This window comes from Bufo bufo, chromosome 2 (assembly GCF_905171765.1).
Source record: "Bufo bufo chromosome 2, aBufBuf1.1, whole genome shotgun sequence".
Classification (NCBI taxonomy): domain Eukaryota; kingdom Metazoa; phylum Chordata; class Amphibia; order Anura; family Bufonidae; genus Bufo; species Bufo bufo.
In genome coordinates, this window is record NC_053390.1 from 7547105 (window position 1) to 7619193 (window position 72089).

A 72089-nucleotide genomic window follows, 5' to 3' on the forward strand; every position below is an offset into this window, starting at 1 on the left:
TCAGGGAGTCTATTCCACTCCTTCGTTCCGCCACAGCATTCTTAGCGGATGCCTCCCCGGAATCCATCCGCTTCTCAGCCAAAAACGCTGCTCTCTCTAACGCAGCCAGGCGAGCATTATGGATGAAAGCATGGTCAGGGGACAAGGCATCCAAAGCCAAACTCTGTTCTATCCCATTTTCTGGGGAGTTTGTCTTTGGTCCCACTCTAGATAAAATTCTAGAGGGAGCGGCGGATAAGAAAAAGGGATTTCCGGAGGACAAGGAGTCTAGAAAGAAGCCCTTTCGTCAGTTCCAGCCCCAGCAGAGATCCTACAGGGGGAAAGGAAAAACTGGCAGATGGAGCTATCCAAAAGGGGGAAGAGGGAGAGGCTTCATCCTCAATCCCCAAAACCGACAAAATAAACAGCAATGACACCAGAGTAGGGGGGAGACTAAAGGGGTTTTTACCATCTTGGGAGCAGATCACCTCAAATCCCTGGGTTCTAAACGTAGTCTCTCAAGGCTACAAGATAGAATTCACATCAATCCCCCCAAGAAGATTCTGCATCTCATCCCAGAACAAAACAGAGCTTCCAAAAATATGGCAGGGCGTCCGAGACCTCTTAGATCTAGGGGTAATTCAGAGGGTCCCGCAACTAGAACAAAGGAGAGGCTTCTACTCCAACCTCTTCCTAGTAAAGAAACCAGACCAATCCCTGCGAACCATCATAAACCTAAAACCTCTAAACAGATCCATCTTATACAGGAAATTCAGGATGGAAACCATCACATCCACTATTCCCCTAATACAGAAAGGAGCGTTTATGTCGTCAATCGACCTCAAAGACGCATACTACCATATCCCTATTCATCATCTTTCTCAAAAGTACTTAAGATTCTCCCTAAAAGGGCCGGACGGCTTGATCCACCATTTTCAATATGTCGCCCTCCCTTTCGGCATCTCCTCGGCCCCCAGGGTCTTCACAAAGGTGGTAGTGGAAATGGTGGCCTATCTTCGTCAGGAAGGTATAACAATTATCCCATACCTAGACGACTTCCTTATTCTTGGCAATACAGAAGCCGAAAATCTGTCTGCAGCTCGGAGATTCTCAGAGTTCCTAGAAAGTCTGGGTTGGATCATAAATATAAAAAAATCCACGCTGATTCCATCCAGAAGAATAAGATTCCTAGGCGTAGAACTGGACTCAGCCCTGTTAAAGACCTTTCTCCCCCAGGACAAAACAGTGGCATTAATAGAGAAGATCCGAATGTTTCAGAGTTCTCACAGATGCTCCATCAGACGGTCCATGAGTCTTCTCGGAAGTCTAACTGCCTGCATCCCCTCGGTTGCCTGGTGCCAAAGCCACACAAGGGTAATCCAGAGTTGGATCGTAAGTGTATGGGATGGAAGACAGATAAACCTAGACAAAGATGTATGGATTCCTCAGTCCGTAAAATCAGATCTAAGCTGGTGGAAAGAAAGAAGAAGACTGCTTGGAGGTCTACAGTGGCGGAACTACCCGGCCGTTCAGGTAATAACAGACGCAAGTCTCGAAGGCTGGGGAGCAAAAATAGGAGACCACCTTCTACAGGGTACTTGGCCAGAAGACATAAGAAAAAGATCCTCCAATTACAGAGAGCTGTACGCTGTCCTCGAAGCATTAACAAAAGGAGAGGACCTACTGAGGGGTCATCATTTAAAAATTCTATCCGACAATACCACAACTGTGGCATACCTACGACACCAAGGAGGGACAAGGTCACGCCTGTTGGGTGCTGTAGCAATGAGAATCTTCTCCTGGGCAGAAGAGAACACCCTGTCGCTCTCCGCCATCCATTTAAAGGGCTGCGAAAACACAGTAGCAGACTACCTGAGCAGGGAAAAAATAGATCCAGGGGAATGGTCCCTGAACCGAAAGATCTTCCAGAGGATCTCAAAAAGATGGGGTCATCCGGAAGTAGACTTATTCGCTTCAAGAAAAAATACGCAAGTAGAATGCTTTTGCTCCCTAAACCAGGAGGACGGTTCGTGGGCAATAGACGCCCTATCAATTCAGTGGAGTTGGAGACTAGCTTATGCATTTCCCCCGATACCACTATTACCGCGAGTCATCCAGAAGCTTCTAGGAGAACCAACTACTCTCATCCTAATAGCCCCCCTATGGCCAAAGAGGAGCTGGTTCTCTACTCTAAAACAGCTATCGCTGGAGTATCCCTGGGAAATTCCTTTTCAGAGAGATATCTTAGTCCAGGGCCCACTTATGCATCCAGACCCAGGAATCTTCAGACTGGCAGCCTGGATCCTGAGAGCGAAACCTTAAAGAACAGAGGCCTGTCAGATAAGGTGATTCTCACGCTCAAGGCCAGTAGAAAAAAAGTGACATCTTCCATCTATTTAAAGATATGGAAAAGATACTGTTCTTGGTTAGGAATTGATCACCCGGACACCTCCTCTCCTCCCATCAACAAGATTCTGGACTTCCTCCAGAGCGGCATGGAATTAGGTCTGAGACCTAGTACTCTGAAAGTACAAATATCAGCCCTTAGTACCTTTTACGACTGCAGCTTAGCCAATCACAGATGGGTCAGGAGATTTATTAGAGCAGCTTCAAGGTTAAGACCCACCCTTAAATCTAGAGCTCCAACTTGGGACTTGAACATCGTCCTAGAAGGCCTAACAAAGCCTCCGTTTGTACCGTTATCAGAGATCTCCTTAAAACACCTTTCTCTGAAGACTGCTTTCCTGATAGCAATTACTTCAGCCAGACGTATTGGAGAACTTCAGGCCCTCTCCTGCAGGGAACCATATCTCCAAATTTGTAATGATCACATCCGCCTAACGCTCGACCCTGGGTTCCTCCCTAAAGTAGTCTCCTCCTTCCACCAGGAACAGGAAATTGTTCTACCTTCTATCACTAGGTCCGAAGTTGCAGGGTCTGGTGATAACATGTATCTCTTAGACGTTAAGGATACAGTAATTCAATACCTGGAGGCTACCAGGGCTCTTAGGTTAGATAATAATCTACTAGTTCAGTTCTCTGGAAAAAATAAAGGGAAGAAGCTAGCCAAATCCTCCATAGCTAGATGGATCAGGTCCACCATCGAGTGTTGCTACAGGATACAGGGCAAGCCCAGTCCCGGCAATATTAAAGCCCACTCCACTAGGGCCACTGCCTCCTCTTGGGCTGAAAAAAGAGGCGTCTCACTAGACCAGATTTGTAGGGCCGCAACCTGGGCTAGCACAAACACCTTTGTAAGACACTATCGCCTTAATCTTCCGGACTCGAATGAGGCTCTTTTTGGTCGGAAGATTATACAGGCCATATCCCCAACCATGTAGTCATTTGATACATCTCAATGTGGGCCGTCATGGTGGATGAAATGAAAAAACCGCAATTAGACTTACCGGTAATTCCGTTTCCTTGAATCCACCATGACGGCCCCGTACTATTCCCATCCCAAAAAAAAAACAAAAAAAACACACATATCATATATGTAATAAAAATAAATAAATAAATATATAAAATACGAGTTTAAGGGTATGAATCAATATCTTTTACTCTCTTTTCCACCTTTCGGATAATTTGTAAAGCACTGAGGAGGTGGAGGGGTGGGGGGAATTTAAACTCTCTATGTGTTCCTGCCCCTACAGAGGTCAAGGGTCAATCTCAATGTGGGCCGTCATGGTGGATTCAAGGAAACGGAATTACCGGTAAGTCTAATTGCGTTTTTTACCGGCAATGATAATTGCCAGTATTTTCTGGCCAGATCACACAGTGGGCCGCCCGTCCCAGCCCCTTAGGGTCCATTCACACATCCGTGTGTGTTTTGTGCATCCGCAAAACACGGACACCGGCAATATGCGTTCCGCATTTTGTGGACCGCACATCGCCGGCACTTAATAGAAAATGCCTATTGCGGACAAGAATAGGACATGTTCTATTTTTTTCCGGATCGGAAGTGCGGGTCCGGAATTGCGGACGTGTGAATGGAGCCTTAAAGAAAGCTGTTTAATTACATATCTGACGGGACCCAGGGAGAGCAGGGCAGCAGCATTATACAGTAGCAGGCAGGCTGAGCCTATGAGGAGCCGGCTCTACACCTGCCTGCTGACATTGATTGATGCTGCCCAGAGGTCGCTCAGGAGGAAGCCGAGGTCAGGAAGAAAAGACCTGGCCTACTATCAGAGGTGCTCTGCCTCCTCTGTGCCTCCTGACTGCATCAATCCTGCAGCCTCCAAGTAGGAAGGTAAGTGACCAATTTTTGTGTGTGTGTGTGTATGTGCCTATATATATATATCTATGTATGCATGTGTAAGGGATCAGAATCCATTTTGTATGAGTATTTCTTCCATCTTGTACATATGTGGAAAATTACTGAGCCAGCTGGCAGGACGTAGGGAGTCTCTGTGTATATAGATCAGAAGTTCCTAGCTGCAAGGTCAAGATAGCCGCCCCCTCGTTTCCTTATCAGAGTTTGACATACAAGAGAGAGTTATGTTCCTTCTGAGTTTCGGGATATACTGCTGAAGAATGTCAACTTTGAGATAAGTTGCTGCAGAAACTTTGTAATTATTAGAATTCTCTTAGTGTGGTGCAGAAGTATTGCCTTTGATGAATAACGAATCGAATCATTAGTTGTTATTTCCACCCCCTTGGAGGTGTGCCAGATTTGTCTGTGATTATCTGTAGTGTTATAAAGATGTATAATTTTGTGGAATAAAGTAGAGAGAATCTGATTCAGCAATGTGTCTGTGTCAGCTCTCTGAGCGCTCATAAGGACACTTCAATTGGGACCCCGACAATCATAGAGTTGGGGGTTTTGCCCCAACAAAACTTGGCGCCCAACGTGGGACTCGACTAAAGGACACTTCATTGATCTCCCGACCACTTGGATAATACGGACCTAGACGGACAGATATAAAAGACAGTGCTGCAAGGTAAGAGACTTTATCTTACATTACATCTGTGCCTCCCTGACCGGTTGTCTGGTTAGAAGGATTGTTGAAGGAACATACGTATTAAGTTATTTTTACAGTCGAGTCCATATTGATAATGAACCTTAAAAGTTTAAAATACCTATAATTGTTGGGTTTAGTTTCTGATCATGAGTAACTTTGATGATCTTTTTGGTCTGGCTTTAGGAGACCTATACAGTATAGTTTTTGTTTGTTCTTTACTGTGTTTGAAAAATTGCAGAACATTATAGAAAAGGAAATCTCAGTAACAGAGTACACTAGGTGAATAGTGAGGAAACTGAGGGGAAATAGACGTCTGGAATTGTGTTGCTTTCTATATTTGTTCTGGTACAGTTGAAGAGCAATGGGGAATAATTTCTTTATACCTGGAGGTTATAAGACAGCCAAAACATTGCTGAAGGAAAGAGGAGGTAAAGAGGGTCTGAAGAATGTGGACAGAGTGTTAGAGAAGGCAGGGATGAAGTATGGGAATCTTAACCTAGAAGTCTGGGAAAGATTCAGTAGGACACATTGTGGTTGGATAAATGATCATGGATGTGAGAAAGTGGTTGATACATGGATAAAAGTAGCTCGTGAGGTTGAAACTGAGGGATGGAGAGGAGAAGTTTTGTGCGGTAGATTGTTGTATACAGAAAGGCAGTACCATTCCTGGTTGACACGGGGGCAGCCAAAACAGTAGTAGACCAGAGTTTCTTGCGGCCACATCAGTTAACCCCTTGTTATGTATCGGCTGTGGGATTTACAGGTGAAACTGTTTTTGTCCGTGAATCTGAGCCAGTTAAACTAAAGATAAAAGACAGTACGGTTGTTATCCAATTGTTTGTTAAAGAAAACCTGCCAGAACCTCTTTTAGGGACTGATGTTTTGCAAGCACTGGGAGCCCACATACACTCTTATCCTGATGGCACTACCCGTGTAGATTTTAGGGCCCCAAAGAAGTATTATGTCCCTTAATAGTGATGCTGGCCCTGCCTGAGACAGAACCATCAGAATTAACCCTTGTAGACCAGACTGTTCTTGAGGTGGTACCGAAGGATTTATGGGCAACATCATAAACAGACATAGGGACATAGAGGACACTGTGCATCTTAAGCCAGGATGTCGGCCCCCTCACATGATGCAGTACCCCCTCAGTCATGCCCAGGATATAGCAGTGGTCAGTCATATTGATGCTTTTCTCCAGGCCGGTGTATTGATAAAAAGGGCATCTCATGATCTTAGAGAAGTTAACAAGGTGACAGTTTTGCAAACTCCAATAATCCCAAACCCACATACCTTACTGTCACAAGTTCCATCCACTGCTACGTGTTTCACAGTGATAGATCTGGCAAATGCTTTCTTTAGTGTCCCGCTGCATCCTGACTGTCAGTATCTGTTTGCCTTCACATTTACGGGTAACCAGTATACTTGGACCGTCCTGCCTCAGGGAGTTTAGATCTCCCCAACCATGTATACACAGGCTCTGCCATCTGTCCTTACAGACTGGGCACCGCCCGGCTCAGTGCTCCTGTTACAATACGTGGGCGATTTGCTCCTGTGTGCTGAAGACAGTGAGACTTGCTGTGAGGCAACGATATCTTTTTTACTTTTCCTGCATCAGAACGGGTGTAAAGCCTCAAAGCAGAAGCTGCAGTTTTGTAAAAACAAGGTTGTATTTCTAGGACACTGTCTCTCCCATGGAGCTCGCCACCTAACCCCAGAAAGAAAGGAGGCTGCTGAAAGGATACAAGTTCCCAAAAGAGCACAAAGCCTGAGGGTGTTTTTGGGGCTGGTATCATACTGTCGCCCCTGGATTAGACATGCCTCCATGTTAATGCATAAAAAAGGCAATGCAGCAACACTCTGCAAACCCAAATAAAGTACAATAATGACATAATTATAGAAAATATTTTGGTGCTAATGCTAAGCTTATTTTGCAAATTTGAGATTCTTGGCAAATATATTTTGTACAAAATTGGATTTAATGAAGGCCATTATGGCACCAAAAATGGTAAAAGGCAGAGTGGACCCAACATGCATGTGGAACCTGCACTCCCTGAATGCTATGGTGGCCATTATGGCACATAACAGGTAGTATTTAGTGTTAGGTTCCAGTCTGATAGAGATCACCTTGACGTTTTGCAGACGGGCCCAAATAATTTTGTACAAAATGTATTTGCCAAGAATCTCAAATTTGCAAAATAAGAGTAGCATTAGCGCCAGGAAGTTTTCTATAAATATGGCATTATTGTACTTTATTTGTGTTTGCAGAGTGCTGTTTCCGGCCATGGCAGTGTGCACCTGCACATTGGGATGTGCTGACTGACCCCCTTTTTTTTGCAGTTGTCCATGTTAATGTAGCCTCTGTATGATTGTCTGTCATCTTACACATTTCATCTTACAGAAGAGGCAGTGAATAATTTCCCTACATTGAAGCTGTGCATAACCTTGGCCCCAGCCCTGGGTATTCCAAAATATGATGAGGAATTCCAGCTGTTCTGTTCAGAAATGCAGGGTCGCAGCACGGCTGTACTTACTCAGAAACATGGTGACCGCCAGTGGCCAGTGGTGTACCTTTCAGCCAGGTTAGATCCTCTCGCCAGAGGCGCGCCCTCCTGTGTCAGGGCGGTAGTGGCAGTGCAGGCGATGATAGAAAAAGCCTCTGACATTGTGTTAGACTACCCGGTGATTGTACAAACACCCCATGACATAGAGGACATATGAACACAAGTTCAACCTCAGCATATTTCTATGGCCAGGCAACTCAGACTCCAGTGTGCACTCCTCATGCCGCTAACATTTCTTTCACAAGGTGTACTACTCTGAATCCTGCTACTTTGTTACCAATCACAGATTCAGAAATGGGGGAAGGGGGCATAGAAGGTACAGGCAGCCTCCTAAATGACATGATGGAACATGACCTCCATGATTGTGTACAATTAATGCAACAAGAAACATCAGGATTTAATCATGTCCATGAAAACCCCCTTGATAACCCTGATTTTGAGTATTTTGTAGATAGAAGCAAGTTGATGGGAGAGCACGGCCGGTCCACACTGATTATGCAGTGGTCACACAGCATGAGGTAGGGATAGCTGAACCACGGCCACCTCACATGTCAGCACAAGAGGCAGAGCTGAAGGCATTCACTGAGGCGTGGCCATTGGCCAAGGGGACTCAAGGTATGCTTTTGGTATTGCACATGACTATGGACCCATATGACAGGCTAGAGACTTTCTAACATCAGCAGGCCGGCCAATTAAAGATAAAGACTCTGTACTTGAACTTATGAACTCTCTGTTATTACCAGAGGAGGTCGCTATTATTAAGGCAAAGGCTCATACAAGATGTACCATGGTGGAAGTAAAAGGCAATGATCAAGCAGACAAGGCAGCCAAACAAGCTGCACTCCAGCCACTAAATGCTGACGCCACCCCGGTGAGAGCCTTGAGAACTAAGGACATTTCTGTAAGTACATTTCAAAGAATGCTCGAACAAGCCCCTCCCGAGGAAAAAGAACTTTGGGTAAAACAAGGGGCAAACCTGATGAACATTGAATTTGGAGAAACAAGGACAAACTTTGTCTACCGCGACCTCTATACCCATCTATGGCTCAGGAGACCCACGGGGCCACTCACCTATCAAAAGGTGCCATGGTAAGTGTGGTTAATGCAGGTTGGATTGCTCCAGGATTTTCTACAGTAGCCACTCGATTAGTACAAGGATGTATGGTCTGTGTGTAACGCCCCAGAGTGCCGTTACCACCTTTTCACCTTGCTACTGTCTCCTATGGTTAACCTCATGTCATCCTATGTATTAATTTCCAGGTCCTGCAAAATGCGTATTCATATTTATTGTTATGTATGCCTGGTTCACCAGCAGATGGCGGAATAAATGGCAGAGCTATTTTACCTAGAATGGAACCCTTCTTTCCACTCTAGCTCTCTCTAAGAGAGGGAGGGACTAGTTAGTGAGGATTTAATTCAGTTTTACCCCCTGCTAAGGGAGGTTGTGCAGCAGGTGCTCGTTCCTGTTGGACAAGCCCTGTCTAGGCCAGCCGAAGCACCTTCAGCTCTTCTGGACACAGAGGCCAAAGCCTGAAGCCTCAGAGACCAGAAGTAAAGTGTTCCCTGGATAAAGTTAGAGACAAACCAGATTACAGAACAAAGTACAGCATAAAGACGCAGCTAAATTCTACAGTTATCCTGTTAGCACAGCAGAGCCAGAGAGCAACATATGTAGTAGAGAGGAGTTTGCCTGCCACAGTTATTGCCAAGGCCGGCTGGAACCAAGACAAAGCCTGAAAATGTTTGGAGAAACATTTATTCAAGTAAAGCTGTTATTGAACTTCATCACAAGGTCTGGACGCAATTTATTTCTTCATCCCCTTTACCAACTACCCCTTTGTTCTGCTGCGGATGACACAGCCCGGGGTCCAGCATATCCAGGTAGGAGCACCGTGACAAGTGCAACACCATTAACGGACAGTTAGGCCACCCTACACCACTCTGGAATTCCTACACCTGGGTACAACCACATCACTAAAAGGGGCCCTGTGCCCTTGTTGCTTCACTACAACTGGCGTCACAACAAAATATTTATTCCATCACTAAAAGGGGACCCCTGGTCGAGGTCATAGCCCGCCGCATTTGCATTGAACAATCCTGGTCAAGTGGTGAAGACTCCAAGCAAGCACACCATCAGGCCACTTTACCCATTCCAGAGACTGCAGATAGACTACATACAGCTGCCTAAGGTAGGAGGATAGGAATTTTTCCTTGTGTGTGTTGATCTCTTTTCAGGGTGGCTGTAAGCCTTCCCAGTAGAAAAGGCAAATGCAAAGAACACAGCAAAGAAGCTGGTCAGTGAACTGGTGTGCAGGTATGGTGTCCCTGAAGTTATTGAATCAGACAGGATTATCCCCATTTGAGATCCTGTTTGTAAGCGCCCCCAGATTAGGATTGTATTTCCCACAACAGTTGCAAATGAACTATGATAGCCTAACAAGCTACATGCGGGCCCTCACATAGAGGCTTGAGCACAGCCATAAACAAGTGTTTGCTTCCCTTCCAAATTCAGTAGAAGGAACACACAGTCTGCAACCAGGAGACCGGGTGGTGATAAAAAGACATGTAAGGAAAGGCCTGTATCCCAGATTTAATGGTCCTTTCCAAGTCCTGTTGACTACTCATACAGCAGTAAAGGTTGAAGGAAAGCCCAACTGGATACACGCTTCTCACTGCAAGGAAGTTCTGACACCCAAGGATGAGGATCCTCCTGCTGATGGCCGCCCTAATCCTGGGAACAACGGCCCTGTACCAACAACTGAAGGAGAACTGGGACAATGCACTTATCCGACACCACCAGGTGCTGTTCAGAGGACTCAATGACACTGACAGTAAAATTAAGGACTGTTGGATCTGTAATCACAGTCCCGTGAGTTCAAGAACTATGCCTTATCTGGCAATCCCTTTGACTTTTAAAGAACTTATTCATATGTCTTGTTGGAGGTTTGTTTCATAAAGAAGACCAGGGCCTGATGATCAGAAGTATAACCCCACTTCAGTCCCTCTCCCCATAGCAGGGTGGGTGGAGGCTCCCTGGTGGCAAGACATACAATGATGCAAGTATTTTTTTTTTTTTTTCCTATATTTTTTACTTGAAAGCCCGAAGAGCGTGCTTTCTTCACCCCTGCAACAAAATTTTGCAGCGTGCCACACAAAAACGTGCACTGGGTTGCGGTCTATCACAGGCCCTCTCCAACAGGAGAACGGCCCCCCACAAACCATTCCCTGTCCCTCTGGGCCTATGGCTCCTGCAAAGGACTGGGACAAGTGGCATCAGCCGAAGCCGAGGGTACGCCCATCTATGCTCCCGGCTTTCGCCTCGGCTGCCACCCAGGATTTGCAGTGGGTTAAGGAACCAATATGGCCACACACACGCCCCCCCCTAGACCTCAAGGTGGGTTGCCCGTAAGGGCGCTGCAACCTCGAAAATCCAGTGACAAACAAACGTGTAATGTGCACACAGTGAAAACACAAAAATAAATAAGTGAATGTGTGCCGATTACGGCCCGGACATTCGGCCGGAATTATAAAAATTCCTCATCTTGTCAAGGCCGAAGCCAAACAAAGAGAGGTGTGTGCTAAAATTGCGAAGAAAATGAGTGCTGTGCAAATGTGCCATACTCAGTGGGCCCAGACACCCTGTGAGTTTAGGCACCCCAGGGTCACCAGTCCTGGGGCACTATGCACTTCGGGCTTTCAACACAACCCAGCCTCATGGCTTCGATCCAGCAGAGCTGAGAGGTCACATCGCATTGGCATCAGTGCCACCCATGCTCCGTAAACCCAGGGTTACTGTGTGGTTCTCTGTTCTGCTCAACGTCACATTGTCACGGTGGGTAGGATACAAGATATAATAAACACACAAAAAAACTCAAAACAAGCGTCTAGGCCAGAAGCTGGGGATAAAGGTCACCTCCTGCCAATTCCCTACCATACCTCTCCCTGGACTTCTGTGCCCACGTTCAGACCCTAAAGGTGGGAATCAACGTGCCCCCGTGCCTAAGGCTGAAGATTCCCTAAAGTCCCTGAGATGGTGGAAAGGGGGAAAGAGGCAGCCTGCTTCCTCAGGTCCTGGAGGAGGCAGGTGTCTCTCTAACAGCCTAGACAGAACACAAAAAGGAAACCAAAACCAACTTATCTTGTAGCGGAACAGAAACAGCAAATCCACCTTTCCTCAGAGCAAGATAGAAGCTATAACCCGCACAGGACACTGGGAAGGGGCGTAATTTAAACTCACACAAACAACCCCACCCAGTGCACCTGAAGGGAGGCAGATACAGCTCAAGTCCAAAACAAACAAAAAACTACACACGTGCTGCTAACCTGGCAGACCTCCACACATAACCTGAGCAGGGCATGACACACATAGGATAGGTTGGATATTCAACCCCCCCATGGACGGAGTACAGTCCTGGAGCGTAGCTCGACTGAAACTGAAGAACAGATACTGCACTTGATCTTAGCCAAGAGGCCGAGAAGCGATGCTCCGAGCCAGATGGACCGGATGTAACATCAGATGCTGTCCGCCCAGCCGGCTTTAAAACACGCAGCATTTAACATAATGCCGATACTTCATCCTCCAATCCGCACGTCTGGCAGCCGCACTTAGGGTAAGCTTCCACTGACCACCAATGATTTACTGCTCTGTACTTTTTGTTTTATTTTATTTTGTTAACTGTGTTTTGAGCCTGTCCTGTGGAATATAGTCTATAAAATACTTTAATTCTCTTTTGACATCTTAATACATATAAAGGTCTCCTACCTATAGATACAATTTAGATATAATTTATATTCCAGTCTGCAACCTCAATACATGCCTCATACTATATCTATTGATCATTATACTTACCTAGGCTGTGTTGTCCAATTTTATCTACATGAGTCTCTTACCATATATAAATATATATATAAACTCATGTGTATATATATGTTTTTATTACATTTCCAGCAACCTTGATCTCTGCACAATGTCACGGATGGTGTTGCAGAAAACTGGAAGTTATAAATAAACATCCGACTGACTTGATCCCAAACTAAGGAACATATCGGTGGGCCCTATAAAACCCCTAGAGCTCTCCCTGACTGCTCTGCCCATGCAAAGATCTTTATGATAGAAAATTGCATGCCCTCGTACCTAGACTGTGTGACACCTGAAAACCCTATAATAGTGAGGGGACACGACCACCGGCTCCCTGCACTTAATACGGAGGGAGTCAGGGTCACCTAGAATCAAGCCAACACGAAAACACAAATAAAGGAAAAGACTTATCTGAGGAACCAGCAGTTGCAGCATCTAGCAGTGAGCACAATCCAGAAAGTAGTATAAACCACAAAGTGAGGAAGTATGAGAGGGGATATAAAGGGAGGCAATCAGTGTAAATAGATGACAGCTGGGAGAAGGAAAAGGGATGACAAAGTGAAACCAAAACAAAGAACATCATGCAAGAGGTACAGAAGAACGTCTGCCAGAGCTTCTCAGAGAGCTGGCGGTGACAGTACCCCTCCCTCTACGAGTGGACTCCAGACACTCAGAGCCCACCTTTTTAGGATGGGTCCTATGGAAAGCCCTGATAAGACGAGTGGCCTTAATGTCCGCCACTGGGACCCACATCCTCTCCTCAGGACCATAACCCTCCCAATGAACGAGATACTGGAGAGAACCGCGGATAATGCGAGAATCCACAATCCTAGAGACCTGAAATTCAAGATTACCATCAACAACAATCGGAGGAGGTGGTAAAGAGGAGGGTACAGTGGGTTGGACATAAGGTTTTAATAGGGACCTGTGAAAAACATTATGGATCTTCCAAGTCTGAGGAAGATCAAGATGGAAGGCAACGGGATTGATGACGGACAAGATCTTGTAAGGCCCAATAAACTTAGGACCCAACTTCCAGGAGGGAACCTTCAGTTTGATATTCTTTGTAGACAACCACACCAGATCACCCACGCTTATATCTCTCACTCATCCTCTTCAGATTACCCTGAATCTTTTGCCAAATAAATGACAAAGACGAGGAAAATCTCTCCTCATCAGGTAAACCAGAAAAGCCCTCTCCAGAGAATGTCCCAAACTGCGGATGAAACCCATATGCACCAAAAAATGGTGACTTATCCGAGGACTCCTGGCGACGGTTATTTAAAGCAAACTCAGCAAGGGACAAAAAAGAACACCAATCCTCCTGATTCTCTGCCACAAAACAGCGCAGATCGGTCTCCAGATTCTGATTGACGCGTTCGGTCTGACCATTCGACTGCGGGTGAAAAGCAGAAGAGAACGACAACCGAACCCCCAAGCGAGAACAGAAAGCCTTCCAGAATCTGGAAACAAACTGCGTGCCCCTATCAGAAACTATGTCTGAAGGAATGCCATGCAATTTGACAACGTGACCAACAAATGCTTGTGCCAGCTTTTTAGCATTGGGTAACCCAGGAAAGGGTATGAAATGCGCCATTTTGCTAAAACCGTCCACTACTACCAGAATCACAGTCTTCCCCGAGGAACAAGGCAGGTCCGTAATGAAGTCCATGGACAGATGCGTCCAAGGACGGGAAGGAATTGGTAATGGGAGGAGAGAACCCGATGGCTGTGAATGAGGGACCTTGGCATTAGCGCAGGTCTCGCAGGCTGCCACAAAACCCTCAACAGTCTTACGAAGAGCCGGCCACCAGAATCTCAGAGCAATGAGATCCACTGTGGCTCTACTCCCCGGGTGCCCAGCAAGGACAGTATCGTGGTGCTCCTTAAAAACCTTGTGTCGTAAAGCGAGAGGCACAAACAACCTCCCAGGAGGACAAAGATCAGGAGCCTCTGCCTGGGCTGCCTGAACCTCTGCCTCCAAATCAGGATAAAGAGCAGAGACGACCACCCCTTCAGCCAAAATGGGACCCGGGTCTTCAAAGTTCCCCCCTCCCGGAAAACAACGTGACAGGGCATCAGCCTTCACATTTTTTTTCACCCCAGGGCGGAACGTGACAACAAAATTAAACCTAGAAAAGAATAAAGACCATCTGGCCTGTCTCGGGTTCAGACGCTTGGCTGATTCCAAGTAGGCCAGATTCTTATGGTCGGTAAACACGGTAATAGGGTGTCTGGCTTCCTCTAGCCAATGGCGCCAATCCTCAAACGCTAATTTGATGGCCAACAACTCCCTATCTCCCACATCGTAATTTCTCTCCGCGGAGGAGAGTTTCCTTGAGAAAAAGGCACACGTCGCCATTTGGCAGGAGAGGGACCCTGAGACAAGACCGCACCCACACCCACCTCAACAATGAAAGGCAGAGAGACATCAGGTTGTACCAAGATGGGAGCGGAAGCAAAACTCTCTTTGATACTAGAAAAGGCCTTAAGCGCATCTACCGACCAGGAGGAAAAATCTACCCCCTTTTTAGTCATATCAGTGAGTGGCTTAACAACAGAGGAATAATTCAAAATGAACTTCCTGTAATAATTAGCAAAACCCAAAAACCGCATCAGCGCCTTCTGATTCTCAGGAAGCTCCCAATCAAGCACAGCGCGGACCTTCTCAGGGTCCATGCGAAAACCAGAAGCGGAGAGAAGAAAACCCAGAAATTGAATTTCTGGAACCGCAAACACACATTTTTCCAGTTTAGCGTACAATTTATTCTCCCGCAGAATTAGCAAGACCTGACGTAGGTTGTGGAAAAAATCAAAATGGCATCCAGATACACCAGTACAAATTTCCCCATTAAATGATAAAAAATGCTGTTCACAAAATGTTGGAAGACGGCTGGAGCATTCATCAAACCAAAGGGCATAACCAAATTCTCGAAATGGCCCTCAGCGGTATTGAAGGCCGTCTTCCATTCGACCCCTTCCCTGACTAGGTTGTATGCCCCTCTTAAATCCAACTTAGAAAAAACTTTAGCCCCAACAATCTGGTTAAACAGGTCCGGGATCAGAGGAAGCGGATAAGGGTCACGAATTGTGATACAGTTCAGCTCCCTGAAATCCAGACATGGTCTTAAAGAACCATCTTTTTTCTTAACAAAAAAAAACCAGCGGCAACAGGTGACTTCGAGGGTCGGATGTGTCTCTTTCTTAGGCTCTCAGAGATATAAGTACGCATAGCGACCCTTTCAGGTTGGGAGAGATTGCATAAACGTGATTTTGGCAGCTTGGCGCCTGGGATGAGATTAATAGGGCAATCGTACTCCCGGTGGGGGGCAACTCCTGGACACCACTCTCGGAAAACACATCCGAAAATTCTGAGAGAAAAGATGGTACAGTCTTGGTAGAAACCTCTGAAAGAGACGCCGTGAGGCAATTCTCTCTGCAAAAGTCACTCCAACCATTTATTTGCCTTGCTTGCCAATCAATGGTGGGGTTATGTTTAGTGAGCCAGGGTAGCCCCAACACTAGAGGAGTAGGTAATCCGCTTAGGACGAAACATGACATATCCTCAACATGAGCATCACCCAAAGTCAAACGGATATTGTGAACTATGCCCTTTAACGATTTTTGAGAAAGTGGAGCGGAATCGATAGCAAAAACAGGTATATCCTTTCCCAAAGTACATACCTGGAAACCATGTGTTATAGCAAATTGATTATCAATGAGATTGACAGCTGCTCCACTATCTACAAAAATCTCACAAACAATGTTCTTGCTATCTAGCGCCACCCTGGCAGGTAGGACAAAACGGGAACTACAAGCAAACAGAAAACCTTCAATTTTCTTTTTGTTTCTTTATTACCCTCAGAAAACTCCCTGAATCTCCTAGAGGGGCAAACATTTGCCAAATGATTTATACTTCCACAACAGAAACAAACCCTCCTCTGAGAGCTGAATCCTCTACTATCAGAAGCAAGCAAACCCAGCTGCACGGCCTCCTGCTCAGAGGGGATTGAGAGAGACTGAGGCCCCTGCAGACTGAATGAGACAGCCCCACTGTCCTTGGACTGAATATGACAGGAAGGAGTGATCTCTCCACTCTCTCTAAGACGCCTGTCAATACGAACAGCTTCAGACATGGCAGACTCTCATGAAAGGCAAATGCATCTTTCAATCCCTCCGAAAGACCATGGCAAAATTGACTGCGGAGTGCAGCATCATTCCAACCAGTATCAGCTACCCATCTCCGAAATTCTGAACAATATATCTCTGCGGACTGTTTACCCTGGCATAAAAGATGCAGTTTAGATTCAGCCAGAGAAATACGATCCGGGTCATCATATATCTGACCCAGGGCTACAAAAAATTCATCCACCGATCGGAGGGGCCGTGCCCCCCACCGGCAGCGAAAAAGCCCAAGACTGAGCGTTATCCCTGAGCAGCGAGATGATGATCCCCACCCTCTGCTCCTCATCACCAGAGGAATGGGGAAGTAGGCGAAAATGGAGTTTGCAAGCCTCTCTAAAACGAACAAAATTCTCACTACCGCCGGAAAATGTATCCGGAAGCGAGATCTTAGGCTCGGAACAAACTCCATGAACGCAAGCAGAACCGGTCACCTGAAACTGAGACACAGTTTTACGGAGATCTGCTACCTCCAGTGAAAGACCCTGCATGCGGTCAATCAAGGCTGTTTTCCCGCCCTCTCAACCACTCCCGTAGCAAGCAACCCTCCATAACGACTCAGTAGAATAATTTAAAAGCAGAGAGTGACATTGCAGAAGGTTTTCTGCTTAAATGAAGTGAAACTCCATATGTGTAACACCCCTAAAGAGAAACATAAATGTTAAAACTCCCATCCCCTGATAGCAGTACTACTGTGCCTAACAAAATTTTGACAATATAAGTTTAGCTTAGAAAGTCAGATAACAGGACAAAACGCAAAATCATTATACTCCACCCAAGATGCTCGACCCGAGTTCATGTTCCCAGAAGCTCTCTGGTCCTCTTGCATTGTTCTTTCGGAGCTAGATCGGGATCTTGCCGTTTTCTTGAGACGGTTTGGGTGTCCACTTCAGCAGCATCTTTCTTCCTTTCTTCCCACTGTGGTTTGCCTGGGCAGTTGACGATTCCGTCTTGCAATGCCTGTTTGGATTTTTGTGAGGATTGAAAGGTAGCGCATGAACCATCCGCTTTAAAGATTTTCACAGTAGCTGGGTACAATAAGGCGAATTTCACATGTGCGTGGTACAGTTCTGAGCATACACTGGCAAACTCTTTTCTTTTTCTACTGACCTCCACCGAGAAATCTTCTAATATAAGGATTTTGTAATCCTTCACTTCCAGAGGTGCTTTTCCCCTTTTGTAGGCTCTCAATATAGCATTTTTTACTGAGAAATCTAGATATCTCGCTATCACCTGTCTGGGGCGCTGTCTCAAAGCAGGGTGTCTCTGCTCATCTTGTGGGGCCCGGTGTAGTCCTGCTACAGGGGTGCCAATCCTGTGAGCCCTATCCACTTTGCAGAACCCAGGGAGATTTAGCGCTTTCGGTATATCTTGCTCACAAATATCTAGAAGATCTTGTGACAGGGACTCAGGTAAGCCGAGTAATCAAAAATTGTTCTGTCGTGAACGGTTTTCAAGATCATCCAATTTGTCACTAATGCGCCGATTTTCACAAATGAGTGCCTTGACAGTGCTGAGTAGCACTGTGCCTTCTTCCTCTAGGGTACTCACTTTTTCTTCCATCTCGCTTATGCGGCGATGGTGATCAGCCAACTCTTGGTGCAAGTTGGAGAGGGACATTGCCACAGTAGATATAAGTGAGTCCTGCAAGGTAGTATTCTAGCAGCAACTTCTAATGCTAGCTGTTTATAGTCTACTTTTGTTTCTTCCATGCTATTGTTCGATAGTTCCTCTGAAGGGAGTGATGCAGAGCTTTCAGGTATAGCTGATTGCGCGGGATCCTCCATCTTGGAGGTAGGTGCTGACTGCTTCGCCGTCTTCTGCTGGGATTTTTGTCTCATTCTGCCCCCTGATCGTATGATAAAACGGTCCATAAATGGTAGTACCGATCCAAGGATAGTGTGGACCCAGCACTAGCCCGAAGACACTGCTGGTCAGGCAGGGAGCAGGTGATTAGCGGAGCTTGTGAAGCGGAGCTCTAACAGGAGCAGCCGACCATGCTGGCGCCAGAAACGGAAGTCAAGATTCATTTTTATTTATAAAAAAATACCAAATTTGCCAAAAATTGGGAAAAATGTGCAAATTTCCAAGTTTTAATTTCTCTACTTCTATAATACATAGTAATACCTACAAAAATAGTTATTACTTTTCATTCCCCATATGTCTACTTCATGTTAGGATCATTTTGGTAATGACATTTTATTTTTGGGGGACGTTACAAGGCTTAGAAGTTTAGAAGCAAATCTTGAAATTTCTCAGAAATTTTCAAAAACCAACTTTTTAAGGACCAGTTCAGTTCTAAAGTCACTTTGTGAGGCTTACATAATAGAAACCACCCAAAAATGCTAGAAACTACACCCCTCAAGGTATTCAAAACTGGTTTTACAAACTTTGTTAACCCTTTAGGCATTCCACAAGAATTAATGGAAAATAGAGATACAATTTCAAAATCTCAGTTTTTTGGCAGATTTTCCATTTTAATAATTTTTTCCAGTTACAAAGCAAGGGTTAACAGCCAAACAAAACTCAATATTTATGGCTCTGATTCTGTAGTTTACAGAAACACCCCATATGTGGTCGTAAACCGCTGTACGGGCACACGGCAGGTCGCAGAAGGAAAGGAATGCCATACGGTTTTTGGAAGGCAGATTTTGCTGGACTCGTTTTTTTACACCATGTCCCATTTGAAGCCCCCCTGATGCACCCCTAAAGTAGAAACTCCAAAAAAGTGACCCCATTTTAGAAACTACAGGATAGGGTAGCAGTTTTGTTGGTACTAGTTTAGGGTACATATGATTTTTGGTTGCTCTATATTACACTTTTTGTGAGGCAAGGTAACAAGAAATAGCTGTTTTGGCACCGTATTTTTTTTGTTATTTACAACATTTATCTGACAGGTTAGATCATGTGGTATTTTTATAAAGAAGGTTGCTACGGACGCGGCGATACCTAATATGTATACAATTATTTTATTTATGTAAGTTTTAGACAATGATTTCCTTTTTGAAACAAACAAAATCATGCTTTAGTGTCTCCATAGTCTGAGAGCAAAAGTTTTTTCAGTTTTTGGGCGATTATCTTAGGTAGGGTCTCATTTTTTGCAGGATGAGATGTGGTCGGTTTGATTGGCACTATTTTGGGGTGCGTATGATTTTTTGATCGTTTGCTATTACTCTTTTTGTGATGTAAGGTGAAAAAAATAGCTTTTTTTACACCGTTTTTTTTTTTTTTTTTTTTTTTTACGGTATTCACCTGAGGGGTTAGGTCATGTGATATTTTTATAGAGCAAGTTATTACGGACGCGGCAATACCTAATATGTATACTTTTTTTTATTTATGTAAGTTTAATAATATCATTTTTGAAAAAAAAAATCATGTTTTAGTGTCTCCATAGTCTGTGAGCCATATATTTTTTTTTTTTTGGGCCATTGTCTCATGTAAGGGCTCATTTTTTGTGGGATGAGGTGACGATTTGATTGGTACTATTTTGATCACTTTTATTACCTTTTTTGGGAAGTAAGGTGAGCAAAATTTCAATTTCATCATAGTTTTTATTTTTTATGCCGTTCACCGTGCGGGGAAAGTAACATGACCATTTTATAGATCAGGTCGTTACAGACGCAGTGATATCAAACATGTGTAGGGAATTTTATTTTTTTCATTTTTAATCAGTGATAAATGTGTTTTTTTATTTAATTTTTTTGACCCAGACCCACTTGGTTCTTGAAGATCCAGTGTGTCTGATGTCTGTATAATACAGTACTGTACACTATATAGTGTACTGTACTGTATTTTCACTTTACATAGTCTGATTAGACTTCTGCCTTTAGCAGAAGTCTGATCAGCACCATGGACAGCCTCTGATCAGCACCATGGACAGCCGGACGTCTGTGAAGGCATCCGGTTGCCATGGTGACCATCACTCGCTGCCACAGCAGAGCAGTGGGTGATGGGGAGGAAGGGGGGCCCCCTCCCTCTCCCATCGGAGGCTGAAAAGGCACAGCAGCCCCCGATGGGAGAGGGAGGGAGCTACCTCCCTGTTAACCTCTTCCATACAGCGGTCCCTACGGACCGTGGCATGGAAGGGGTTAAACGCCTGACATCTGTGCCAGCACAGATGTCAGGCGTTTCAAGCAAATGTGCTGACACTCTGCAAACTGCTCGGACATCCTGAGAGAGGGGGCGGGCGGATGATCGCATGCCTGCCCGCCCCCCCAGCACCGCCCTGATGATCGTGGCCCTCCCGCCTGCACTGCCGCACCGCACCAATCAAGGGGAAGGAATAAAACTGTAGGGGTGTTACTAAGTGGTGCTCCGAGGGCTTTGGAAACCCCTTGATGCTCCAATAAGGCCATTAACATATCACTAAAAACTTGCTTTTCTCAGGAATTTGATAACAGAAATGCATAATCATGGTACTGTTTTTTTCAGCATGATCAAACCTACCACACTATATGCCTGGTTTAATATGGTTGATCCTGCTGACAGATGCTCTTTAACAGATGTGGGCATCACAGGCGATTCCACCACTGATATATCACTCAGATCCAGTATCCAGATAGGTTTACCATTAACCCCTTAAGGACCCTGGGATTTTCCATTTTTGCGTTGGCGTTTTTGTTTTTCACTCCTCGCCTTCCAATAGTCCTAACTTTTTTATTTTTCCATTTACATAGCCTTATGAGGGCTTCTTTTTTTTGCGGGACAAGTTGTAGTAGGAAGCGGGGTGTACGGGGCTGTGTGAGGGCTCATTTTTTGCGGGATGATCTGTTCTTTTCAGTGATACCAATTTTAAGTGTGCGCGACTTTTTGATCACTTTTTATTAAAAAATTATTGGGTAGTTGAAGTGACAACTATGCTATGCCATTTGCCGTATGCCATTAATATTGTTATATTTTAATAGTATGGGCATTTTCACCCGCGGCGATGCCCATGATGTCTATTTTTTTATTGGTTAAGTATTTTTATTTTAAGGAAAGGGGGATGATTTGAACTTTTAGGGTTTTTTACATTTATTTTTTATATTTGCAAAAACTTTTTTTTTACTTTTTTTAAGTCACCTTGGGTGACAATAACTGGCAATCATTCGATTGTCCATAGTATTCAGTGATGGTTAAATAGCCATCATTGAAGACTTAATTTGCACTATATCAATACAAGGCTGCCACCTAGTGGCCTGTATTGATATATACATCTAATTGACTCTGAAGCCGGCTTGAGGCTTCAGTCAATTAGCGCAAGGTAACAGGTTCCCCAATCTCAGCCGGGGAACGCTGTTACCGGACCGGAAGCGCGCGACTTCTGGTTCCAGTATGCACAGATGCCGTGGTCACAGTTGACAATGGCATCTGAAGGGTAAGATGTATGCGATCAGCAGAAACCCCGCAGCTAAGGCGCCCGAGCGGGCACCATGTTTAGGGATCAGACCCATTACGTACAGCTACGTCATGGGTCCTTATACCGCAGGAATGTACATATAATAATAATCTAATTTATTCCGCAGCTTTACAACCTGAGGGTTCATGTACAGACAGAATCATACATTACATAGCAACAAACAAGTCAACAATTAAAACAAGAGCAACGAGGGCCCTGCTCACAAGAGCTTACAATCTATGAGCAGTGACACATAAGGTAAAAAGTGCTTGTTTTGTACAATGGTCCAGGCATCATATGGAGTGTCAGTGACAGAAAAAATGCTCAGGGATCGCTAGATTTCCCCAACATTCCTCTCATGTGTGTACTGGTTCCCAGGAAGCATGTATCTCATCCAGGGAAAGGAACCCAGGAGAGCCGAGTACTTCAAGCAAAGAGTTGTTTGCTAATACATACATGTCCACCAGTGGGTAAGAGGGTTATGTCCATGTGCCCACACTGCTCTTACCCACTGGTGGACATGTATGTATTTCTTACATGGCAGCCCTTATTTACTGCAGGGCATGATTGAAGAGGGGAACACCTCTTCTATCATCTATCACAGGGATCAGCAACCTCCGGCACTCCAGCTGTTCAGAAACTACAACTCCCAGAATGCTTTACTCACTTCTGTGGGAGTTAGAAGAACAGTCGAGCATGTTTGCATGCTGGGAGTTGTAGTTTTACATCAGCTGGAGTGCCGAAGGTTGCTGATCCCTGATCTATCATCATCTACGGTCCACTGACTCTATGGAGATTATTTGATTTAATTTCCCTTCCCTCTTATGATTTTTCTATGTGATTCACTAATTTGGTCAGTTTTTTACCTTGCATTAAGTATACCCTATTTTGTCCGTTTCCCCTGATGAGTTATCTAATGAAACGTGGCACGTCGGGAACCATTTTGTAGGGTCTCTTAGGGATATTGGCCGGGTTTAGGGTCAGGTATCCCCAGCCCCCTTCACATCAATAGGGTGATTTAGGGTAAGTTGTTCCTGATGTCCTAACTATACAAGATGACAAGAGCCACCCATCTGCATGCCTGCGTCGCATCCATTGTAGTGCATCAAGGTACCAGAAGAACTTCCACTCTCCAATAGCCATCTGGGATCGGTGTCGGTTTACATCTAATGAACGACACCAAGGCATCTTGATTGGTGAGATTATTCCATTTTTTTTTCTATTGTATTCTATGGACCTTGCACTGCTTTATGGCTCCAATTTAGGGCATCATATACTATATTATTTACTTTATTCATTTTTGTATGTCTGTCTGGTGCAACGTTTTTATCACAGTAACGAGTAAAAGTTACGTTTTATCTCCCTCTTTGCCCCCTCGGGGGTTTTGGTAGCATACATTTATTTTGTGCACTTGTACTGCACTTCTGTCATTGTCTCTGACTGCATTCCCACAGGGGTTAAATATCACAATTGATTGACCAAATGAAGATCACACGGTCAGATAAATCAGTGATCTAGTCATCATGCTGTGAGATGAGGAAACAGCTCTCATTGTGTCAACATTGTATTTGTGTAAATGAAGTTAAAGGGGTTATCCAAGTTCTCAAACAGCCCTCCCATGTGCCGGGCCCCTCACAGGTAATATACTTACCCCACTCCCCGCGATGCTCCTGGTCCAGGCACCACCGCTGCTGCTTCTCCCTGTACACTGTTGAAAACATCCGGTGTCGGGCGATAACAGCCAATGGCAGGTGGGGATGGGCCTCCCTAGCAACGCGGGTGATGCTAGGAAGGCTCGTCCACACCTGCCACTGGCTGCCACCCCCCCACCCCAACACCGGATGTTTTCATCAGTGTACAGGGAGAAGCAGCAGCGGCGGTGCCAGGTCCAGGAGCGTCGCGGGGAGCCGGGTTAGTATATTACCTGTGAGGGGCCCGGCGCATGGGGGGCTGTTTGAGAACTTGGATAACCCCTTTAAATGATGTAACTGACACTCTGATGTTTGGCCACAAGGGGCTGCTGTTTCCTAAGCATAGCTAAAAAGACAGCATTTCGATATTCATGTCATGTTAAACTCTCAGAGGGTGGGGTCTCCAGCCTGGAAAAGAAAGTGAAGCAGCAGCCATCTTAGAGTGAGCCTGGGAGAAGCTACAGGAGCTGTGTGTGAGGAGAATCCTTTGACATCCAGGGGTAAGAGCATCCTTCAGGAACCAGAGCTGCAACCAAGTGTAGTGTCCATGACCCTGATCTTGTCCAGAGAAAGGGGAATTGCTGCCAGGAACACAGAAAAGAGCTGAGGAGTAAAGCCACAGACTCTGCGGTACCGCACGCTTATAGGAGAAACCCTTGTTCCGTCCATAGTCACCAGCTTATACAAAGCAGACCCGGGTCGGTAAGACTAATCGTGCGCGTACTTCAGCACAGTTTTGGCGCCTAGGATCCTAGAGACGGAGACCAGGCCTGTAGTCAGTTAGTTAGCTTTTCTGTTTGTGTCAGACCACAAGGATTGTTAAATCATAACAAGGACTTCACATTTAAAGTGCCAGCTCACACCGGAAAGCTAAGAAGCATCACAACGATTCAAGCCAGGCTGCTGTTTATTCAGAAGAAACACTATAGGCACGTGCTCTATGACCAGTTATTGGGGGGGGAATATATTTATAGCATGTATTAAGATTGTAAGCTGCTGTGCTGTACCGCATGCTAGCCCGCATCACACACCCAAATAATTGTTCCTGATTCTAGAGTAATAACAGGTAAGGCATGGCTGGTCTATTTGAGCCCGCCAGTAGGTAAATTCACCGCTTTTCCTCCGGCATTCCCCATAGGGCGCCGCGCTGTACAGCACAAGGGTCTCAGCCTTCTGGCTGGATGTATGTACATTTATTTGTGTGTAACCAGCATCTGTGGTCACGTTCAATACCACATTTAAGTAAAATACGGTTTTGGCAAAACTGGTGTCGGAGTTGCTTTTCCTATTCGTGACTTCGCTGTATCCTGGGAAGCCCACACCGGTACACGGCTTACAATGCCACCAATATTACTGTCTCCGCACAGGAGGGTTAGTCTGTAGGAGCAATGAATCTCACAGCGCTAGTAGAAAGTATAATATGAGCCAAAAAGACAATGTCTGTTTGGAACAATCTACGTGATAAAACCACGGCACATACAAAGATAAGATGCAAGCGAAGCGTCTTTAATGCTCCAGCTCAGAAAATTCAACATCAGTGTTTCGGTTCATCAAGACACAAGCATACATAAGACATAGCTAAAGGGAACGATGGTAATGCTGTCATGGCGCATATATAAGATTTTCTTTAATTTTTAAAGGGTTTGTTGATCTCTGGGGCCCTTTTCATCAGATCTTCATAGCTGAACCTGTGGAGGGAATCATACTTACCTGAACCCCACCACAGATCTCGGGTCTGTCCTCGTCAACATCCTGTTTGACGCTGGTCGAATGAGTGGTCAAAGTGGCAACGTGTCACCCACACGACATGTCACAGCTCTGGTCAGTTATTGACTGCAATGACCACATGACCCGCATCAAACCGGATGTTAACCGCCTCCGGACCGCCGAACGCAGGGACACGTCCTGGAGGCGGTCGATTCATTCCTCCTGGACGCATATACGCGTCCTCTCGCGAGACGCAAGATTTCCTGTGAATGCACGCACACAGGCACGCGCGTTCACAGGATCGGAAGGTAAGCGAGTGGATCTCCAGCCTGCCAGCAGCGATCGTTCGCTGTCAGGATGTAGATGCAATTTTTTTAACCCCTAACAGGTATATTAGACGCTGTTTTGATAACAGCGTCTAATATACCTGCTACCTGGTCCTCTGGTGGTCCCTTTTGCTTGGATCGACCACCAGAGGACACAGGCAGCTCAGTAATAAGTAGCACCAAACACCACTACACTACACCCCCCGTCACTTATTAACCCCTTATTAACCCCTGATCACCCCATATCACCCCATATAGACTCCCTGATCACCCCCCTGTCATTGATCACCCCTCTGTAAGGCTCCATTCAGACATCCATATGTTTTTTACGGATCCACGGATACATGGATCGGATCCGCAAAACACATACGGACATCTGAATGGAGCCTTACAGGGGGGTGATCAATGACAGGGGGGTGATCACCCCATATAGACTCCCTGATCACCCCCCTGTCATTGATCACCCCCCTGTCATTGATCACCCCCCTGTAAGGCTCCATTCAGACGTCCGTATGTTTTTTACGGATATACGGATCAGATCCGCAAAACACATACGGACATCTGAATGGAGCCTTACAGGTGGGTGATCAATGACAGGGGGGTGATCACCCCATATAGACTCCCTGATCACCCCCTTGTCATTGATCACCCCCCTGTCATTGATCACCCCCCTGTAAGGCTCCATTCAGACATCCGTATGTTTTTTACAGATCCACGGATACATGGATCGGATCCGCAAAACACATACGGACGTCTGAATGGAGCCTTACAGGGGGGTGATCAATGACAGGGGGGTGATCAGGGAGTCTATATGGGGTGATCACCCCCCTGTCATTGATCACCCCCCTGAAAGGCTCCATTCAGACGTCCGTATGTTTTTTACGGATCCACGGATACATGGATCGGATCCGCAAAACACATATGGACGTCTGAATGGAGCCTTACAGGGGGGTGATCAATGACAGGGGGTGATAACCCCATATAGACTCCCTGATCACCCCCCTGTCATTGATCACCCCCCTGTAAGGCTCCATTCAGTCATTTTTTTGGCCCAAGTTAGAGGAAATTATTATTATTATTTTTTTCTTACAAAGTCTCATATTCCACTAACTTGTGTCAAAAAATTAAATCTCACATGAACTCACCATACCCCTCACGGAATCCAAATGCGTAAAATTTTTTAGACATTTATATTCCAGACTTCTTCTCACGCTTTAGGGCCCCTAAAATGCCAGGGCAGTATAAATACCCCACATGTGACCCCATTTCGGAAAGTGGACACCCCAAGGTATTCGCTGAGGGGCATATTGAGTCCATGAAAGATTGAAATTTTTGTCCCAAGTTAGCGGAAAGGGAGACTTTGTGAGAAAAAACAAAAAAAATCTATTTCCGCTAACTTGTGGCAAAAAAAAAAAATTACTATGAACTCGCCATGCCCCTCATTGAATACCTTGGGGTGTCTTCTTTCCAAAATGGGGTCACATGTGTGGTATTTATACTGCCCTGGCATTTTAGGGGCCCTAAAGCGTGAGAAGAAGTCTGGGATCCAAATGTCTAAAAATGCCCTCCTAAAAGGAATGTGGGCCCCTTTGCGCATCTAGGCTGCAAAAAAGTGTCACACATCTGGTATCGCCGTACTCAGGAGAAGTTGGGCAATGTGTTTTGGGGTGTCATTTTACATATACCCATGCTGGGTGAGATAAATATCTTGGTCAAATGCCAACTTTGTATAAAAAAATGGAAAAAGTTGTCTTTTGCCAAGATATTTCTCTCACCCAGCATGGGTATATGTAAAATGACACCCCAAAACACATTGCCCAACTTCTCCTGAATACGGAGATACCACATGTGTGACACTGTTTTGCAGCCTAGGTGGGCAAAGGGGCCCACATTCCAAAGAGCACCTTTCGGATTTCACCGACCATTTTTTACACATTTTGATTTCAAACTACTTACCACGCATTTGGGCCCCTAGAATGCCAGGGCAGTATAACTACCCCACAAGTGACCCCATTTTGGAAAGAAGACACCCCAAGGTTTTCGCTGATGGGCATAGTGAGTTCATGGAAGTTTTTATTTTTTGTCACAAGTTAGTGGAATATGAGACTTTGTAAGAAAAAATAAATAAAAAAAAAATCATAATTTTCCGCTAACTTGTGACAAAAAATAAAAAATTTGAGGAACTCGCCATGCCCATCACAAAATACCTTGGGGTGTCTTCTTTCCAAAATGGGGTCACTTGTGGGGTAGTTATACTGCCCTGGCATTTTAGGGGCCCAAATGCGTGCAAAGTAGTTTGAAATCAAAATGTGTAAAAAATGGCCGGTGAAATCCGAAAGGGGCTCTTTGGAATGTGGGCCAACCCTTTGCCCACCTAGGCTGCAAAAAATTGTCACACATGTGGTATCTCCGTACTCAGGAGAAGTTGGGCAATGTGTTTTGGGGTGTCATTTTACATATACCCATTTGGGGTATATTCATTTTACATATACCCATGCTGGGTGAGAGAAATATCTTGGCAAAAGACAACTTTTCCCATTTTTTTATACAAAGTTGGCATTTGACCAAGATATTTATCTCACCCAGCATAATGACACCCCAAAACACATTGCCCAACTTCTCCTGAGTACGGAGATACCACATGTGTGACACTTTTTTGCAGCCTAGATGCGCAAAGGGGCCCACATTCCTTTTAGGAGGGCATTTTTAGACATTTGGATACCAGACTTCTTCTCACGCTTTGGGGCCCCTAAAATGCCAGGGCAGTATAAATACCCCACATGTGACCCCATTTTGGAAAGAAGACACCCCAAGGTATTCAATGAGGGGCATGGCGAGTTCATAGAATTATAATTTTTTTGGCACAAGTTAGCGGAAATTGATTTTTTTTTGTTTTTTCTCACAAAGTCTCCCTTTCCGCTAACTTGGGACAAAAATTTCAATCTTTCATGGACTCAATATGCCCCTCAGTGAATACCTTGGGGTGTCTTCTTTCCAAAATGGGGTCATTTGTGGGGTGTTTGTACTGCCCTGGCATTTGAGAGTCTCCGCAATCATTACATGTATGGCCAGCATTAGGAGTTTCTGCTATTCTCCTTATATTGAGCATACGGGTAATGAGATATTTTTTTTTTCGTTCAGCCTCTGGGCTGAAAGAAAAAATGAACGGCACAGATTTCTTCGTTCGCATCGATCAATGTGGATGAAAAAAGGAGGGGAAAGGCGTCTGCCAGGACATAGGAGCTCCGCCCAACATCCATACCCACTTAGCTCGTATGCCCTGGCAAACCAGATTTATCCATTCACATCAATCGATGTGGATGAATAAATCATTGCCGGGATTTTTTTTTTTTTTTTTTATATATATACAAAGTGTTTGCCAAAGTATATGAACACCGCCACCTCCTCAGCTCATATGCCTCGGCAAATGTATCTTTTACTGCAGAGGAGAAATCTCGTCTTGCAGCGCCGCATACACCGACTTGTGTGTAATCTGACAGCAGCGCAATGCTTCTGTCAGAATGCACATCAGTGCTGCAGCTAGTCGATCGGTTGGTCCACCTGGAAGGTAAAAAAAAACAAAACAAAAAAGAAAAAAACAGGCCGCAATGCAATAAATTTTATTAGCTTTATAATAACTTTTGAACAGAACATATAAACTTTTTTTTAACTTTTTGAACTGAAAGTTAACTTTTTTGCTTACCTGGTGTTTTTTTTTTAACCTTTATAGGACAAACCTCTCCTTCCCCATGGGACAATGTGCAAAGCACAAATCGCCCAAAGATGTGGCGAAGTACATTATGCACTTTATCCCAGGTGAAAGGAGAGGTTTGCAGCAGCTGTGAGTAAAAGGGCCCAAATAGCCCTGAGTGCCTGTCCTGTGAGATGCAATCCCTATGCTAAGTGTACCTGTGTGTGGTACTTCCGGAAACACTCTCCAAAGCATAGGGCAGGGTGGTCAGGACAGTCAGGACAGAAATAGCAGGTGTCACGCCTTATTCCACTCCTGCTACAGACACGACATTTTTTTCGGGGTGGCGGTCGGTTTGAGGTACCAGGAACGACACTGGGAAAATGTCGCTCGTGTAGACGGCTCACTACACTGGTGGATGGGGCCACGGAACCTTCTGGATACAGGAGGTTCGCGATGATCTCTTCCTGAAATTTGAGGAAGGATCCTGTTCTCCCAGCCTTACTGTAGAGAACAAAACTATTATATGCAGCCAATTGAATTAAATATACAGACACCTTCTTATACCAGCGTCTGGTGCGTCGGGAAACTAAATAGGGAGCCAACATCTGGTCATTGAAGTCCACCCCTCCCATGAGCGCATTATAGTCGTGGACACAGAGGGGCTTTTCAATGACACGGGTTGCCCGTTCAATTTGGATTGTCGTGTCTGCGTGAATGGAGGAGAGCATGTAAACGTCACGCTTGTCTCTCCATTTCACTGCGAGCAGTTCTTGGTTACACAAGGCAGCCCTCTCCCCCCTTGCAAGACGGGTGGTAACGAGCCGTTGGGGGAAGCCCCGGCGACTAGGTCGCACGGTGCCACAGCAGCCAATGTGTTCTAGGAATAAATGCCTGAAGAGGGGCACACTTGTGTAGAAATTGTCCACATAAAGATGGTACCCCTTGCCAAATAAGGGTGACACCAAGTCCCAGACTGTCTTCCCACTGCTCCCCAGGTAGTCAGGGCAACCGACCGGCTCCAGGGTCTGATCTTTTCCCTCATAGATCCGAAATTTGTGGGTATAGCCTGTGGCCCTTTCACAGAGCTTATACAATTTGACCCCATACCGGGCACGCTTGCTTGGGATGTATTGTTTGAAGCCAAGGCGCCCGGTAAAATGTATTAGGGACTCGTCTACGCAGATGTTTTGCTCAGGGGTATACAAATCTGCAAATTTCTGGTTGAAGTGGTCTATGAGGGGCCGAATTTTGTGGAGCCGGTCAAAAGCTGGGTGGCATCTGGGACGGGAGGTTGTGTTGTCGCTAAAGTGCAGGAAACACAAGATGGTCTCAAAATGTGTCCTAGACATAGCAGCAGAGAACATGGGCATGTGATTAATCGGGTTCGTGGACCAATATGATCGCAATTCATGCTTTTTAGTTAGACCCATGTTGAGGAGAAGGCCCAGAAAAATTTTAATTTCGGAAACTTGGACTGGTTTCCACCGGAAAGACTGGGCATAAGAGCTTCCCGGGTTGGCGGATATAAATTGAGTGGCATACCGATTTGTTTCTGCCACGACTAAGTCCAAGAGCTCCGCAGTCAAGAACAGCTCAAAAAATCCCAGGGCCGAACCGATCTGAGCCGTCTCAACCCGAACTCCAGACTGGGTGGTGAAAGGGGGAACTAATGGTGCGGCTGAAGTTGGTGACTGCCAATCAGGGTTTGCCAGCACCTCAGGGATTCTAGGGGCTCTACGGGCCTGTCTGTGCGGTGGCTGCGACGGGGTAACTACTGCACGTGCCACCGTACCAGCTTCAACTGCCCTTCTGGTGCTCGCCACTTCACCAGGTTGTACTGCAGTGCGGGTACAAGTCCAGGATGGGCTGCGCTGCTGGTGCATGCCTCACCACGTAATCTGGCAGCGCCAGCCCCACTCTGCTGCCCTTGAAACGGATCCTGCGCAACCTGTGGTCGGGTACGCCTGGTTCTATCAGGGACCTCAACCTCCTCGTCCGAACTTTTGGTCAGACTGCCACTGCTCTCTACAGGTTCATATTCTGACCCGCTAGATTCGTCAGATGAAGGTTCCCATTCCTCATCCGACTGGGTCAGAATCCTGTAGGCCTCTTCAGAAGAATACCCCCTGTTTGCCATTTGGACTACTAAATTTAGGGGTATTCCCTGAGACTACCCAAGAAAAAAAGCAAGCCTGTCTTACAAATGGGAGGCTAGCGAAGTACCGGAGGCCGCTGCGGTTCATAAAAAAATATCAAAACAGATTTTTTATCGCCGCAGCGCTTGTAAACTGATTGTGCAGTGATCCAAAAACAAAAAGTTTTTTGTCACTTCGGCGGGGCAAGTGTGGGTGAACGCACGTGTGGGTGACCGATCAGGCCTGATCGGGCAAACACTGCGTTTTGGGTGGAGGGCAAGCTAAGGTGACACTAATACAATTATAGATCTGACCGTGATCATTTCTGATCACTTACAGATACTATAAAAGTACAAATGCTGATTAGCGATACGCTAAACAGCGAATAAGTGACTGCGGTGCGGTGGGCTGGGCGCTAACCGACGCTAACTACCTAACCAAGGGACCTAAACTATCCTAAAACTATAAATCAATACCAGTGGAAAAAAAAAAAGTGACAATTTACACTGATCACTTTTTTCTCTTTCACTAGGTGATTGACAGGGGCGATCAAGGGGTTAATTGGGGTGATGGAGGGTGATCTGGGGGCTAAGTGGGGTGTTGGTGGCTACTCACAGTGATGTGTGCTCCTTTGCTGGAACCAACCGACGAAAAGGACCAGCAGAGGAGCACAGAAGCCATTTAACACATCATATTTACTAATATAATGTGTTAGGTGGCTTCCGATTCGATTTTTTGAAAATCATCAACCTGCCAGCGACGATCATTGGCTGGCAGGTTGATGACGAACTTGTCTTTGCGGCGCGTCCACCCAGAGTAACAGGACCGCCGCAAAGACGCAATCCTGCGTACGGCGGTCCTGAGCAGGTTAAAATATGTGAAAATTGTTTTACATATGAATTATCCATTGTCCACCAAGATCTGATTTTTGTGTAAAGTATTTGCAGCGGCCCACTGCCAGTGTCTGGGGTATCCCTTGCCCCTTAGGAGGTTTCTATGAACTATGTCCCTCTTATAGAGCACGGAAACATGACGCCAGTCCCCTTTGTAGATGGTAATGGTGGTACCCAGGGTAGGATTGCCACAGTGGTGTAGAGTGGCCTACAATCTCTGTAGATGTTGTATACACGTGTCATGGTGTTCGTACCTGGATATCCTTGGATCCCAGACGTGGTGTAGTCCAAAGCAAGTACAAAAAGGGTAGTTGAACTTGGATGATGAGTAAATAAAATAAATGGAGTCCAGACTTGTAGTAACGTTGAACACAACTTTACTTGGCATAAACGGTAATGCAAACAGTTTCCAAACGGTATCTTAGTCATCAGCAGGTATTGGCTTAATCTGGCAGACAAATACTTCTCTGCAACAATCTCAGCTCTGCTATGCTATGCTAGCTGGAGTAAATAGTAACTTTCCTCTCCTGCTGGAACTTAGTTTAGCTGTCTGTATGTCTGTCTCTTACTTTAATCCTAGGAACTTCTTGTCCTGGCTTTGGAGTACCTCAAGCTCTAGCTTCAGCTTGGATGAAGGCAAAGCAAGCCCAGGACGGGTCAAGCAACCATGTAGACTTCAGAGACTGGGCTTCTGGGCCTAGCAGAGTAGGCAATGCTCTGATAGCCAGCACACAACCTCTCCCTAAGGAGGGTAGGCTAGACTGCACACTAACTAACTCCTCCCTCTCTAAAGAGGGCTGGAAGGGAACCAGGTTCCTCTCCAGAGAAGCTATCTCTGCTCAGATCTGCTGCCACTTGCTGGTGAACCAGGCACATTACATGGTTACATAACATTTGCAAGGAAATTAATATACACATTGCAGGAAATGACTATCTATATATATATATATATATATATATATATATATATATATATATATATATATACATACACAGTACAGACCAAAAGTTTGGACACACCTCATTCAAAGAGTTTTCTTTATTTTCATGACTATGAAAATTGTAGATTAACACTGAAGGCATCAAAACTATGAATTAACACATTGGAATTATAAACATAACAAACAAGTGTGAAACAACTGAAAATATGTCATATTCTAGGTTCTTCAAAGTAGCCCCTTTTGCTTTGATTACTGCTTTGCACACTCTTGATGAGCTTCAAGAGGTAGTCCCCTGAAATGGTTTTCACTTCACAGGTGTGCCCTGTCAGGTTTAATAAGTGGGATTTCTTGCCTTATAAATGGGGTTGGGACCATCAGTGGCGTTGAGGAGAAGTCAGGTGGATACACAGCTGATAGTCCTACTGAATAGACTGTTAGAATTTGTATTATGGCAAGAAAAAAGCAGCTATATAAAGAAAAACGAGTGACCATCATTACTTTAAGAAATGAAGGTCAGTCAGTCAGCCGAAAAATTGGGAAAACTTTGAAAGTAAGGGCTATTTGACCATGAAGGAGAGTGATGGGGTGCTGCGCCAGATGACCTGGCCTCCACAGTCACCGGACCTGAACCCAGTCGAGATGGTTTGGGGTGAGCTGGACCGCAGAGTGAAGGCAAAAGGGCCAACAAGTGCTAAGCATCTCTGGGAACTCCTTCAAGACTGTTGGAAGACCATTTCAGGGGACTACCTCTTGAAGCTCATCAAGAGAATGCCAAGAGTGTGCAAAGCAGTAATCAAAGCAAAAGGTGGCTACTTTGAAGAACCTAGAATATGACATATTTTCAGTTGTTTCACACTTGTTTGTTATGTATATAATTCCACATGTGTTCATTCATAGTTTTGATGCCTTCATATAGAAAACTCTTTGAATGAGAAGGTGTGTCCAAACTTTTGGTCTGTACTGTGTATATATATATATATATATATATATATATATATATAGAGAGAGAGAGAGAAATACAAAAGTTCAGGGCAGAACACCTGGTAGGATGATCAGTAACAAGGGGTACCAGCGGTATCTCATTTAACCAAAGTGATAAATCGATAAAAATAAACACACCGCAGCACTTCCAATAGGTGAAAATAGTGGGATCCTTTTATTCACCCACGCAGGGGTGAATAAAAGGATCCCACTATTTTCACCTATTGGAAGTGCTGCGGTGTGTTTATTTTTATATATATATATATATATATATATATATATATATATATATATATATACACACACACACACACACTCTCACCTAAAGAATTATTAGTGCCACCATACTAATACGGTGTTGGACCCCCTTTTGCCTTCAGAACTGCCTTAATTCTACGTGGCATTGATTCCACAAGGTGCTGATAGCATTCTTTAGAAATGTTGGCCCATATTGATAGGATAGCATCTTGCAGTTGATGGAGATTTGAGGGATGCACATCCAGGGCACGAAGCTCCCGTTCCACCACATCCCAAAGATGCTCTATTGGGTTGAGATCTGGTGACTGTGGGTGCCATTTTAGTACAGTGAACTCATTGTCATGTTCAAGAAACCAATTTGAAATGATTCGAGCTTTGTGACATGGTGCATTATCCTGCTGGAAGTAGACATCAGAGGATGGATACATGTTCTCATTCTGTTTACGCCAAATTCGGACTCTACCATTTGAATGTCTCAACAGAAATCGAGACTCATCAGACCAGGCAACAATTTTCCAGTCTTCAACAGTCCAATTTTGGTGAGCTCGTGCAAACTGTAGCCTCTTTTTCCTATTTGTAGTGGAGATGAGTGGTACCCGGTGGGGTCTTCTGCTGTTGTAGCCCATCCGCCTCAAGGTTGTGCGTGTTGTGGCTTCACAAATGCTTTGCTGCATACCTCGGTTGTAACGAGTGGTTATTTCAGCCAACGTTGCTCTTCTATCAGCTTGAATCAGACGGCCCATTCTCCTCTGACCTCTAGCATCCACAAGGCATTTTTGCCGACAGGACTGCCACATACTGGATGTTTTTCCCTTTTCACACCATTCTTTGTAAACCCTAGAAATGGTTGTGCGTGAAAATCCCAGTAACTGAGCAGATTGTGAAATACTCAGACCGGCCCGTCTGGCACCAACAACCATGCCACGCTCAAAATTGCTTAAATCACCTTTCTTTCCCATTCTGACATTCAGTTTGGAGTTCAGGAGATTGTCTTGACCAGGACCACACCCCTAAATGCATTGAAGCAACTGCCATGTGATTGGTTGACTAGATAATTGCATTAATGAGAAATAGAACAGGTGTTCCTAATAATTCTTTAGGTGAGTGTATATAGATATATAGTGGCATAGGATGCACCAACGAAGATAGTGGGGGTACAAAGGAGGTGGTAATGCCCACTTTGGGGTATTACATATTTGCCACATTCTCAAAATTAATACAACTTCTTTTCTGTGTGACTTCTCTGATGATTTCTAAGTTGTGTTTTAGAATGAAAACCTTTCCCACATTCTGAACATGAATACGGCTTCTCTCCTCTGTGACTTCTCTCATGTTTAACAAGATTTAATCTAACTGTAAAACATTTCCCGCATTCTGAACATGAATATGGCTTTTCTCCTGTATGACTTCTCTCATGTGTAACAAGAGTTGATTTAACTGTAAAAGATTTCCCACATTCTGAACATGAATATGGCTTCTCTCCTGTGTGACTTCTCTCATGTGTAACAAGATATGATTTATATGTAAAAGATTTTCCACATTCTGAACATGGATAGAGCCTCTCTCCTGTGTGAGTTCTTTGATGATTTCTAAGTTGTGCTTTAGAAATAAAACATTTCTCACATTCTGAACATGAAAATGGTTTCTCTCCTGTGTGACGTCTCTCATGTGAAACAAGATTTAATTTAACTGTAAAACATTTCCCACATTTTGAACATGAATATGGCTTCTCCCCTCTGTGACTTCTCTCATGTGAAACAAGATTTGATTTCTGTGTAAAACATTTACCACATTCAGAACATGAATATGGTTTCTCTCCTGTGTGACGTCTCTCATGTGTAACGAGATTTGATTTTAGTGTAAAACATTTTCCACAATCTGAACATGTATATGGCTTTTCTTTTGTGTGACTTCTCTCATGTGTATTAAGATTTGATTTATATGTAAAACATTTCCCACATTCTGAACATGAATACAACTTCTCTGCCTTGTGACTTCTCTGATGTGCAACAAGATCTGATTTTTGTGTAAAACATTTCCCACATTCTGAACATGCATATGGTTTCTCTTCTGTGTGATAAATATGATGTGTAACAAGACTTGATTTATCTGCAAAGCACTTGCCATATTCTAGACAAGAGTATGGCTTTTCTCCTGCGTGAATTCTATGTGTAGAAAGACTTGAGCTTTTTGTGAACTGTTTACCACAGTGAAACCTTTTAACCTTTTTGTGACCTGTATTTGTGGTGACAACCTTTGACTGGTCAGAAGAAGGCTCCTCATGATTAGGGGGATCATATGATAGATCTATACTGTGAAGTCCGGGATGTACATTAATTACGTTTTCTCCTAAAGAGCACTGCATGATACCTTCTGCTTTGCAATTTCGTGACATGAACTTTCCCTCAGAATTTTTGCTGGAATTTTCTGTGAAGATAAAAATTTTAAATTATGTTTTTTTTCTCACACCGTAAAGAATAGAAACGTATAACATTCCTATTAGGCTGGAAGTCGATACAGCAGAAGCCATTCACTTTGAACCCACACTTGTCTACATAGCTAAAATAATGCACTAAAAATGCACTTGTCATTCCAATTCTTGTATTGAAAAACTGGAAAAAATAGATTTCTGTTACATACCATAAAATCCTCTCTTCAGTTTATTGGGGAACACATGAGAGACTGTAGGTATAACTACAGACAAGGGTGGGGGCTTTGTCTCCCAATACACAGAAGAGACAAGGATTTTATGGAAAGTAGAAAAATTCCATTTTTATCATCCATGTTTTTGGTGGACACAGAAAAGACTATGGAATGTCCCAAAGAAGTTTCCAGAGAGGGAGGAATAACATGTGTTCATAAGAGCGCAGCTAGTGGAGCACGGCCTGCAAAACCTTGTGAACTCTGTCTGCGGATATAAAAGTGTGCGCCTGATAAAGCTTAGCGAATGTGTGACGAGAAGACCAGGTAGAGGCTTTACACACCTGAAGTGTGGACACCTGGTGACGCACAGATCACAAGGTCCCCATGGAATGGGTATGGTGAGCCATAACTTGACAGGGAGGCTCTTTCCCTTTAGAGCTATACACCTCGACTATAGACAGGCAAATACAGCAGCAGATAGTGGATTTTGATGCCGCAATACCCTTCCTGGGACCATTGGGAATGACAAAGAGGGAATCAGTCTTCCGGAAAGAAGCCGTCTGAGAAAGATTTGGATCGGCCACAGAGCATACAAAGAGTGCAGTGTGCCTTCTGTAGGATGAGATCTAAATGAGCAGAATAAAGGCAAGAAGAGCGAGAGACAAGACAAAGCTGCCAACTCAGAAACCCTATGGAAAAACCTGATGGCAACCAGGAAGATCACCTAATAAGAAAGGACTCCAATGGAGATCTCTGGAGATACTCCAGGACCATGTTATGATCCCAAAGTAGCAACAAGCAATGGTATGGAGAAACTAAATGGACCAAACCCTGAACAAACGTACAGATCACTGAATTATGAGAAATGGGGTGCTAAAGCCTAGATACAGGCCTGCCTGAGGAAAGCACAGGATGGCAGGGAGGAAAAACTGCATTGAGGCCCATTTGCACAAGCGTAAGAAGGATTTCCAGGTTCAATGATAAATACAATACCACGCCGGCTTTCTGCACTGATCATGGTCTGGATTATCGTGTCGGAGAAAACGCTGGCTCTAAAGATGGTGACTTTAAAGGGGTTAACCCACGGAAAATATTCAAAAGTTTTGAAACCATCTGAATCTTTTGTAATTGCATGTAATTAAACATTTGGAATAACCACTGAGTTATTTAATAACATTTACCTCTATAGCTCCACCTGCTCTTTGTTCTTTTTTGTATTTCTTTGTCCAGCTCACTTTGATGGCCGCACATGCTCAGTTTAATCCTTCAACTATCTTGCTAGCTGTGATAGGGAGAGAGCTGCAGTAGAAAAGACCCTCCCCTTCAGCTGCAGCAGAAAAGACACACCTCCTGAGCTGCAGCAGAAAATACACCCCTCCTGAGCTGCAGCAGAAATGACACTCCCCTTCAGCTGCAGCATAAATGACACTCCCCTTCAGCTGCAGCAGAAAAGACACACCTCCTGAGCTGCAGCAGAAAAGACACACCTCCTGAGCTGCAGCAGAAAAGACACTCCTCCTGAGCTGCAGCAGAAAAGACACCCCTCCTGAGCTGCAGCAGAAAAGACACACCTCTTGAGCTGCAGCAGAAAATACACACCTCCTGAGCTGCAGCAGAAAAGACACACCTCCTGAGCTGCAGCAGAAAAGACACTCCCCTTCAGCTGCAGCAGAAAAGACACGCCTCTTGAGCTGCAGCAGAAAATACACGCCTCCTGAGCTGCAGCAGAAAAGACACACCTCCTGAGCTGCAGCAGAAAAGACACTCCCCTTCAGCTGCAGCAGAAAAGACACACCTCTTGAGCTGCAGCAGAAAAGACACACCTCCTGAGCTGCAGCAGAAAAGACACACCTCCTGAGCTGCAGCAGAAAAGACACACCTCCTGAGCTGCAGCAGAAAATACACACCTCCTGAGCTGCAGCAGAAAAGACACACCTCCTGAGCTGCAGCAGAAAAGACACACCTCCTGAGCTGCAGCAGAAAAGACACACCTCCTGAGCTGCAGCAGAAAAGACACTCCACTTCAGCGGCCAGCTTGATATACAAGTGCTGTGAAAACGTATTTGTCCCCTTACAGATTTCTTTTGTTCTGGCAATTACTTTTTCAGAGGGCCAGGTTGGTTTGGATAGCTTTTTTCCCTTAATAAATGAAACCATAATTTAAAAAAAATTATTTTTTGTATTTCCTCAGGTTATCTTTGATATTTGATATTATTTGATAGTCTGAAACATTTAAGTCTGACAAATGTACTAACACAAAAGAAATCTGTAAGGGGCAAATACTTTTTCACAGAAGTGTAAATGTAGCAAAGCAATGAAAGCGGATATCTCTGAATCCGTGAGAGATACAGGGCTGGTTCTGCCTTTGTCAGAAAAAGATTGGCATGTACTATTTGATGTCTGATTTGAATTTTTTACAATAATCATGGGATAACCCCTTTAACAGCCATGCCGTTAAACACAGTAATGTTAGATTCGGGTGGCGTAAAGGACCTTAAGCGAGAAGATCTTCTCATAGATCGAGAGGCCAGGGAGAATCTGTCATCTGAACAATTAAGCAATTACTCGGAGCGGCCAATCCGGTGTGATGAGAATGACGGGTAGGTCCTCGGCTCTGATGTTCCAGAGCAGCAGGGGTAAAAGAGGGGAAGGAGGAAACACATAAGGGAAGCTGAACTGATTCTACTGAATGGTCAACGCCTCTACTTCTAGGGAGGTGCGAGACCAGGCTTTGAATGCCTCTAGTTTTAGGTTGAAGTGAGAGGCCATCAGGTCTACATCCTTTTAGCCCCAACGATTGCAAATAGCATGAAAAATCTGTGGATGAAGCGTCCACTCTCTGGACTCTATTTTCTCCCTGCTGAGAAAGTTGTTGATCCAGTTTGTCCACACCTGAAATGTGAACAACTGACAGGGCTGTTACATAAGCCTCTACCCAAAGGAAGATGAGGGCAGTCTCCACCATGGTGGATGGGCTCCGAGTACCTCCCTGATGACTGTTTTCATTCTGGACTCAGACAGTGTGACCGGCCAGGTGCAGAGACAACCAAATTGCCATCAGTTCCAAGACATTCATTAGAAGAGGCGCCTCCTTAGGAAAACGGTTCCCCTGCATCGTGAGGGAACACAGAATGCCCCCCCACCAGTGGACGCTGGCATCTGTTGTGACTACATGAGGAGTAGCTCATGGTCAGCATAGAAGAAGATAGCCACCATAGGGGATAGTGGCGGACAGAGGCTGGGAGCTGGATTTATCAAGGCCGTCCAGGGTCCTAGAGCCTCCATTCAGTTGTTCAGTTTGCCCCAAAAAACTTCTCCTTTCCTCTAATATTGATTGTAATCGCTTACATAGATCATCATTAGTCCCCATGCACACGACCATATTTTTGGTCTTATTCATTTCAATTGGGCCACAGAAAATGCGGAGAGTGCACCATGTGCTGTCCACATCCATATGTCCGTTCCACCTGCCCACAAAAAATAAAAATCATGTCCTATCCTTGTCCGTTTTACAGATAACATAGGGCAGTATGCGCAGAATGGGAAATTGCGGAATGTGCACGGATTTGCAAAACGGATACAGTCGCGTGTATGAGGCCTTACATTCACACAAAGCTTTATTCCAACAACTCCTTCTTGGAGTGGGATTTTTTTTGTCAGTGAGTATACATTCACTCCTCAAAGCTGAAATTGTGACACCAAGAAGGAAAAGTCATGGAATTATGGAAATCGTAGGATGGACAGACGTGTTAACGATATGCAAATGATGGAAACAAAATATTCAAAATATCTTGATTTATTCAGTGCGAAGTGTGGGAACTACGTGTTGAAATACCCAAACTGACACGCCTTGGCTGCTTTCACTGAGGTTATTAATGGTTGTCTGAGGAATGTTCTGCCATGCTGAATGGACCTGGGAATGTTAATCATCAAAAACCACGGCTCGCAGACCAATGACGTCTGGTCCCAGATGTGCTTGATGAGAGACTGGAGACACTGTAGGCCATGGAGGCACATTTAGGACACACTGGCTGCCCACAGTAATATGAGCACGTTGTGGTCTGGAGTTATCCTGTTGAAAAACATGTCGGAGAAATAGCCGTAGCACTGGCTCCACAACCAAATCAATGTAATGCAGAGCTGTTAGTGCACTTGACATGAAGACTAGAGGGGTCTGGCTATCATACATTATGCCACCTCACACCATAATCCTGGGAGTAAGAACGGTGTGATGTTCCCCTTTGAAGGCCTCTTCATGACTTTACCCATGTAGTCTTAAGACCAATCTCCATCTATCGTTGCATCCAAGGCAAAAGCAGACTCATTGCTGAAGAGGACAAACCTCCAATCCAACCTCCATTGCCATCTGGCTGTGCCCCATGATAGCCTGTGACAGCAGTGGTGTGAGGTTAGTAAACACCTGTAGCTGGACGTCTGACTCGTAGTCCAATGTTGTGCACACGTCTTCTGATGGTTTGTGTAGAAGCTGCTTGCCGCCCTAGGCTTGGGATTTGACAATTTCACTTGCAATACAGAATGGATCACCATGTGCCATTCTTCTAATCAGGTGATCAGTCCGTGCAGAGGATCTCCTGTGTCATTCTGGTTCGTCTGGAGACACAGCGTTGAACGGTGATGACATGCTGATCGTTTGCTGCATAAACATGCAGCCATTAACAATGAAAGTGCTTTAATTGTAGTCAATCTGAAAACACTTAGAACGGTGTGGTTTTGGCCGCCACATCTCAGCCATGGTAAATATGCCCAGAATATACCAACCATTGCGCACTTTTGCCGCATGTACCTGTTTCTCATGCCTGCACTTTTTTCATGACGGTATTTTCCTTTTTTTCTTGCCATCACAGCCAATTCCAGCATGGATTGTTCTGTAATGTTTCTTAGGGCATGCTCTGTCTGCTACACTGCTCCCTCTCCAGCAGTCACGCCCCGTACACCTCTTCTCTCCATGTTAGCTAGGTGGAGCAACAGACCTCCCAAGTCTCCCTCTTTTTGACCCAAGTCCCGCCGTCCCTCTTTGCTTCATAAATGTCCCTCTTTTTGATCTAAGTTATAGATTTTCAATATTGATTCCAGGAAGTGTTCGGCGGGTTCCCATCTCTATATTAGAGCCCTCCTTGTATATTATTTTATTTCTATATTTAGATCATTTTTGCACTATTTCGTAAGAGAAAACTATAGAAGTGTATAGATATGCAGGATTTTTTTTTTTCATGCAATGAACCATATGTGTCCCTCTTTGAACATCCAAAAAGTTGGGACGTATGGAGCAAGTCTTCTAAAACATTACAGAGCAAAGCATGCTGGGATTAGTTAGAAACACCAAGAAGGAAGCTGGATTTGTACACAGGAAGTTCTGCATGTAAACATCCTGCCAGGATGCAGTGATGCTGAGAAAAGGGGAAGGATATTGCTGACATGAAAAATATTTGCATGGGACAAAAGTATGAAAAATATAACCGAAGACCTCAGAATACATAATAGAGAGACACACGAAGCTGGAAACGAATACAAAAGATGAAGGCCTGGGTTTACCTCAACCAACAGCTAGATAAATGATCTACAAATGGAGAACATTCAGGACTGTTCTGCTTTCCCTAGGAGTTGGTGTTCTGGTAAGACCGAGGCAAGATAAAAACAGGCACTCCTGAAGGGAGAATCGAAGGATAACAGCAGAAGAACCACACTTCACAAGAATGGTGGTCATGGAAGGACACCACCAAGGAAGCCACTGCTGTCCAAAAAATATTCTGGTCTCTCTCAAGTTTATCTAAGATGGGAGACATTATAGTTTGAGGTTGGTAGAAGGAGCCTCATGGTTGCTTTGTTGCCCCAGGGTCTGGACATGCTGTGAACACTGAACAATTGGGCAGATTTACTAATATTGTCTAAAATGTAGAGAATAATTGTACACAGCCTAAAGATGCTCCATATTTATCACAGCAGCTCAGGTTGGATGATACATCAGCTACACACTTCTGTCCATCTCTATACCACCTAGTGGATGGCTTTTATGTCACAATGGAGTATCTGAAGCCCCGACCCTGCAGAAATTGCCTGTTGTCTGCTGTCTCCATATGACGGAACCTTACAATCCCCATGTTGAACAGATTATTGCATGTTATATCTTCTCTGCTTGTGGAGTGACTAGTGAATCCCAGACATGAAGTGCAGGAGAACGACTGGAAATTCACTATGATGGAATCTCCTTATAAAAGTAAGGACCTGTTCACACCACGTCTGAGCCTCCTGCAGAACATATGTAAAATAACCTTTAAAAAACGTCGTTGCGGACCCCTTTTGCGCTGCCTAGACCTTGATTGAATGAATTAAGAGATGGTATTATTATACAGTATAGTCAACGCGTTTCTGGGGCAGGAATACCCCCTCCGTCAGTACTATTTACAGTATGACAGGCTACACAAGGTTTAAAAGCCCGTTTTTGGCTGAATCAATGCCACGTAATTCTACATGGCATTGATTCCACAAGGTGCTGATAGCATTCTTTAGAAATGTTGGCCCATATTGATAGGATAGCATCTTGTAGTTGATGGAGATTTGAGGGATGCACATCCAGGGCACGAAGCTCCCGTTCCACCACATCCCAAAGATGCTCTATTGGGTTGAGATCTGGTGACTGTGGGGCCATTTTAGTACAGTGAACTCATTGTCATGTTCAAGAAACCAATGTGAAATGATTTGAGCTTTGTGACATGGTGCATTATCCTGCTGGAAGTAGCCATCAGAGGATGGAGACATGTTCTCATTCTGTTTACGCCAAATTCGGACTCCACCATTTGAATGTCCCAACAGAAATCGAGACTCATCAGACCAGGCAACATTTTTCCAGTCTTCAACAGTCCAGTTTTGGTGAGCTCGTGCAAATTGTAGCCTCTTTTTCCTATTTGTAGTGGAGATGAGTGGTACCCGGTGGGGTCTTCTGCTGTTGTAGCCCATCCGCCTCAAGGTTGTGCGTGTTGTGGCTTCACAAATGCTTTGCTGCAGACCTCGGTTGTAACGAGTGGTTATTTCAGTCAACGATGCTCTTCTATCAGCTTGAATCAGTCGGCCCATTCTCCTCTGACCTCTAGCACCCACAAGGCATGTTCGCCCACAGGACTGCCGCATACTGGATGTTTTTCCCTTTTCACACCATTCTTTGTAAACCCTAGAAATGGTTGTGCGTGAAAATACCAGTAACTGAGCAGATTGTGAAATACTCAGACCGGCCCGTCTGGCACCAACAACCATGCCACGCTCAAAATGGCTTAAATCACCTTTCTTTCCCATTCTGACATTCAGTTTGGAGTTCAGGAGATTGTCTTGACCAGGACCACCCCCCTAAATGCATTGAAGCAACTGCCATGTGATTGGTTGACTAGATAATTGCATTAATGAGAAATAGAACAGGTGTTCCTAATAATTCTTTAGGTGAGTGTATATAAATTTTAAATACAGCATAATGTAGATCGCAACGTGCAGTCCACCTGTCAGGATGCATGGTTCTTCCTCTGGGGGTGCAGGGTGGCGCCGCATGAGTGGGTGTTATTCTGCTGTCTGTGGGGGATGGTTCGGAGGATATGCTCCCGATCGTGTGCTCATATTGCTCCGATCCTGATTCTCGAGTGATGTGTTAGGTAGAGAGCCGGCCACTGTTGGTGCGCTGCAGTAGATCTGCGCTGGGGCGCCGGTTCTTGTCCCTCATATATACACAGGTGCGTATTCTAGGTACCTGAATGATAGGTATACTCGGGTTGTGGTTAATAGGTTTTATGGGGTATTTATATTTGTTGTTGCATTTATAATATCATTTCATTCAGGCCATTTGGAGTGAGGGGGTTCACTGATAGATCCAATACACTTCTCTTTTTTGGAGGAGGTTGAATCTGTTTCAGGGATTAGGTGGTATCTAACCTAACCCTTTAACAGACTCGAACTCCTACAAAAAAGAGAAGTGTATTGGATCTACCAATTGAACACCCTCACTCCAAATGGCCTGAATGAAATGATATTATAAATGAAACAACAAATATAAATACCCCATAAAACCTATTAACCACAACCCGAGTATACCTATCATTCAGGTACCTAGAATACGCACCTGTGTATATATATATTTTGCCTCCTGGGGGACAAGAACCAGCGCAGATCTACTGCAGCGCACCAACAGTGGCCGGCTCTCTACCTAACACATCACTCGAGAATCAGGATCGGAGCAACATGAGCACACGATCGGGAACATATCCTCCGAACCATCCCCCACAGACAGCAGAATAACACCCACCCTGCACCCCCAGAGGAAGAACCATGCATCCTGACAGGTGGACTGCACGTTGAGATCTACATTATGCTGTATTTTAAATCTATATATGTAACCAATGTTCTGTATATGCTATATATGTTTATCTATTCACTTAGCCCCGCCCCCTCCCCAGCCCGCCAAAAACGGGCTTTTAAACCTTGTGTAGCCTGTCATACTGTAAATAGTCCTGATGGAGGGGGTATTCCTGCCCCAGAAACGCGTTTACTTTACTGTATAATGAAAGATCTCTAAATACCATCTCTTAATTCATTCAATTAAGGTCTAGGCAGCGCCAAGGGGTCCGCAACGACGTATTTTTAAAGGTTATTTCTCTTCATCTGCCACCTGCCCGGAGCACACGCAGAGGACCGCGGCCGCAGCCCAAGACAACCGCACGCTGGTCGGGACACCAAATAACCAGCAAAGCGATCTACAGTTGTTGTGACTCTTGGTAAGCGGACTCGTAGGCTCTATAACACAATAAGGAAGCCTTTAATGCACATGTGGCGCTCTACTCTCCCAATGTTATCTCAGAAGAACATATGTGCGGAGGGTTTCCTAATATCTCCCTCTGACAGAAGCTCCGACGTCAGGCTCTATACAGTCATACAGGGGCGGACATTGCCCAAAAGCTCCATGTATAATCTACACTGTATGCACTGCGGAACACAGATTTTACAGGACGTCTCTGATAGAGCAGTGTAGTCTACTATACCAGCCCGATGGAGGCCAGAAGGACACGCTACCATCATGTGACTGGAGCCTTACGGATATGACTGAAATAAAAAGAACACGTAGCCTCTAATGTAATGTGAGAAGAAACTGTGGAGCTCCTCCATTACATGTCACTGCACACACGTGTATACACTGCACATGACTGGTCTTACCTTGTGATATAATAGTCTGGTGCTCCTCCATTACATGTCACTGCACACACGTGTATACACTGCACATGACGGCTCTTACCTTGTGATATAAGAGGCTGGTGCTCCTCCATTACATGTCACTGCACACACATGTATACACTGCACATGACTGGTCTTACCTTGTGATATAATAGTCTGGTGCTCCTCCATTACATGTCACTGCACACACGTGTATACACTGCACATGACGGCTCTTACCTTGTGATATAAGAGGCTGGTGCTCCTCCATTACATGTCACTGCACACACGTGTATACACTGCACATGACTGGTCTTACCTTGTGATATAATAGTCTGGTGCTCCTCCATTACATGTCACTGCACACATGTGTATACACTGCACATGACGGCTCTTACCTTGTGATATAAGAGGCTGGTGCTCCTCCATTACATGTCACTGCACACACGTGTATACACTGCACATGACTGGTCTTACCTTGTGATATAATAGTCTGGTGCTCCTCCATTACATGTCACTGCACACATGTGTATACACTGCACATGACGGGTCTTACCCTGTGATATAAGAGGCTGGTGCTCCTCCATTACATGTCACTGCACACACGTGTATACACTGCACATGACGGCTCTTACCTTGTGATATAAGAGGCTGGTGCTCCTCCATTACATGTCACTGCACACACGTGTATACACTGCACATGACGGCTCTTACCCTGTGATATAAGAGGCTGGTGCTCCTCCATTACATGTCACTGCACACACGTGTATACACTGCACATTACGGCTCTTACCCTGTGATATAAGAGGCTGGTGGTCCTCCATTACATGTCACTGCACACACGTGTATATACTGCACATGACGGCTCTTACCTTGTGATATAAGAGGCTGGTGCTCCTCCATTACATGTCACTGCACACACGTGTATACACTGCACAAGACGGCTCTTACCCTGTGATATAAGAGGCTGGAGCTCCTCCATTACATGTCACTGCACACACGTGTATACACTGCACATGACGGCTCTTACCCTGTGATATAAGAGGCTGGTGCTCCTCCATTACATGTCACTGCACACACGTGTATACACTGCACATGACGGGTCTTACCTTGTGATATAAGAGGCTGGTGCTCCTCCATTACATGTCACTGCACACACGTGTACACACTGCACATGACGGCTCTTACCCTGTGATATAAGAGGCTGGAGCTCCTCCATTACATGTCACTGCACACACGTGTATACACTGCACATGACGGCTCTTACCCTGTGATATAAGAGGCTGGTGCTCCTCCATTACAAGTCACTGCACACACACGTATACACTGCACATGACGGCTCTTACCTTGTGATATAAGAGGCTGGTGCTCCTCCATTACATGTCACTGCACACACGTGTATACACTGCACATGACGGCTCTTACCTTGTGATATAAGAGGCTGGTGCTCCTCCATTACATGTCACTGCACACACGTGTATACACTGCACATGACGGCTCTTACCTTGTGATATAAGAGGCTGGAGCTCCTCCATTACATGTCACTGCACACACGTGTATACACTGCACATGACGGGTCTTACCTTGTGATATAAGAGGCTGGTGCTCCTCCATTACATGTCACTGCACACACGTGTATACACTGCACATGACGGCTCTTACCTTGTGATATAAGAGGCTGGTGCTCCTCCATCATGGCCTCCTTGTACAGGTCCTTGTGTCCTTCTATATACTCCCACTCCTCCATGGAGAAATAGACAGTGACGTCCTGACACCTTATAGGAACCTGACAACACAATGACACCGTCATCACCCAGACCCCTCCAGTGCTGTTACTGGAGAATTTCCCAGCATTCCCAGCAGTGTCACCTCTCCAGTCAGCAGCTCCATCATCTTGTGGGTGAGCTCTAGGATCTTCTGCTCATGTATCAGGGGGTGAGGGGGAGGCTCTGTGATGGGGGGAGGGGTCCTGCTCCGCCCTCCTGACTCCTGGAGATGGATGATGGGAGTCACACAGTCCCCCGATGTCTTCTTCACTATTGTGTACTCCTGTGGATGGAGAGAGACACTTAGGGAATAAACCCTTCAGGGGCCATGTGCTCTCCTCCGGCCCTCTCCTCCTGGTACAACGTGCCTACTTACCTCCTCATGGCTCCTACAACATGACTATTGGTCACTGGTCACATGACACATCACTCACCATACTGGGGGCTGATCTCCAGGTTCTCCATCACTTGGAAGGTCTGGAGGCCGTTCTCCAGGACCCTGGACTCTTCCTATCACTTCCTATGATGGATTCTCCTTCCCGATGTCTGACTTGTTACAGAATACAATAAAGAGGAGAGAAATCTAGAAAAGTTTACCTCTCCGCTCAGCAGGGAGATGATCTCCAAGGTGAGGTCTAATATTCTTCTGCTGATCTCCTTCCTGTCCATCCTTGGTGGTCATTCAGGAGAAGAGGAGAGAACTGGAGGAGCTGGAGGCTTCTAGTACTGCAGGCGCCTTTATGAGAAGAGGAGAGGAAATCATCCAGGGGACAAGACCAGATGTCACCTCCAGAACCGCACTTCCTGAGCCTGGAGGGGCCCCGCTTCTCAGAGCCCCCACCATATGGATTCCAGGGGCCCCAACATGGAGATCTCTGGTGGCTCCACAGGAGATAAATGTCTGGTAGATGCAGGTCCCACCTCTGGGCTGTGCTCAGCTGTGTCCAGAACTCCTAGAGAAGAGACTGGAGAGAGCTGAGCTCAGGCCGGGCCCCGCTCCATTCATTCTCCTCCTGGAGGCAGGGGCCCCTCACCAGGACAGTCAGGGGCCAGCGAATGATGACAACCCCCACTATCCCCACTACTCCTCCCCCATCATACTAAGCTGAGGAGCGGAGAAGGATTCCTTGTGTGTAATGGAGGAGAATCTCCAGAGGTGACATGTCTGAGCTCTCCACCACACTGTCTCCTCACAGCTCATCTTACCTGCAGGCTGGAGGAATGGCTGATACCAGAGAGAACAAGAGCCCTGACTACCGACCAGGACCTGCCCAGTATCTGCTGCACTGCCAGAGCTGAAGGACCTGCGGTGACGTCACTGTCATGTGATCAGTGCAGGAGGCGGGGCTCAGCAGTGACTACCGACCAGGACCTGTCCAGTATCTGCTGCACTGCCAGAGCTGAAGGACCTGGGGTGACGTCACCGTCATGTGATCAGTGCAGGAGGCGGGGCTCAGCAGTGACTACCGACCAGGACCTGCTGCACTGCCGGAGCTGAAGGACCTGGGGTGACGTCACCGTCATGTGATCAGTGCAGGAGGCGGGGCTCAGCAGTGACTACCGACCAGGACCTGCTGCACTGCCGGAGCTGAAGGACCTGGGGTGACGTCACCGTCATGCGATCAGGGGGCGGGGCTCAGCAGTGACTACCGACCAGGACCTGCCCAATATCTGCTGCACTGCCAGAGCTGAAGGACCTGGGGTGACGTCACTGTCATGTGATCAATGCAGGGGGCAGGGCTTAGATTTGGAGTGTATGAAAGGTGGTGAAGGACCTGTGATGATGTCACTGTCACGTGATAAGTGCATGAGGGGGATGGAGTCCTGGATTTTTATAGAAAGTGAAGAAGTGCTAAGTTTATTGTTCTCACTCCTCCTTTTATAGCACCAAGGTAATGGTGGTTAGTTCTCTTCTGTGATATCCCATAATAACAGTCTAGACATGATGGGTGCTGTACTTCTTTGATATATCTTAATAACAGGCTGGACATCCGGAGAGTTGTAAATCTTTCCTCATGTCTTATAATAACCTGAAGGAGTTGTAATTTTCTCCTTTGATGAGCGATAACAGCCTGGACTGAAGATACTGTTCCACTTTAACCACACTCCCCCCTTAAACAGACATGGTGGAGGTGTTTGCCTTCTTCTTTCAGGTAATTGCTCCTTCAACCCATCTCCACCCTTTCTCAACTTCCCTTCTTTCGAAGTTCACTCCGTTCGCAACTTTTCTGCATCAAACCTCCAAATGGCTGTCATCTCCACCAGGCCCTGCTACCACAGTTTTTATCCACTTCAATACCTGGCTTCTACACTTCCTCTCTGCTGACATCTGCACAATCATCATGGAGGACTTCAGCATCCCTATTCACACACGCCACTTAGTTGTCTCCAAACCCCTACAGTATCTCTTACTTCTTCCTCTGGCCTCACACAAGGTCCTCCACAACCACCCATAGAGATGGACATACGCTAGGCCTGGTCTTCACCAACCTCTGCTCCATTTTTCTGAAACTCTCCTCTTCCCTTTCCCAACCCCAAAATGTCTTACATTCTGAACCTCTCTCTTGTTAACTGCCCCTCCAGTCCATGCACACCTTCGTAGAGGCCTCAAACACCTCTCCATTCACACACTCGGACTCTCACCACTATCCACCATATCTTCCCTCTATGACGGTGACGCAGCCACTGCTTTCTTCTCCACCATAATTACTTCGGCCCTTGACTCAGTCGCCCCCTCACACACACCAGAACCCGGCAAATTAATCGACAAACCCAATACACCCACCAGACAAAAAAACGAAGACAAGTGGCAGAATGACGCTGTTCTCAACTTCATGCCTGCACTCGGGTCTTCTATACAGGAGTATCTCACTACTTTCATATCATCTCTGTACCACAACCCCAAATAATTGTTCAATACCTTTAGCTCACTACTCCATCCCCCGGGCCCCACCCACGTCTGTTAGCTATATCTTCATTATTCTCCTTCCGCTTCTTAAAACTCAACCTGGAAAAAACTGAATTCATCATCTTTCCACCATGTAACAACCCCCCGAACCGATTCACTACAATTAACTGCATAACACGGTCTCCAGTCTCACAGGTCCACTGCGGGGGATAACATCTCACACATCCAAACCCTCACCCCCACCTGCCACTTTCAACTCAAGAACATCTCTTGTATTCGCTCTTTCCTCACGTCTCAGTCAACTAAGATACTAGTGCATGCCCTCATCATCTCCGCCTTGACTACTGCAACATTCTACCCATCCAGCACTCTAACTCCCCTCCAACCTTTTCTGCTCTCTTCATCTCTGCTGCCCAGTTAATCCACCTCTCCCCCCATTACTCCTCTGTCAATTCCTTTACTGGCTCCCCATTATCCAGGAAATTCAGCTTAAAATACTAATAAATACATATCAGGCTGCCCACAACCTGTCCCCTCCTTACATCTCTGACCTGCATTCCCGATACATCCCTACACATAATCCCCGATCCTCACAGGACCTTCTTCTCTGTTCTCCTCTCATCTGTTCTTCACACAATCATCTGGATTTCCCATACTCTGGAACTCACGTGGCCAAAAGTTTTGAGAATGACACAAATATTAGTTTTCACAAAGTTTGCTGCTAAACTGCTTTTAGATCTTTGTTTCAGTTGTTTCTGTGATGTAGTGAAATATAACTACATGCACTTCATACGTTTCAAAGGCTTTTATCGACAATTACATGACATTTATGCAAAGAGTCAGTATTTGCAGTGTTGGCCCTTCTTTTTCAGGACCTCTGCAATCCGACTGGGCATGCTCTCAATCAACTTCTGGGCCAATTCCTGACTGATAGCAACCCATTCTTTCATAATTGCAGAGAAAAAAAAGGGGGTCAGTCAGCACATCCCAAAGCGCAGGGGCACGTTGCTATGGCTGAGAACAAGACTGCTAAACAAAACCAGCAATGCAACAGCTCACTGCAAACCAAATAAAGTACAAAATTGCATCATAATTGCAAATGCTGAACTAATAAGTTAGAGATACTTGGCAAATCGTTTTGTACAAAATTATTTGAGCCCGTCTGCCGCACGTCAAGGCAATCTCTAGTTAGACGGGTTCCTAACACTAAATATACCTGTTATGTGCCATAGCGGCTATCATATAATTCAGAAAGTGCAGGTTACACTTACATGCTGTATCCGCCTGAATTTCTGTCATTTTTGGTGCCAAAATGGCCTCCATTATATCCAGGGAAAGCAGTTAACAGCATGCACGACGGGCCCACTCCACACCACCCCTGGCGCCACATGGTCACCAAGGACTGCAATGAGAGTCCACACACTATCTCTCTCCTGGTGCCAGATGGCTTCAGTGAGTGAGGGGGAGCAGGCCAAGCTATATATTAACACTAATTAAAATCAACCTGTGGGACAGACGAGCTGGTCAGGAGTGCACGACTGGGGAGGCAGCCACACCTCCAGCACGAACTGCAGAGAAAAAAAAGGGGGTCAGTCAGCACATCCCAAAGCGCAGGGGCACGTTGCTATGGCTGAGAACAAGACTGTTAAACAAAACAAGCAATGCAACAGCTCACTGCAAACCAAATAAAGTACAAAATTGCATCATAATTGCAAATGCTGAACTAATAAGTTAGAGATACTTGGCAAATCGTTTTGTACAAAATTATTTGAGCCCATCTGCTGCACGTCAAGGCAATCTCTAGTTAGGAGTTTGTCAGAATTAGTGGGTTTTTGTTTGTCCACCCGCCTCTTGAGGATTGACCACAAGTTCTCAATGGGATTAAGATCTGGGGAGTTTCCAGGCCATGGACCCAAAATGTCAACGTTTTGGTCCCCGAGCCACTTAGTTATCCCTTTTGCCTTATGGCACAGTGCTCCATCGTGCTGGAAAATGCATTGTTCTTCACCAAACTGTTGTTGGATTGTTGGAAGAAGTTGCTGTTGGAGGGTGTTTTGGTGCCATTCTTTATTCATGGCTGTGTTTTTGGGCAAAATTGTGAGTGAGCCCACTCCCTTGGATGAGAAGCAACCCCACACATGAATGGTCTCAGGATGCTTTACTGTTGGCATGACACAGGACTGATGGTAGCACTCACCTTTTCTTCTCCGGACAAGCCTTTTTCCAGATGTCCCAAACAATCGGAAAGAGGCTTAATCGGAGAATATGACTTTGCCCCAGTCTTTAGCAGTCCATTCACTAAACTTTATGCAGAAGATCAATCTGTCCCTGATGTTTTTTTGGAGAGAAGTGGCTTCTTTGCTGCTCTTCTTGACACCAGGCCATCTTCCAAAAGTCTTCGCCTCACACCTGCCTGCTGCCATTCCTATGCAAGCTCTGCACTGGTGAAACTCCGATCCCGCAACTGAATCCTCTTTAGGAGACGATCCTGGCGCTTGCTGGACTTTCTTGGACGCCCTGAAGCCTTCTTAACAAGAATTGAACCTCTTTCCTTGAAGTTCTTGATGATCCTATAAATTGTTGATTGAGGTGCAATCTTAGTAGCCACAATATCCTTGCCTGTGAAGCCATTTTTATGCAACGCAATGATGGCTGCACGCATTTCTTTGCAGGTCACCATGGTTAACAATGGAAGACCAATGATTTCAAGCATCACCCTCCTTTTAACATGTCAAGTCTGCCATTTTAACCCAATCAGCCTGACATAATGATCTTCAGCCTTGTGCTCGTCAACATTCTCACCTGAGTTAACAAGACGATTACTGAAATGATCTCAGCAGGTCCTTTAATGACAGCAATGAAATGCAGTGGAAATTTTTTTGGGGATTAAGTTAATTTTCATGGCAAAGAAGGACTATGCAATTAATTTGATCACTCTTCATAACATTCTGGAGTATATGCAAATTGCTATTATAAAAACTTAAGCAGCAACTTTTCCAATTTCCAATATTTATGTAATTCTCAAAACATTTGGCCACGACTGTACATCAGGCTCTTCCTCAAAATCCAAACCTTCAAAAGTAACCTGCAAAGACACCTCTTCAATAAATCCTACCATCTGCAATGAGCATGCTGCCAGACACAGCCACATGAACAGCCTTTACCCTCACCTACTGTATCCTTCCCTTGTAGATTGTAAGCTCCTGCGGGCAGGGTCTTCTCCCTCTCTGTACCAGTCTGCTAATAGTTTAATGTTTACATTATGTATGTGAATCCTCTCTTGATGTTCAGCACTGTGGAATTAATGGCACTTCCAAATAATAATCATACACAGACTGTTCTGCTCTGCACATAAGCTCTTAAATAGACAGTAAACTTATTTTATATGCAGGAGCCAGCCTTTGTTCCAAAAACGTGTGCAATAGGCACATTTTCCAGCATCCCGGGCAGCCTATATTTTGCCACAGAGGTTATGTAAATAAGTTGTGGGCACTGAAAGAAACATAGGAACCACAACTTTATGAGGTGCATGAGGCAAACCATGCGGCATCCCTAGATCCAATGGGAAAATAGAACCGGACAGCAAGCGGTACAAAATTGTTCTTCTCCTGGGTGCTCAGACTTCTCCTCATCCTCTGCTCCACCGTCAGTTATCCATAACAGAATGTGTGGCCAGTAATCCATTTGTATGCAAACTGAACTTCCACCTGACAAAGTTCCTGGGGGTGGACTCCACTGCTTTTAGGAAACTGATGGTGTTGGTGTGCGTTCAGCCCCAATGGAAGATAACTAGCCTCGGTTATTTCTTTAAAAAGCCACCTCTACCTTGTACTCTCACATGGCAGATGTCAGTGTTGGTCTGGTTCCCACACCACGTTTATCCACCTCCTCCTCCATGGACATCCTCCCCTTCCCCAGAAACAGGGCAGAATGTTGCTTCCACTCCTCCTGCCTCTTTTCATATGTGTAAACTGAAGTGTTGCTATGCTGTGTTAGAGTTGAGTAGCCTGGGCAGGAGAAGCCACACAGCGGATCAGCTGCTACACTGCATCAAGCAGCTAATTTCCCACTGGATGTCTCCAAGCCAATTACAACTGGGCAGCATGGTCAGCAACTATGGCAGGAACATTGTGGCTGCGCGGCACGCAATAATTTAGTGGTGCAACACTTTTTTTTTATAGAACCTATTGTGGCTTGCAGAAGGTGTCGTCCACATCCTGGAGAATGTCTGCGCATTTCAGACATTGTTATGTGACTAAGAACACTCTCCTGGACTTGCAGAGACATAATGGTCTGCCACCGCTTGACCAGCAACATTCTAGCTCACTACAATTCTACCTAGCATATACTGGACTATACATTGGATCATAAAGCATTCATTGATTACATAATACACAAGATCTACCACATCATGTGTTATTTTGAACTCGAGCAAACATAGAACATATGGACTGTGTTAAGAAGGCTGTATCCTGAGTGATTACATCAGACATGCGAGAACATCATCCAGGTAGGATGTTGTAGGTCACTATCTCTCTCTGTTTTATTAACATGGGGTGTCAGCCATGTGCTACAACATGGCGACAGGAGTCACCCCCCCCCCCCATTGTGTTGCAGGCCAGTGATTATTTACTTTTTACTACTCTGCATGTGATTTTTCTGTTTTATCTTTTTTATCACTTATAGTGAATATATTTATTCACTTAGCCTGTTTAAGCCTATGTATTCTCAAATTGTTGAGTTCACGTTAAAACAGACTAATACTATATTTCTTATATATTCTGAATATGAGGCACTTAGCAAATATATTTTGATAAAAATCTTTTGTGGTTGTTTCAATTTTAGTCTTGCACTCAAACTAACTGATCCCTTCCACAGGGTTTCTTTGAAAACCAAAAATAGCAACAACCAGAAAGTTTATAAAGAACCAATCTTTATTATCACATGATTAGATAAAAACATTCACATATAAAAATCTAGATAGATATACAGGTGGTTAGAAAAAACATGGGACAGAAAAACGCCCAAGCAGGCACATGGAGCTGGCAGTATCTTAATTAGGAAACCCTGTCATAATTTATCAATAGCATGCTCCAAGGAGCAACACACACATTGTATAATAGTTATAAAGCCATATTAGTGGCCAAACTTTCCATAGATAATCAGTCCTGTAGCAGCTATATAAACATTATCATCATGCCATACCCTCCACGAGTCCTGCGCCCCAACGCGCGTTTCGCTCACAGCTTCATCAGGGGGTGAATGATCGAATCCAGATGGGCCCCCATATATATATACCCCTCTACACCCAGTAATCTAAAACACCTGGTTTCACTAACCTCACTAAATTGATCCATGGCATTTGCCGCCACATCGCATGGTTGACCGGAAGTGCGGACCGGAAATGACATCCTGCACTCCAGCCTAAAACGCACGTCCCATTCGCATTGGATGCTAAACCGGAAGTGAGGCCTGGCAGTGGCGTACTGCGCTCCAACCTGGAACGCACATGCCGTCTGCACTGCCTGCCCGCAGACCTATTGCCATAAAAAGCTATAGGTATACTTATTCTCTCCTTCCTAACATAGTCAGATCCGTATCTAGATGGAAAATGTATGCATGGGCCTAAAATTACGAATAATCTCATTTCATAGAGATCATACCCGAATATCCCCCCAAATTTTTCTCTATGGAACACAGCTCTCCTTCTATCCCCAATCGAACAATATAGATTATTATCATATAAATAAAATAAAAATAAAATAGTGGGTGTAAAAAAAAAAACATGCAGGTGAGGTAAAAGACACACGTGAGAAGTGACAGTTAGCACAGTGTAACAACTCAATAAACTCATCACATGTGTAGAAGAAAACTACCAACAAATTTATACAAAACCCTAATGGCACCAAGTGTTAAAAAAATATACTCAATTATAAATAACAGCAACAATAAATATTAATATCCATATGTAAATATTATAATGTGAAAAATACAAAAAAATATATAGTGTAAAATATAGGAGATATATAAAAAAAATCATATCATATATATGTAATATCATAAATAATCTATACCACCAATTCATAATTATCTAGTAAAACCAATTCATACATTATACCAATATATTAGTGAGCCATCCAGTGAGGACAGCCAAAGAGTAGATAAAACCGTATAAAAATTAAGTGAAGAAATAAGTTCGTATATAGAAAAAAAATAGAAGAAAAAGAGGAAATATCTTGTTCCTCCTTTGCCGCCTGTATCCCAAGAACATGTTCTCTCACTCTCCTTTTCATCTCCCTTGATGTCAAACCCACATATAGCAGGTTACATGGGCAACTCGCTACATAGATTACCCCACTCATGTTGCAAGTAATCAAGTGTCTAATCGTAAATCTTTTGTTCCCATTGCTATTCGTGAAGATCATAGTTTGCTGTAAATTTGGGCAAGAGACACAATTCCCCCAGGGTCGACACCCCCCATCAGGGGCCTTTGGAACCAAAGGCTCGACTTAGTCTCATACCGACATAATGGCTCCTTGTCAATAAATCCTTTAGATTCTTCTGTTTCCTGAACGTAATTGCCGGTGTCTTCGGTAAGTATCGATGGAGTACATTGTCAGTACATAAAATATTAAAATATTTTGTAAGAGCTTTCCTAACATCACTCTGTCCATGATTGAAAGTAGTAATGAACCCTTATCCTGTTCCTCAATCTTTTTTTTTTTTTTGGGGCCATATATTAATTGATTGCGATTAGATTTGGCTGCCCGATAGAACCCCTGTTTGATGGATTGCTTGCTATATCCTCTATTTCTAAAGCGATTGCTCAGTTCTTTAGCTTGTATTTGAAAATCTTCTCTTGAGCAGATCCTTCAAACCCGAAGGAATTGTCCCACAGGGATACTAGAAATTAATTTTCGTGGATGACACGAGGCAGCCTGTAATAAACTATTAACTGATGTATCCTTACGAAAAAGATTGGTCTGAATGAATCCTTCATTATCCACATCTAAGAGAAGATCCAGAAAGTCCATACTTGTCCTGCCCTTTTTAAAAGTTAATCTGATGTTCAAATCATTGTTGTTAAGAGTGTCCACAAAAATCTTGAGGTTCTTAGTGGTCCCCTGCCAGACAATAAAAATATCGTCAATATAACGATTCCAAATTTGGACTTGTTCAATCAAGTTTACCGGTTCAGTAAGGAAAATTCTCCTCTCCCACAGCCCCAAGAACAGATTACCATATGAGGGCGCACAAGATGCCACCATTGGGGTGCCTTTGAGCAGCAGGTAGAAGGACTCCTTAAAGACAAAGAAATTGTGGTACAATGCAAATCGTAATAGCTCCACAATCAATTCTCCAAACTCACCGTTCCATTTGGAGGCTGAGATAAAATGTTGTACTGCTTCCAAACCATCTTTGTGTCGTATCGAAGTATATAAAGATTCGACGTCACACGTCACCAGTGCAGTGTACATAAATGTAGCCTGATCTCATTGAATTCACTTCATACCTGCTGGCACAGAGAGATGCAAGAAATGGGGCAGACACAATATATGTGGAACCTGCTTACCTTGAATTAAGAGGCAAGTTCGCACAGAGAGTGGTCTCATAGAGTAGGTTCCCTTCCAGACTGAGGTCACCTTGCTGCGGTGAATGGGCACAAATAATTTTGATCAAAATATTCATATTCATTTTATATAGTGAATATAGTATTAGTCCATACTTTCTATATTCTGTTTGCAGAGTGCTGGCACATTGTGCTTGCTTTTACTTTTTTACTTTTAGCCATGGCAACGTGCACCTGCACATTCACTTCATTTTACAGGATATGCTTGTTTTTTATGCTGAGCTCTTGCAGTAGTAGCTCATCAGGGATGTGTGTCGTGTACTCAGGCCCTTCGACTACACCAATGTTTCCCAACCAGTGTGCCTCCAGCTGTTGCAAAACGACAACTCCCAGCATGCCCGCACAGCCAAAGGCTGAACACCTTCCAAATCTTGCTCTGTCGTTGTTGGTGACCCACATGGACATTGCAGAGAGGAGGAAAATGCTGCACAGAGGAGGAAGCGGAGGATGATAAGGAGCTACGACTGGAGGAGGCACAGCTAAGGGATAAGGTTTACACTCGTTATGACAGATGTGCTGCTGCTGATGACAACACTGGCCATGACCAATCGTTGCAGTGGGAGGCGCCTGAAATGACTAGGTCCTTACGCACACTGGTGAGCATGGCAAGCTACATGCTTGGTTACTTACGTGTTGACAAGATTATCATTATCATCCAGCAAAGTGATGTCTACGGGACAGCCATGTTTTTACACACTCACTATCAAAGCAAAACGGGGGATATTTTCCTGAAGGAAGGCAAAATTGTTACATTACAAGGTTACGTTCTGTACACAGCTTGCAGCAGCTTTCACTCAGTAGATGCCTGCTGCCTGCATGTCTAACCAGCAGGCCCCTCTATTCCACCACTGAGTCACAGACTTTCTGCCATCCATACTGCTACAAGTAGCAGAGACCGTAGCAGCACCAGCAGCAGCCAATTCAGTTTGGTGAACAGGATGGAACAACTTTTTATTTTACTGCAGCACCTCTGCAAACAGATACGAATTGCTAGGACAAGCAGGTTCGGTCATAACTCATATGTGCCATTTCTCCGGCATATACCCTTTTCCCTGACCATATGGACTTCTAGGAAGGTGGACTCGAACAGTGGCTGGAACTCGCCCAAGTTTGCTATCGGTTTACTGTCTTGTGTAGACTCTTGTGTATTTGTCAGAGTTTATTCAGAGGAATCATTACATCAAAGTGTACAAAATATTTATTTTGTGAAAATCCATTAAGTATTGATTTGTGATGAATTTCACACACCTCTGGTTGATGCCAATCAATAGGCCTTCCATTGCTGACTGTGGAAATTTATCACCAGTCTAATTAAGCCATTGGTGCAGTCTGCCTGTCGATCATGTTCCATACTTCAGTCAACCACTGAAGAAGGGGCTCATCCCCGAAACGCGTTTGGGAAACAGTGAGGGATTATCCAAGCAGCAGCTGTATTTCGTATCTGAACATATACGAATATACGAATATACCAACAAATCGGACACAGGTGATTTGAAATCTCCGCGCAGAAGACGTCATCAGCACATGACCAAACAGTGAACCACGTGGGACGCCACGTAAGGTCCTGGAAGGTCACAGCAGGAAGCGTCTACTATAGTGTCGCATCAGCCTGCTGAACTTCATACAGCGTCACATTTGGAAGCGGGAGACTTCACCGAAGGTCCGACATGGTAATGTACAATTGACCGATTATTTATAGTACTACCTAGATCCACCAATGGAAGAGTGACTCTCTATTTATTTCAAACGGCAACTTGAGGAACTTTTATCCCCATTGCGACTATCAATAGACATTTGGGATCTATGGTCAGCTTGAGCCAGTTTGGAACAGTTAGTCCCCAATTGTGGCTACAACCCCAATAGACATTGGGATATAGCAGTTTATATTTTATATTGTATTTTATGACATGTTTTATGTAGCATTTATTATTGTGTAATGTATGTATTATAAAGTGGGTGTGGATACATATCCCCAAGTGTTTGCCTGATATTTTGAGTGACCCCCTATCTAAGTTTTTTCCAATTTCTATTCACCAGCAATTGGGAGTGCTGAGGGGTTGTGCACCAATCCAGAAGTGGTACAGTGAGAGAGCCACCATTTGTCTTTTCTTATGTTCCATACTGTATTGCTACTACTGATCCTCTCCCTACTGCCACTACCACTCCTATACAACTGAACATCTTTTGCACCATCACTTTGCATACTGTACTGTTGCTATTGTGGTTACTACAGCCACTACTACTACCCTTACACAGCCGACCATCTCTTACCTTGATTTAAGGTTCCATACTATGCTGCCACTGCTACTACCCCTACCTATTGCACATCCCTCGACTGCTAGGTTCCATACTCTACTGCCGCTTTCTCTCTTGTTCAGAACAAGCCTCTCCTATTTCAATATTATGATGTGTGTATAGACACAGGAAGGCGTATGCCCGGTTAAAGCATATTTTTTTTAATTAAGCCACTGCCTAATGCGGTACTACTGTGTGTATAAACACTGGCAGGCATCTGCCCCGATTTTTAATTTTAAAAAGCATAACAAATCTGAAAGTGCAGTGTGTTATTGAATAGGCTGTTTGTTAACACTGTCAACCATGCGTTTACCCAAAGCCATATATGTCACTCTGAGAGTACCAATTCTGTCTCCATGTTACAAAGCTTGAAATGGGAGCAAGAGAAAAAAAATTATAGAAAAATAAGAAAGCGACAGAAAAATATGGGACCTAGAAGGCCACAGAGTGTAATAAACAATTTTTCACCACAATCCAAGCACTTTCAATTTGGGCCGAATTTACTCATACCCGAAAATTGGAACCAAAACCTGTTTCAAGAAATTTGCATGTCTATATGGCACTTCGCACAGCTTCAATTTAATATCTCGGAGAGACTGTTCATCTGATATAGGCTAAATTTTTGTTAATTGATATCTCTTTCAGGGCCTGCGATGTGATAACAGCTACGTTATATATCATTTTTCACTTAAAAAAAAAGATATATAACGTATTAAAAACTGAAAGAAAACTTAATATATAGAGGATTAAAAATAAGGATAAATGAATGAAGTTTAGTAGTTATTCAATTACAGCTTAAATGAGTGGGCGAAAGTCCTTCTTACTGGGACTTTTCTTAATCAGTACGAGTAAGAGGACTGAAACGTCGTATAGGTGAATGAAGGACACTACTATTGAACATTCTGGGAGTGCTGCAGAATTTTTCTCTACTATTTCTTTGTTAGTAACAATGGTAAAGCTGTTGTGCGAACATCAGATTTTCTTTTATTTTTAAATACTGTTCGAGTGAAGATGAAATTATAATATGTCCACATACATTATAAAACAATTACATGGAGCGTCGTTACTTCCCCCCATGTCACTCTGGAGTCTCCCGCAGTGTGGATGGAGGTGTGAATACAGTGATAAGAAGCAAGGTTAATGAGAACAATTTATCTTCACTGCTCTGGGGGTAACCAAGGCTCTTCTTCTCTTCGTTATATCCACAATCCTTTTCCTCCATGTATAATTTGGTCATCTCAGAGATCCAGGATAATTCCACTCAAAAAAATAAACAAACATTCTTATTGGCTGTTTAAGGTCCATGGACAACCTGATATGTTAAAATATGTGAAAATGGTTTCTCTACTGTGTGAATTACCTGATGTCTACCAAGATCCGATTTTTGTGTAAAGCACTTCCCACATTCTGAACATGAAAACAGTTTCTCTCCTGTGTGACTTCTCTGATGTTTTCCAAGTTGTGCTTTAGTAATAAAACTTTTTCCACATTGTGAACATGAATATGGCTTCTCTCCTGTGTGACTTCTCTCATGTGCAACAAGATTTGATTTCCGTGTAAAACATTTCCCACATTCTGAACATGAATACATGTTCTCTCCTTTGTGATGTCTCTCATGTCTAACAAGATTTGATTTCTGTGTAAAACATTCCCCACACTCTGAACATGAATATGGTTTCTCTCCTGTGTGGTGTCGCTCATGTATAACAAGAAATGATTTATGTGTAAAATGTTTCCCACATTCTGGACATGAATACAAATGCTCTCCTGTGTGACTTTTCTGATGATTCCTGAGATGTGCTTTAGAAATGAAACATTTCTCACATTCTGGACATGAATACGGTTTCTCTCCTGTGTGAGTTCTTTTATGTCTAACCAGATCTGATTTTTGTATAAAACATTTCCCACATTCTGAACATAAATATGGTTTTTCTCCCGTGTGAATTCTCTCATGTGTAACAAGATCAGATTTTTGTGTAAAGCATTTCCCACATTCTAAACATGAATACGGTTTCTCTCCTGTGTGACTTCTCTCATGTCTAACCAGACTTGATTTATCTGTAAGACATTTCCCACATTCTGAACATGAATATGGCTTCTCTCCAGTGTGACGTCTCTCATGTATAATAAGGCTTGACTTATCTGTAAAACATTTCCCACATTCTGAACATGAATATGGTTTTTCTCCTGTGTGACGTCTCTTATGTGTAACAAGACTGTATTTTTCTGTAAAGCATTTCCCACATTCTGAACAGGGGTATGGCTTCTCCACTGTGTGAATTCTTCTGTGTGTAGAAAGAGCTGAGCTTTTTGTAAGCTGTTTACCACACTGAAACCTTTTACCCCCCTTATGACCTGTACTTGTGTTAACAATCTGTGATTGGTCAGGAGAAGGTTCCTGATGATTAGTGGAATTATATGAACAATTGGTACTGTGAAGTCCTGGATGTACATTAAGGGTAATGATGAGGTTTTGTCCTGAAGAGCGCGGTATGATATCTTCATCTTCTGCTTTATAATTCAGTGACATCAACTGTCCAACAGAATTCTTGCAGGAATTTTCTGTGAAGATAAAAATTTGACTATGAATCCATACCTGAACACTGTGGCACTATTCACGTAGATATTCACTATGAATCCACACTTGGCTTTGGCTAAACAAAAACCATACCAGACACTACATGTACCCATAAAGTATATAAATGTATAACATTCCTATTAGGCCAGAAGTGTATCCAGCAGGAAAGAGTGATATAAGCCAATAATGGTGAATTTTCTCCCTTGCTTTGGCTAAAAACAAACTGCAAAAAACACTGCATTCAGGATTTTGATTTACACCCGATCATAACTTTATATACAGTAAATTATGACCAAAAATCATCATCAAAAAACACAAACATTTGAAAAGCCTAACCATGTCTGCCAACCAGATCAGCACTCTGCCAACACGTTGTTCCCTTCAGCACCACCCTGGCATCACGATTAAGTTGCTCTGTGTATGTTCTTGACTCTTAAAGGGCATCTGTCAGCAGATTTGTTCCTATGACACTGGCTGACCTGTTACATGTGCGCTCAGCAGCTGAAGGCACCTGTGTTGGTCCCATGTTCATATGTGCCCACATTTCTGAGAAAAATGTTTTATTTGCAAATGAGCCTCTAGGAGCAATAGGGGAGTTCCTGTTACACCTAGAGACTCTGCTCTCTCTGCAACTGCCGCACCCTCTGCACCTTGATTGACTTTAGGAGAAATCAGGGCCAGGCGGATCACATTTACACTGCCTGGCCATGTCAATCAAAGTGCAGAGGGTGCGGCAGTTGCAGAGAGAGAAAAGCCTCCAAGTGTAACAGCAACGTTCCCATTGCTCCTAGAAACCAATTTGCATATATATTAGAACCTCAGTTTTCTCAGCAATGCGGGCACATATTAACATGGGCCCAACATAGATGCCTTCAGCTGACAAGTTCACATTGGTCAGCCGATGTCATAGGTACAAATTTGACAGATACCCTTTAAGCTGCCCCAGGTAGGGGAAACTTCCCAGTAACAGATACTGTTTGCCCATTCCCTTTTTTCTTCCTCTCCTGGTTTCTCTTCTTTTCTGTTAGATTCATCTTTTCTTGAGATTTGGGGAATCCCACCCCTAGGCTTATTGGCCGCTGCAAACTATAATCATGAAGCTATTTTCTTTTGCATTTCCTCAGAAAATGTTGGCCATGTACTTTTTTCTTGCGGGGCGGTTCACTACATCAATACAGCGCTTTTCAGAAAATAGATTCCATCATCATATCAAATGGATCTGGCGATAACATCCTATCACCTACAGGGCTTTAACCCGGAGGGCTGCTATTTGATTCTTACAGGCTCAATTGAGAATGTCCCAGGGACCACATTTTCTTACTACGGACCTAATGCCCAGCAGGTCTGATTTCTTTTTGAGCAGCTTGCATTTGTTGAGATAAAGGTGGGCATGGTAATTCTATGCAGTGGTTTTAACTGCGTTTTGCATTTAAACCTGGACAAGTCCTCTGCAACCTCTTCCACCCTTCCGCCACTTCCACAACATAGTAAGATCTGTTGGGATGTCAACCCTATCACAAAAGACTATGTGCACTTGCCTCCCCAATTCATTCTACTTCTGGTTAGACCACTGTCAGGTGTCTCTTATGTCCAAATTTCCAAACTCATCTTTGTCCGATAATGATTCAATATTGGCCAGATGCTTGTCGGAAGTGTGAACAGCTGGAGTTGGTGCAGAAAGTTTCCCAATTAGAAGTGGCTGTTAAAGCATGTGCCCCCTACGAAGTTTCATCAGGCCCTTTCTCAAGCGAGGAAGGAGCTTGATTTGTGCCTTATGGACACCACTGAGCTTAAACTCCATTGGTCAAATGAACGGTGTTATACTCCAAACAGTAAACCCTCTACCACACTAGGAAGCTTCACTCCACTCCACTTGTGGGCTCCTTTTGCAAGTTTGTCCAGGCCAGGGTGTTATCTAACCTCCAAAGAATAGTTTGAGTTCAAAACTTACCTACTGAACAAATCTCATCTCACTTAGGGGATATTGTATTCCCCATGATACCAGAATCACTAATTGTGCTCTTACCCTGGATGATGTGGAGCTGGCTAGTTGAACTCTCAAGAAACAGTTGTACAACCAGACACGGATGGCTTTTTGGCCTTAAATGAAATTCTCATTTATCCTTAGTCCCTATCTAGTGGAGTGCTTCAATGCAATGTGGGGAGAGTGCTCTGGTTTTCCTCCTAACAGCTATTTTTATGGTTGTCAAACCAGAGAAGGACCCTCTCGACAAAGTCAATAACCTCCCCGTCTTTCTGAAAATACTGACTAAGATCTTAGCAATACATCTAGCACTGCACTGCCTTCACTGGTGGGCAAGGCCGAAGTAAGCTTTCTAAAAAGATGCCAGACTCCATACAAAATTCAGTGTATGTGCCACCTCATTCCTGCTTGCAAGTCAAGGGGCATCCCAGCTATGTAGCTCTTGCTTGATGTCCACAATGCCTCTGGCCTGACCCTACTTTTTCTTGGTGCTTCCCCACTGAGTTCCTTACATAGCTTCATGTGTTCTTTATGTGCTACTTCCTCTTCTAGATTACACTGCGCATCGTCTCACTTGCAGCGCCAGCGCAGTGTAATTACAAGTGCTTGTTCCATTCAATAATAAGATTACCTGTATTGCTGCTGGTGAAGAACAGAGTCCCCAGGGCCATTCAGACTCCGGACAAATAAAGGGCTCTCTAATGTCTACCACTTACTTTCCCATTAAGGTTTATCCTTATTTGCTCTCTGCAGAGAAGACTTAAATTATCATCTTCACAGATGTTCTGGTACCTCCAAATTAAACATTATTCAGTACCCTCTTCAAAAACACAACTACTCCCCTAACATTGTCTTTGTTCAGACATGGTATTTGTGTGCCCCACACGTGAGAGGCCGTATTTCGTAAATTTATTCTAACCTGGTACATACAGTTATGTGCAAAATAGTAGCAGTGTGTTAAAAACAACTGAGAAGAAGCTCCTTCCTCATAAATCACATTTATTTCCATACACACAGGAGCTGGGGACGCGGCACATTCAATTCCAAATTAAAACATGAACAAAATATCAATTTTTAAACTGAAAATTCAAAAAATTTGAGGTGTTTTCATATTTAGTTACAATCTGGAATATTTCCACTATAAACTGAAATTTGTTTCCAGATTTAGCTTTTCTGTTACTCACTGAACTAATCTTTAGTTGTAGAACCTTTATTTCTGATAACTGCTTTAAATCTGTGAAGCATGGTGTCAACTACTATCTGACACCTGCCAACAGATATTCCAGCCTAAGCTGACTAAACTACATTCCACAGTTCTTCGGCATTCTTGGGTTTGGCATAAAAAACAGCATGTTTGAGGTCACTCCACAAATTCTCAATCGGCTTGAGATCTGGGACTTGGGGTGGCCACTTCATGACATCAATCTTGTTGGTCTGGAACCAAGACGTTGCCCGCTTGCTGGTGTGTTTGGAGTTGTTGTCCTGCTGAAACATCCATTTCAAGGGCATTTCTTCTTCAGCAGAAGGCAGCATGACCTCTTCTAGTATTTTGATATATTCACTCTGGTCCATGGTGCCTGCTATGTGATAAATGGGCACAACTCCAGAGTATGAGAACCATCCCCAAACCATTATGCTTGCACCTCCATGTTTTACAGTCTTCACAGTGTCCTGCGGCTTGAATTTAGTGTTTATGGGTCGTCTCACAAACTGTCTGCGGCCTTTAGACCCAATAAGAACAATCTTGCTCTCATCTGTCCATAGAATATTCCGCCACTTCTCTTTAGGCTGGTCAATGTGTTTTTTGGCAAACTGTAACCTTTCAAATACACGTCTTTTTCTCAGCAATGGTACATCCAAATAGTTTGGCTTCACGTAGGCGTCTTCTGATTGTTGCAGTACTCACAGGTAACTGAAGATCTTCTTTGATTTCTCTGGAGCTGATCATTGGATGCTTCTTTGCCATTTTTGCTATTCTATGATCTACACTGATGGTAGTATTTCTTTTCCTACCACGTGTTTCAGGTTTTGGTTGCCATTTTAAAGCATTGGAGATCATTTTAGCTGAGCAGCCAATTATTTTCTGCACTTCTTTATATGTTTTCCCATCTCCAATCAACTTCTTGATCAAAGTTCTTACTTCTTCGGTACAATTTCTGGAACGACTCCTTTTACTCACTGTTAAATAATATTAAATAATTAAGTGATATAATATTAATTGGTATTTAATATAAAGTATCTATTACACTACACACTGACCATCTATTGTAATGCATATGGGCAATGGAAGGTCTGTATGGGGACATCGAGACCTATATTTGAAGTTTCCAAATATGACAATGTAGAAGCACATACATGTGTAAGACATGCCTAGATCTATGGTATAAATGACTGACGGAGACAGACAGGGGGGTCTTCTTGCTCTCACTCTGTTGGGGGTTGTGTCTGGAAGAAGATGGAAGATACACAAGGAGCCTGAGAAGGAGGTCTCTGCCCTTCAGCAATTATATTTTAAGGACATTCATATTCATGCATGGACAACAGACTAAGAACTTTCCTAAATTATTCTTGTAAGCAATCAACATCTATGACGACTGAAAATAAATCACATTATTATTTTTTTTTATACAAATCTTGCTGAATCCTGGTGATGAGTTCGCCTGATGTTCCTAACCCCGAACAATACATACAGTATATTTGGAGATGATAGCCGATTGTTTTATATATTACCACATTTTTTTACATTGGTGAGCCAAAGGTCCATACCGCCATCTTTAAGCTTGAAGAGGGGGACAGCAAACTCAGCTTTAAGAAGTTGGAGAATCTAAGAAGATCCTTCTGAGGGAGGACAACAAGTTCCAGATGTACCAAGAGATGCTGATGTCATAAGCCCAGCCCAGAATCCAAAAATCTACTGAGGTTGCGAGTATGGAAATAACAAATTCTATTGCTGATAAGAGTAGCTTACAATTTACGTTTCTGCCTAGTGAACAGTTCGATCTGCAGACGATATGGTTTAGTTTATTTGCAGAATGTCAACAGGAGAATAAGATGATAGACTGTAAGCGTGTTTCAGACCGTCAATAGAAGGAAAAGGTAAGGAATATTGTACATATGGTGAAGGTCTTTTACAGATTAGTTTCTCGATAAGTATTACTGCTTGCCGCAAACACCAATGTGACCAGGATGTATAGGAAACCTTTTATTGTTTAGGGGATTAGCAATATATACAATGCGTTTTGGGGATATAAATTTCCCCTTCCTCAGGTAAAAAATTGCTTGCAGGGTCATATACAGATTAGTGTCAGACATGCATTATTGTGCCAGTGCAGTTCAAACCACAGATGCTGGGATCTGTGAAGATGCATCTACTGAGGTCGGGAACTGCAATAAGGTAAAGGAAAACAATGATGATCTGAAAACTCAGCAGAATGAGATAAAACACATATATGTAGGATCTCTGCTGAAGGTGACCGTAACCTTATAGATGAGGAAAGGTCAATACAAGAGAAGACATTGCAGATCTCTGCTGAAGGTGACCGTAACCTTATAGATGAGGAAAGGACAATACAAGAGAAGACATTGCAGATCTCTGCTGAAGGTGACCATAACCTTATCGATGAGGAAAGGTCAATACAAGAGAAGACATTGCAGATCTCTGCTGAAGGTGACCGTAACCTTATAGATGAGGAAAGGTCAATACAAGAGAAGACATTGCAGATCTCTGCTGAAGGTGACCGTAACCTTATAGATGAGGAAAGGTCAATACAAGAGAAGACATTGCAGATCTCTGCTGAAGGTGACCGTAACCTTATAGATGAGGAAAGGTCAATACAAGAGAAGACATTGCAGATCTCTGCTGAAGGTGACCGTAACCTGATAGATGAGGAAAGGTCAATACAAGAGAAGACATTGCAGATCTCTGCTGAAGGTGACCGTAACCTTATAGATGAGGAAAGGTCAATACAGAGAAGACATTGCAGATCTCTGCTGAAGGTGACCGTAACCTTATAGATGAGGAAAGGTCAATACAAGAGAAGACATTGCAGATCTCTGCTGAAGGTGACCGTAACCTTATAGATGAGGAAAGGTCAATACAAGAGAAGACATTACAGATCTTTGCTGAAGGTGACCGTAACATTATAGATGAGGAAAGGTCAATACAAGAGAAGACATTGCAGATCTCTGCTGAAGGTGACGTGACCTTATAGATGAGGAAAGGTCAATTCAAGAGAAGACATTGCAGAACATTACATGTAATATCTAAACCTATCATATGATGAAACCAGTTACACCAGTACACAGATACCAACTGTAACTGAACAGAATGCTGAGTGTCCGCAATCTACAGACAGTCTCACTCCAGAGCAGGATCTACAGAGAGGACAAGGTTGGATATCTAAAAGGTAGATACCAGTCTACAGAGCAAAAGAAATGTGATTTTCCTGTCATTATTGATTTAAAAAAAATAAGAAAATGCAATTATTGAATTTCTTAAATTAAGATATTTTGACTGAGCAGGATAATCCAGGATCTCATTAGGGATTGGCTAGAAATATATACAGTAAAAAGACTAGATTTAGTTTTTTCTATAAAGTTATAATTAATAAGACAATATATGGCATAATTATTGTATTGTATAGAAATGATGGCTCCATCCTCTTTCCTCTTATACAAAGACAAATAGAGGTTGGTTCCTTATATAAGAGAATCCAGAGGAAAAACAGCAGTCTGGTTTGAAGTTGTTTGGGAGCTGCACTTATACAATCAGACAAACGACGCGAGTTTGTTAGCATCCGTGGGTTTGATTTCCAGTGTGTCTTTCTATTAAGTGTGTGACTGTAGATTACGTGACTTTAGATTCAGGGACTTTAGGAGGGGACTACAGTAAGTCAGTTTCTTACTACTGCAGTGTATTACACAGTATTTTTTTCTCTCTTTTCTTGTGTAATCCCCATTTAGTATGTGTCCATCACTGACAGCGCCGTCCAGTGCACGTCTTGTCTAATGTCTGCAGTCCTGGAACAGCCATTTAAGGATGCAAATCTTTGTTTAAAAGGTGAGCAAATTGCCCGTTCGGAATCACGCACAATATATCTAACCGGGCGAATTTCGACACTAAAAAGCGTTGGCAATTCGGAACAGAGTTTGCTGATCAGGCGCTTTATGGGGTAGATGTGGAGGAGGGTGATAGCATGGAGGCTCAGAAAAGTGAGGTAGATAGCTGGGTAAGAGTTATAACGCGGGGTAGCAGGAAGAGTGCAGGGAGGCTAGCCCTGATCTGACACAAGGTTGGCAGATGAGGGGATGTCAGTTCAGGGATAGCACTGCTGCAGCTGGACACTTCCTCTGCCAGTCAGGGATATGTCAGCTCCAGTAAGCAGGAGAACAGGGCAGACGGGTTCTGGTAGCGGGAGACTCCATTTTTGGGGATACAGATAAGGCAATCTACCACAAAGACTGGGATCGTCCAACACTGTGTTGTCTTCCTGGCGCTCGAGTTCGACACATCACGGATCGAGTTGACAGATTACTGGGAGGGGCTGGAGAAGATCCAGCGGTCATAGTCCATATTGGAACCAATGACAAAGTTAGAGGTAGGTGGAGAGTCCTTAAAAATGATTTTAGAGATTTAGATCACAAGCTTAGGGCAAGGACCTCAAAGGTAGTGTTTTCCGAAATACTACCTGTACCACGAGCCACACAAGAAAGGCAGCAGGAGATTAGGGATGGAAACAAGTGGCTCAAGAACTGGTGTAGGATGGAGGGGGTTTGGGTTCCTGGAGAACTGGGCCGACTTCTCTATCGGCTACAGGCTCTATCGTAGGGGACGGGCTGCACCTCAATGGGGAAGGGGCAGCTGTGTTGGGGGAGAAGATGGCTAGAAGGTTGGAGGAGTGTTTAAACTAGGGACTAGGGGGGAGAGTAATTATGTTTTAGGATGGGAAAATAGAGCAGATAGAGACCGGGGGCGAGGTAATGGGACTTGGGGAGGAATAGAAGGAGGGACTAGAACATTTCATCAGGAAAGGTGTAGGGTAAAAAATATACAAAAATCTCTCAATTGTATGTACACTAATTGCAGAAGCCTGACTAATAAAACTGGGGAACTGGAATTTGTGATGTGTGAGGAGGACTATGACAGTGGGAATAACTGAGACACGGCTGGATGATAGCTATGACAGGGGGAATAACTGAGACACGGCTGGATGATAGCTATGACAGTGGGAATAACTGAGACATGGCTGGATGATATCTATGACAGTGGGAATTAACTGAGACATGGCTGGAGGATAGCTATGACTGGGCAGTTAATGTACAGGGTTACAGTCTGTTTAGAAAGGATCGTCAAAACCGGAGAGGGGGTGGGGTTCTCCTTTATGTAAAGTCCTGTCTAAAGCCCATGGAGGCAAAAACAATAATAAAATACTAATAGGAGTTTATTATAAACCACCTAATATACCGGAGTCCACAGAAAATCTACTACTAAACGAGATAGACGAGGCGACAGATCATAATGAAGTCATTATTATG

General features: G+C 44.2%; 1 protein-coding gene and 1 pseudogene across 1 annotated transcript; both read right to left on the reverse strand.

Moving 5' to 3' along the window:
• Nucleotides 1-11869: 11869 nt before the first annotated feature.
• Nucleotides 11870-11987, reverse strand: LOC120992952 (annotated as a pseudogene).
• A 23953-nt stretch (nt 11988-35940) lies between these two features.
• Nucleotides 35941-48112, reverse strand: LOC120991986 (gastrula zinc finger protein XlCGF17.1-like; the record flags this gene model as incomplete). The annotated part of the gene is made up of 2 exons (XM_040420748.1): nt 48057-48112; nt 35941-36974 (listed from the first exon to the last, which is right to left on the reverse strand). Coding segments are annotated over exons 1-2 (1068 nt in total), but the record flags the coding sequence as incomplete, so codon positions are not given.
• Between the last annotated feature and the right edge of the window lie 23977 nt (nt 48113-72089).